General features: G+C 46.4%; 1 protein-coding gene across 1 annotated transcript; it reads right to left on the bottom strand.

Moving 5' to 3' along the window:
• Window positions 1-31489: 31489 nt before the first annotated feature.
• Window positions 31490-56120, bottom strand: LOC134346553 (tumor necrosis factor ligand superfamily member 15-like). Its single transcript, XM_063047972.1, has 4 exons — window positions 55930-56120; window positions 43606-43648; window positions 37088-37165; window positions 31490-32842 (listed from the first exon to the last, which is right to left on the bottom strand). Exons 1-4 carry the CDS (start codon window positions 56044-56046, stop codon window positions 32409-32411), a joined length of 672 nt encoding a protein of 223 aa, XP_062904042.1. The 5' UTR covers window positions 56047-56120; the 3' UTR covers window positions 31490-32408.
• Between the last annotated feature and the right edge of the window lie 15969 nt (window positions 56121-72089).

Below are 72089 nucleotides of genomic sequence, written 5' to 3'. Positions count from 1 at the left end.
CCATTGGAAATGTAAAATACTGCCAGTCCAGTTCATTGGTGAGACTGATGGCAGGGGAGCTGCGTAACCTCGGTCGTTGCACAGAGCAGGTCTTCGTTCTACAACGTTGTGTGTTAAAGCCACCCAGGGGAGGAGGTGCCAGAGGTGGTGTGGGAGAGAGCGAGGCACGCCAGGTGCACTAGGATCTATGCTGGGTTGTGGGCTGACCCCGGCAGGCCCTCCCTCCTGTTGGTGCTGCTCTCTGGTGTGCACTTCCTGGAAGACAGGCTGGATTGCAGCTGGCCCAGCACGAGATGAGGAACTGCTGCCTGCATGTTCTTGCAGAAACATGGCTCCAGGACAACATCCCATGCACCATCAGCCTTCAGGCCCTGCCACTCAGGGATTTCTGCTGATATTATGTTTCAGCTGCATGTGCTACCGTAACTATATGACGACATGTACTGTGATTTGCATCTTGGCTGCAAGGAATGCTGTTTCGTTTCACTGTGTATATGTGTATGATTGATTGAATGAAGGGTAAACTTGAACTTGAAGGTCAATCAGAAGTCCAGAAGTCGAGGCCCAAAGCCCTGGATCTGTAAGACTGCAAGTCCACTAGGAAAGTTGAAGGTCTAATGTCTGCATCCACGAGTCAACTGGAGACTGGAGGCCTGGAGGTGGAGTTAAAGGATGTCTGTGAGTCGAGAGGTAAAGAGCTTGTTTTGCCATTGTGTGTTGATGCTTGCGTTGCTCTGCAGACACAGTAGGCATGCTATGTTGACAAAACTTGAAGGCTGCTCCCAGCAACATCCTTCTGTTGTGCTGGTTGCTAACACAAATGATGCACTTCACTGCAGGTTTCAATGCACACGCAATAAGTCATTGAATCAGAATCTGAATTCAAATCTGATTAGTGTTATGCCAGTTGGTTCCAGAAACAAATGGCTGAAGGGAAGCTACTGCTCCTGAACTTGGGCAGGAAAGTAACTTGTTCTTGAAGCCGGTGCTGTGGGACTTCCGGTCTTCTCCTTGTAACCTTTGATGCCGTGCCCAATCAAGAACCTATCAATGTCCGCCTTAAATATACCAAATGACCGGGGCTCCAGAGCTGCCTGTAGTAAAAACTTCCACAAATTCACCACCCTCTGGCTGAAGAAATTTCTCTGCATCTCTGTTTTCAATGTACACACCTCCATCCTGCGGCTGGGTCTTCTTGGCCTAGTCTACCCACACCATGTCCTTTTCACGTCTAGGTCTTTCAATATTCGAAAGGTTTCAATGAGATACCACCACGCCTCATCCTTCTAAATTCCAACGAGTACAGGCCCAAAGCCATCAAACGATCCTCATATGACAACCCTTTAATTTCTGGAATCATCCTTGTGAACCTCCACCGAACCCTCTCCAACGCCAGCACACCTTTTCGTAGATAAGGAGCCCAAAACTGTTCACAGTATTCAAGGTGAGGCCTCACCAATGTCTTATAAAGCCTCAGCATCACATCCCTGCTCTTGTATTCTCGACCTCTTGAAAGGAATGCTGACATTGCATTTGCCTTCCTCACCACCAACTCTACTGGCAAGTTAACCTTTAAGGCATTCTGCATGGGGAAATCCCAAGTCCCTTTGCATCTCAGATTTTTGGATTTTCTCCCCATTTAGAAACTAGCTGCACATATGTTTCGACTATCAAAGTACATCACCATGTATTTTCAAACATGATATTTCATTTGCCGCTTTCTTGCCTAATCTCCTAATCTAAGTCCTTCCGCCCTTACCTGTTCCCTCAACACTAACTGCCCCTCCACCAACCTTTGTATTATCTGCAAACTTGGTAAGAAAGCAATCTATTCCATCATCTAAATCATTGATATACAGAATAAAAAAGTGGCCCCAACACCGACCCCTGCGGAAGATCACCGGTCACTGGCAGCCAACCAGAAAGCGATCCTTTAATTCCCAGTTGCCTTCTCCTACCAATCAGCCAATGCTCTAACCATCAGTAAATTTCCCGTAATACCATGGGTTCTTAACCTGGTAAGCAGCCTCATATGTGGCACTTTGTCAAGGCCTTCTGAAAATCCAAATGTACAACATCCACTACATCCCCTTTATCTGTCCTACTTGTAATCTCCTCAAAGAAATCCAACAGATTTGTCAGGCAAGATTTTCCCTGAAGGAATCCATGCTGACTTTATCCTATCTTGTCCTGTATCACCAAGTACTCCATAACCTCATCCTTAACAATTAACTCCAACATCTTCCCAGACATTGAGGTCAGGCTAACTGGTCTGTAATGTCCTTTCTGCTGCCTTCCTCCTTTCTTAAAGAGTGGGGTGCCATTTGTAATTTCCCAGTCCTCTGGAACCATACAGAATCCCATGATTCGTGAAAGATCATTACTAATGCCTCCACAATCTTACCGTGACTTCTTTCAGAACCCTAGGGTGCAGTTCATCTAGTCCAGGTGATTTATTTACCCTTAGGTTTTTCAGCTTTTTTCATCAGCTTCTCCCTTGTAATAGTAACTGCACTCACTTCTCTTCCCTCACGTCCTTCATCATCTGGCACACTGCTAGTGTCTTTCGCAATGAAGACTGATACAAAATACTGAGTTCATCTGCCATCTTCTTAACCCCGTTATCTCTCTGGCCTCATTTTCGAGTGGTCTTATATCCACCCTCATCTCTCTTTTTTTATATATATACTTGAAAAAGCTTTTCCTATCCACCTCGATATTTTTTCTAGCTTGCTTTCCTATTTCATCTCTTCCCGCCTAACAATTCTTTTAGTTGCTTTCCGTAGGTTTTTAGAAGCTTCCCAATCCTGTATCTTCCCACTAATTTTTACTTTGCTGCATGCCCTCTCTTTTGCTTTTACATTAGGTTAGACTTTCCTTGTCAGCCACGGTTGTACTATTTTGCAATTTGATTACTTCTTCGTTTTTGGATTATACTTGTCTTGCACCTTCCTCATTCTCCCCAGAAACTCAAGCCACTGGTGCTCTTCTGTCACCCCTGCCAGCATCTACTTTAATGAGCTCAGAAGGGCAAGAAATGGAAGAGGATAGCAGCAGTAATAGGGGAGCGTATAGTTAGGGGGACAGATAGCCGATTCTGTGGACGCAAAAAGGAAACGTGGATGGTAGTTTGTCTCCCAGGTGCCAGGGTCCGGGATGTTTCTGGGCTCATCCACAATGTCCTGAAAAAGGAGGGAGAGCAGTTAGAAGTCATTTACATATTGATACCAATGACATAGGTGGAAAAGTGCAGGAGGTCTTGAAAACAGAATACAGAGAGATAGGAAGGAAGCTGAGAAGCAGGACCTCAGGGCTAGTAATCTTGGGGATTGCTTCCTGTGCCACGTGACAGTGAGGATAGGAATAGAACGAGGTGCCGGATAAATGCGCGGCTGAAGAATTGGAGCGGGGGGCAGAGATTCAAATTTATGGATCACTGGGACCTCTTCTGGGGAAGGTGTGACCTGTACAGAAGGGACAGATGGGCTTGAATCCGAAGGGGAACAATATCCTCCCGGGTGAATTTGCTAGAGCTTTTGGGAGGTGTTTAAATTAATATGGCAGGGGGATGAGGACTCGTCTGACAGAGCTGAGGATGAGCCAGCAGGGATGTAGATGGTGTAATATGTAATATGAATGTAAGGAAGGACAAGCCAATGATTGGGTACAACAGCAGACAGAGCAAAGAGTTAAGTTGTACCACAGAGGCAAAATTCATAAGGGTGAAGAATGCAGCACTGAAGGAGCTGTATTTAGATGCATTTAGCATTCGGAATGATATGGACAAATTCATGGTGCACTTTGAGATCGGTCAGTATGATGTTGCAAACATCGCTGAGTTGTGGCTGAAAGAAGGTCACAGTTGGGATTTTACTTTGTATCGAAAGGACAGCCAGGAAGGCATAGACAGTGGTGTGACTCCATTGTTAAGAGGTGGAATTACTTCTTTAGGAAGGGGTGACATAGGGTCAGAGAATGTTGAATCATTGTGGTTGGAGTTCAGAAACTGCAAGAGTAAAAAAACCCATTATGGGAATTAATATATAGTCTTCCAAACAATAGCCAAGATGTGGGGTTGAGATTGCAAAGGGAGCTGGAAAAGGCATGTAATAAGGGTAATGTCATAATTGCAATGGGGGACTTCAATGTGCAGGGAAATTGGGAAAAGCAGGTTGGTGTCGGATCGCAAGGAAGGGAACTTGTTGAATGCCTGCAAGATGGCTTTTGAGAGCAGCTTGTGCTTGAGCCTACTTGGGAAAAGCTATCTTAGATTTTATTAGGGATTTTATTAATGTAAAGGAATCCTGAAGGGGCAGTGGTCATAATGTGATTGAATTCATACTGCAATTTGGGAGGGTGAAGCATAAGTCACATGTATCAGTATCACAATGCAATAAAGAGAATTACAGAGGCATGAGAGAGGAGCTTGCCCAGGTGGATTGGAAAAGGATACTGATGGAGATGATGGCAGAGCAGAGGTGGCTGATGTTTCTGGGAATAGTTCACAAGGCACAGGATAGATATGTCTCACAGAAGAAGCTGTTCTCAAATGGCAGGGGTAGGCAACCGTGGCTGACAAGGGAAGTTAAGGACTGCATAAAAGCCAAGGAAAGGACAAATAAGATAGCAAAAGTGAGTGGGAAGTTGGATGATTGGGAAACTTTTAAAATCCAACTGTCATGGTCCGGTCCGTGAAGTCCGTATTCCGGTTCACGGTCCAGTCCATCGACCCTTGCTCCAGGTTTTCCTGTCTACCCTGTTTCTGTTTCTGTTAAGCACTAATTAAGGCAGCTGATGTCTGTTGGATTTAAAAACGCAAACAACAGGAATTCTGCAGATGCTGGAAATTCAAGCAACACACATCAAAGTTGCTGGTGAACGAAGCAGGCCAGGCAGCATCTCTAGGAAGAGGTACAGTCGACGTTTCAGGCAGAGACCCTTCGTCAGGACTAACTGAAGGAAGAGTTAGTAAGAGATTTGAAAGTGGGAGGGGGAGGTGGAGATCCAAAATGATAGGAGAAGACAGGAGGGGGAGGGATGGAGCCAAGAGCTGGACAGGTGATTGGCAAAGGGGATATGGGAGGATCATGGGACAGGAGGACTCCTCTACTGTAAAAATGAAGCCACACTCAGGTTGGAGGAACAACACCTTACATTCCGTCTGGGTAACCTCCAACCTAATGGCATGAATATTGACCTCTAACTTCCGCTAATGCCCCACCTCCCCCTCGTACCCCATCTGTTATTTATTTATATACACACATTCTTTCTCTCTCTCTCCTTTTTCTCCCTCTGTACCTCTGACTATACCCCTTGCCCATCCTCTGGGTTTCCCCCCACCCTTGTCTTTCTCCCCGGACCTCCTGTCCCATGATCCTCTCAAATCCCTTTTGCCAATCACCTGTCCAGCTCTTGGCTCCATCCCTCCCCCTCCTGTCTTCTCCTATCATTTTGGATCTCCCCCTCCCTCTCCCAAATCTCTTACTAACTCTTCCTTCAGTTAGTCCTGACGAAGGGTCTCGGCCCGAAACATCGACTGTACCTCTTCCTAGAGATGCTGCCTGGCCTGCTGCGTTCACCAGCAACTTTGATGTGTGTTACTTGATGTCTGTTGGGACTGGCTGCATAAATACCTTCAGAGACTCAGGCGTGGCTGCTGGATTGTTCTTGTCCTTACTCCTTGTATCCTTTCCTCTGCCTTCTGTTTCCTTGCCTGAAGCCCTGCCTTGTCTTGCTGGTAACTCTCGCCTCGTCTCGCCTGCAGTCTTGTCCTGTAGCCACCCTGTACCTAGCTCCCTTCCTCTCCCTTGCCTCCGCCCAGGTAAGCCAGGCCATCTTGCCGTTACCTGCGGTTGGTTCTGTCCCTTCCTGTCCCATGCCTCCATTGGGTGGTGATCCGCGCCCTGCCCAGGAGGAGCCTGCCTAGCCTCAAGCCTGAAGACTCTAGCCTCGTCCTGCCTGCCTGCCAAGCCTCGTCCTTGCCTAGTTCTGGGGTCCGAGCCAGAGGTAAGACCCAGGTACTGGGTCCTTGTCCAGTTTCTGGCTCAGAGTCATCCTGCCTCCTGCCAAGCCTCGCCTCTAGCCTCTAGCCTCAAGCCTGAAGACTCCATCCTCCTGCCTCCTGCCAAGCCTTGCCTCTAGCCTCAAGCCTGAAGACTCCAGCCTCTTGCCTCCTGCCAAGCCTCCAGCCTCGAGCCAAGCCTTGCCTCCAGCCTCCTGCCAAGCCTCGCCTCCAGCCTCCAGCCTCCTGCCAAGCCTCGCCTCCAGCCTCCTACCTCCTGCCAAGCCTCACCTCTAGCCTCAAGCCTGAAGACTCCAGCCTCGTCTTGCCTGCCTGCCAAGCTTCGTCCTTGCCTAGTTCTGGGGTCCGAGCCAGAGGAAAGACCCAGGTACTGGGTCCTTGTCCAGTCTCTGGCTCGGAGTCCAAGCCCGGGCTCCTAGCTCTCTTGTCCAGACCTGTTCCAGGTTCCTGGTTTTCGTGTCCATGTCCTTGCCATCAGCCTATATCCTAGTCCTGACCCTAGTACTTCAGTGTCTGTGTCTTGCACTTGGGTCCATTCCCAGCTACCACCTTATGACACCAACAAAAGGTAACTAAAAAGCAAAAAGGAAGAAATATGAAATATGAGGGTAAGCCAGCTGATAATATAAAGTAGGATTCTAAATGTTTTTACTGTTACTTAAAGTATAAAAGGGAGGTGAGAGATAATATTGGACCACTGGAAAATGATGCTGGTGGAGTAGTAATGGGGGGGGGGGGAGGTGCAGAACAGAGAAATGGCATATGGACTTAATAAGTACTTTGCTTCAGTCTTTACTGTGGAAGACACTAACTGTGCGCCAGAGGTCCATGAGTGTCAGGGAGCAGGAGTGAGTGCCATTGCTATAACAAAGGAAAAATTTCTAGGCAAACTCAAAGATCTTAAGGTGGATAAGTCACCTGGACCAAATGGACTACATCCTTGAGTCCTGAAAGAGGTTGCTGAAGAGATAATGTATGCATTGGTCATGACCTTTCAAGAATTCTGGCATGGTCCCAGAGGACTGGAAGATTGCAAATGTCACTAAACTCCTTACGAATGGAGGAAGACAAAAAAGAGGAAATTATAGCAACACACACAAAAAATGTCAGGACGAAGGGTCTCGGCCCGAAACGTAAACTGTATCTCGTCCTACAGATGCTGCCTGGCCTGCTGCGTTCATCAGCATTTTTTGTGTGTGTTGCTTGAATTTCCAGCATCTGCAGATTTCCTCGCTTTTGAGAGGAAATTATAGGCCAGTTAGCCTACCCTCAGTGGTTGGGAAAATATTGGAGTCTTTTATTAAGGATAAGGTTTCAGGGTACTTGGACACTAATGATAAATTAAGTCAAAGTCAGCATGTTTCTGTAAAGGGAAATCTTGCCTGACCAATCTGTTAGAGTTCTTTGAGGAAGTAACAAACAGGGTGGACAAAGGAGAGGCAGTGGATGTCATTTGCTTGAATTTTTGGAAGGCATTTGATAAGGTGCCTCACATGAGGCTGCTTAACAAGATAAAATCCTATGGTGTTCAACAAAAGATACTGCCATTCTTGAGGAATTGCTGACAGGCAGGAGGCAGAGTGGGAATAAATGGGGCCTTTTCTAATCGGCTGCCAGTGACTAGTGGTGTTCCTCAGGGGTCAGTACTGGGACCACTGCCTTTGTTCTTTGTCAATGATTTATATCGTGGAGTTGATGGCTTTGTGGCAAAGTTTGCAGATGATACGAAGATAGGCAGAGGGGTAGGTAGTGCTGAGAAAGCAATGCGATTGCAACAGGATTTAGACAAGTTAGATGAATGGGCAAAAAAGTGGCAGATGGAATACGGTGTTGGAAAATGTATGGTCATGCATTTTAGTAAAAGGAACAACAGTGCAGACGATTATCTAAATGGGGAAAAATGCAAACATCAGTAGTGCAAAGGGACTTAGGAGTCTTCGTGCAAGTCCCAGAAAGTTACTTCACAGGTAAAGAAGGCAAATGCAATGTTGCCATTTATTTCAATGCAAATAGAATATAAAATCAAGGAGATAATGTTAAGCCTATATAGGACACTAGTATTGTCAACAGTTTTGGGCCCCTTATCTCAGAAAGAATGTGTTGTCATTGGAGAGAGTCCAGAGGAGATTCACGAGGATGATTCCGGGTATGAAGGGGTTAACATATGAGGAGTTATTCTTTATTTTTTATTCTTTATTCTTTGGAGCATAGAAGGTTGAGGGGGGACTTGATAGAGGTGTTCAAAATTATGAGGGGGATTGATAGAGTTGACGTGGATAGGCTTTTTCTATTGAGAATGGGGGAGATTCAAACAAGAGGACATGAGTTGAGAGTTAAAGGGCAAAAGTTCAGGGGTAACATGAGGGGGAACTTCTTTACTCAGAGAGTGGTAGCTGTGTGGAACGAGCTTCCAGCAGAAGTGGTTGAGGCAGGTTCGATGTTGTCGTTTAAAGTTAAATTGGATAGATATATGGACAGGAAAGGAATGGAGGGTTATGGGCTGAGTGCAGGTCGGTGGGACTAGGTGAGAGTAAGAGTTCGGCATGGACTAGAAGGGCTGAGATGGCCTGTTTCCATGCTGTAATTGTTATATGGTTATATGGTTATATGAATGTTGGCAGCTTTAGGCCTGTACTCACTGGAATTTAGAAGAATGCATGGGGATCTCATTGAAACCTACTGAATGTTGAAAGGACTAGATAAGGTGGATGTGGAGAGGATGTTTCCTCTGGTGGGGGTATCATAAACGAGAGGGCACAGCCTCTAGTTTATGATAAATTGAGGGGTGACCTTTTAGAAACCTAGAAAACCCACAGCACAATACAGGCCCCTCGGCCCACAAAGTTGTGTCGAACATGTCCCTACCTTAGAAATTACTAGGCTTACCCATAGCCCTCTATTTTTCTAAACTCCATGCACCTATCCAAAAGTCTCTGAAAAGACCCTATGGTATCCGCCTCCACCACCGTTGCCGGCAGCCCATTCCACGCACTCACCCCTCTCTGAGTAATAAACTTACCCCTGACATCTCCTCTGTACCTACTCCCCAGCACCTTAAACCTATGCCCTCTTGTGGCAGCCATTTCAGCCCTGACTATCCACACGGTTAGAGCAGAAGTAAGAAGGAATTTTTTAAGGCAAAGAATGGTGAATCTGGGGAATGCTCTGATACGCCCTGTGGTGGAGGCCAAGTTCCATGGGGTATATTCAAAGTGGAAGTTTGTAGATTCCTAATTAGTTGGGACATCAAGGAATAATCATTGCTGTTCAACTGACATCCCTGTCAGCAGCTCCTTCCAATTTACTGTGGTCAACTCCTCTCTTACACCACTGTAATTTCCTTTACTCCACTGAAATACTGCTATGTCAGACTTTACTTTCTCCCTATCAAATTTCAAGTTGATCACTGTTTCCTGAGGGTTCCTTTTCCTTAAGCTCCCTAATCACCTCTGGTTCATTAGGTAACACCCAATCCAGTATAGCTGTTCCCCTAGCAGGCTCAATGGCAAACTGCTCTAAAAAGGCATTTTGTAGGCATTCAACAAATTCACTCTTTTGGGATCCATTACCAACCTGATCTTCCCAAAAATTTAACATGCTACATGCATGTTAAAATCTCCCATGACTATCATTACATTGCCATTTTGACACACCTTTTTATGTGAATTTGTTCGCAGAACTTGTTGCATTTATGGTTTCCTACATTCATTGATATCAGAATCAGTAAACCACTAATGTAGCTCACAACTGCACCACTCCATGGTCAAAGACCTCCAGTCAAAACAACAACCCTATAGCACTACCCTCTGCCTCCTATCTCCAAACCAGGTTTTGAAGAGCGTTGACAATCCAGCCTGGACATCCGGCCATTAGAGAATATCAGTGCAGTATCATTGAGGCCACTGGGAGAACATGGACACTTCACACACAGATCGAACCTGGGTCCCTGGAGCTGTGAGACAGCTGCTCTACCCATTGTGCCACTCCCACCCCAACACTTGCAAAGGACAGACCGCGGGTTCAGGAATAGCTTCCATCCATTTACTTCTTCAACCAAGCTGCACAAACCTCATCTCAAGGAATAAGCTGTGCTTTTTTTGTTATAATTGTGTTCTTTCTTATATAATTTCATACAATTTATGTCGAATTTATGTTTTCTTGTGAATGACATGTATTTCCCCATGGGAAACATCCTTTCCACATCTACTTGGTCTAGTCCTTTCAACAGTCGAAAGGTTTCAATGAGATTCCCCCTCATTCTTCTGAATTCCAGTGAGTTTAGACCCACACCCATGAAACATTCCTCATATGCTAACCTTTCATTCCTGGAATCATCATTGTGAACCTCCTCTGGATCCCCTCCAATGCCAGCATCTTTTCTAAGATGAGGGGCCTAAAACTATTCACAATACTCAAAGTGAGGCCTCACCAGTGCCTTATAAAGCCTCAGCATCACATCCTTGCTCTTGTATTCTAGACCTTTTGAAATGAATGCTAACATGGCATTTGCCTTCCTCACCACCAACTCAGCCTGCAAGTTAACCTTCAGGGTGTTCTGCACAAAGATTCCCAGGTCCCTCTGCAACTCAGATTCCTGGATCCTTTTATTCCCACTTGCTACCTCCTACCAATCATCCAATACTCTAACCATCTTAGTAAATTTCCTGTAATACCATGGGCTCTTAACTTGATAAGCAGCCTCATGTGTGGCACCTTGTCAAAGGCCTTCTGGAAGTCCAAATATACAACATCCACAACATCCTCTTTATCTATCCTCTTTGTAATCTCCTCAAACAATTCCAACAGGTTTGTCAGGCAGGATTTTCCCTGAAGGAAACCATGCTGACCTTGTACTACCTTGACTTGTGTCACCAAGTACTCCATCACCTCATCCTTAACAATTGACTCTAACATCTTCCCATACACTGAGGTCAGGCTAACTGGTCTATAGTTTCCTTTCTGCTGCCTTCCTCCTTTCTTAAAGAGTGCAGTGATATTTACAATTTTCCAGTCCTCTGGCACCATGCAAGAGTCCAATCATTTTTGAGAGATCATTTCCAATGCCACCACAATCTCTAATGCTGCCTCTTTCAGAACCCTAGGGTGCAGTTCCTCTGGTCCGGGTGACTTATGAACCTTTAGGTCTTTCAGCTTTTTGAGCACCTTCTCTCTTGTAATAGTAACTTCACTAACTTCTCTTCCTTCACACACTACAACATCAGGCACACTGCCAGTGTCTTCCACAGTGAAGACTGAACAAAATACTTACTTAGTTCATCAGCCACCTCCTTGTCCCCTGTTATTATTTGTCCTAGTGGTTCTATATCCATTATATAACAGAAGAGATTCAGAGACGTCTTAAAAGCCAACATGAAGAAATGTAACATCGACATCAACAATTGGGAAACCAATGCCAAGGACAGGAAACTCTGGCAAGCCATCATCCGAGAAGGAACAGCAACTTTCGAAGCCAACAGATGTGCAGAATTAGAAGAAAAGGGAAGAAAATAGAAAGAGAGGCAGCAACAACCAAAGCCCGATCTGCCATCTGGAACTACCTGTCCTGAATGCGGAAGAACTTTCAAAGCCAAGATTGGACTCATAAGCCACTTGAGAGCCCATAAGTCGATCAACAGAACGAAAACCATCATCCTCGACCTCGAGGGATAGCCACCACAACGATATCCACTCTCATTTCTCTTTTATTTTTAACATACTTGGAAAAACTTTTTCTATCCATTTGATAGCTTGCTTTCATATTTCATCTTTTCCCTTCTCATGATATTTTTAGTTGCTCTCTGTAGGTTTTTAAAAACTTCCCAATCTGCTATCATCCCACTAATTTTCGCTTTGTTGTATGCCCTTTCGTTTGCATTTGACTGTTTTGCTTTGACTGTTGTACTATTTTGCCATTTGAGTATTTCTTCATTTTTGGAAGACATATGTTCTGCGGCTTCCTCATTTTCCCCAGAAACACACCATTCCTGCTCTGCTGACATCCCCGCCAGCTGCTCTTTCCAATTTACTTTGCCAACTCCTCTCTGTTACCACTGTAATTTCCCTTACTCCACTGAAATACTGCTACATTAGACTTTACTTTCCCCCTATCAAGTTTCAAGTTGAACTCGATCATATTGTGATCACTGGTTCCTGAGGGTTCTTTTACCTTAACCTCCCTGATTGCATCTGGTTCATTACAATACACCTAATCCAGTATAGCTGATTCTCTAGTAGGCTCAATGACAAACTGCTCTAAAAAGCCATCTCTTAGGCATTGAACAAACTCACTCTCTTGAGATCAATTACCAACCTAATTTTCCCCATCAACCTGTGTGTTAAAATCTCCCATGACTACCATAACATTGTCCTTTTGACACGCCTTTTCTATTTCCTGTTGTAGCCTGTGGTCCACCTCCCAGCCACTGTTGGGAGGCCTGTATATAATTGCCATCAATGTCCTTTTACCCTTGCAGTTCCTTACATCAACCCACAAGGATTCAACATCTTCCGATCCTGGGAGGGAGGAGAAGGTGGCGGTGTGACGCAGCGCACACGGCCGTTATGAATGAATATTGATTATGTGTAACTAGGGACCGTGCACAATCCAGATTTGATGGAGACAGCCGTGAGAAGCGCAGAGGAACATCTGGAGTAACATCTGAAATCCGCTTCGCTGCCGCTGCTACTGTGCGATCGAGAATCTCCAGAGATGAAAGCCCCAAATCCTCGGCTTTGCCTATCGTCTGTTGCCGGCAGAGATGGTGCTCGGTGCTTGGTGTCAGAGAGGTGGTCGGAGGCTTGGAGTTTTTGGACGGACTCGGAGTCGGACTGTGGTCGGATGCTTCCGGGATGCTGCATCGGCAAGTTGAGGGCGCTGGAGGTTTACCGTCGGTGTGAGATGATGGGACTTTCGAGACACTTTGAGACTTTTACTGTGCCATGGTCTGTTCTTATCAAATTACGGTATGGCTTTGCACTGTTGTAACTATATGTTATAATTATGTGGTTCTTGTTAGTTTTTAAGTTGGTTTGTCATGTGTTTTCGTGATATCATTCTGGAAAAACATTGTATCATTTCTTAATACATGCATTATTCAATGACAATAAAAGGGGACTGCGTGTCCTCATAATCATAATAATCATAATGTCACATCTTTCTACTGATTTGATGCCATTATTTACCAGTAGAGCCACACCACCCCCTCTGCCTACCTTCCTATCACTCTGATATAATGTGTAACCTTGGTAGCAGTGGATGAACATGAATGTCGATTTAAGAGTCAGGTGGCAGAGGGGAAGAAGCTGTTCCAGAATCGCCGAGTGTGTGCGTACCTCCTTCCTGATGGCAACAATGAGAAGAAAGCATGTTCTGGGTGATGGGGGTCCATAATAATGGACATTGCCATTCTGAGGCACCGGTAGCCACGGAGGCTACTACCCAAGATGGAGCTGACTAATTTTACCTTCCTGTAGCTTGTTTCGGTCCTGTGCGGTGCTCATTTAGAATGAACAGCCGTGCAGTAGCAAAGGTATGTGCATTTCATTTGCTGTATGGCCATGCACCTGCACAGCTTACAGGGAACAGTGGGTGTGGTGTGTCCAGGGAGGGGGTGACACATCTGGTGACTGGGCTTGTCGTGTCCATTCGGGGGCAGCTCACTCACCTTTGGTCCCCACCGGACACTCAGCTCTCACCTGTGGCTCCAAGTAGCCAGGTGAGGGTAGCTGGCAGGACTCACACCTCAGCGCCTGTCCGAGCAAAGTGAGGTCAGCTCTAGCGGGCTGGGCGGACGTGATGAACAGTGAGCTCCGCCGGCCGGGGGTGGGGGGGCGGCTCAGCAACGCTTCAGCGGAGAGCGAGGGGCACGACGAGGCACAGAAGAAGTCACGGTCATCCACCGCAACCAAGGAAGAGCCTAGTTTGTGACGACTACTCGTACCACCGGACCCGGAGCTCTGAGGTTGAGAGAACGGGACTGCCTCAGTGCAACAGCTTTTCTACTTCAAAAGCTCTCCCACGCAGGTTTCCTGTCATCGTTGGATACCAAACAGTCCTGAAGTCTGAACAAAGAAATGCCATTTTGACATAGGACCCACTGCCAGGGGTGGTGGTAGAGGTAGATACATTAGGGATATTTAAGAGACTCTTAGACAGGTACGTAGATGAAAGAAAAATAGAGGGCTATGTGGGAGGAAAGGGTTAAATTGATCTTTGAGTGGATTAAAAAGCTGGAGCTTTAATCTGCTGTAACATTGTGGGCCGAAGTGTCTGTTTTGTACTGCGCTCTATGAAGCATGCCCTGATGACTGCAGGACAGGATGCCAAGAGGTTAATTTCCCTGGAACACACACAAAATCAGCAGGCGAGACAGCATCTATGGGAAAAAAGTACAGTCGGCGTTTTGGGCCGAGACCCTTCTCCAGTCCTGCTGAAGGGTATTTCTTTTCTATAGATGCTGCCTGGCCTGCTGAGCTCTTCCAGCATTTTGTGTGTGTTGCTTGGATTTCCAGCATCTGCAGATTCTCTCTTGTTTGTGGTGAGGTTAACCTCCCTCCAGCCTTGGCGTGCATGCAGTGAGTGGGAGAGGGGGAGAGCAGTGAGGTCGCAGGAGAGCTCAATCTGATAGTGGACTTGCCCAGCATTTCTTAGCTTCCTACCACCTCCTTATCACCACGGTTTGACATTTCACTGCCCTGATGCTGGGTTGGGGGGGGGGGCGGCGGGCAGGGAGAGGAGACTGCGAAAGCAGAGGGCATTTCCCCTGCTGAAGCCAGTCGGAAAGTTGCCGCATGGTTTTGGGGGGGGCACGGTTCAGAATGCTGACAGCCTCAGCACTTTCCAAGGAGTCCTGGGTCACCTGCGAGGGGGCGGAGCCGGGCATGTGGTTTCCCGGCTTGCGTCTGCAAAGCGTCAGCGCAGGTTCAGGAGAGGAGCAACAGCCTATAAGTCCTGTAGCTCCAAGGCGATGGTGGAGGCAGCCAGCCGGGGTCAGGCAGCATCTGCCCCCGCCCCTGGTCACCAGGTTCGGAGACCTGTGCCAGCCTGGAAGATGAGGCCCAAAGCTCAAACCTGCGGTCAGTGCGTGCAGATTCCGTAGGCCTGCTTCGGTGCGCTGAAGATGCTTAAATGATTTATTTGCCACGTGGACACCGAAACATACAGTGAAATGTGTTGTTGCTTGCGTCACCGACCGACGCAGTCTGAAAGTGGGCTGGGCCAGTCTGCAAGCGTCGCCACCAGTTCTGGCACCTACGCAACGTGCCCACAACTGACTAACTCTAAGATGTACATCTTTGGACTGTGGGAGGAACCTTGTGATCACGTACAATCTGATTACAGACCGTGGTGGGTATTGAGCTCTGATCGCCAGTACAGAAAAGTGTTTTGCTGGCCATTACATTATTGTGCTGCCCCCTGACTCTGTGTCAGTAAAGAACGTTTAGAAAATGTTACTTTGGTACAGTTTCTTTAGGGAACTATCAACTAAACTGCCTGTAACTACCAAAGTACCCAAATACAGCCCTCAGTAGTTTCGTTTCCTAATACCCTCTCTCACACTGCTCCAGAAAATCGTCAAGAAAGTCCTTAAATGAAAGGAAAACCCAAAGGATGTGAGCACTTCAACCACTACCATAAACTTTTGAAAATGTCATCTGTCAGAGAGAGTTCATGTATGGCGTCAGCACCCTTTCCTCCAAACAAGTGGATGTGTGAGAGAAGGTTAAATTTCATTCAACATACACATGACTACGGCCAAATGAAATACAGTTCCCCTGGGGCCAAGGTGCAAAACACTGTACCAACAGTCACACGCAACACATAAGGTATAAGATCATGAGATATAGGAGCATAATTAGGCCAATTGGCTCATTGAATCTGCTTCACCATTTCATCATGGTTGATCCAATTTCCCTCTCAGCCTTAAATAGCACCTATAGTTATGACAGCAAAAAAAAAACAGAGTCAATAAAAATAATATTAGTACAAGCTCCTGAGTAGCATGGCCTGAAAGTTGAGGGTGCGTGGGATGTGGTCCTGGAGCCACGTTTCTGCAAGAATAAGCATGCAACAGTTCCTCATCTCGTGCTGGGTCAGCCGCAGAGGAAATCAATCCAGCTTGTGTCCCACTGAGCATATACTGGAGGGCAGCACCAACAGGAAGGGCCAGCCCGGATTCCAGCACACCCACCTCTTCCCACTCCCACACCGCCTCCAGCGTCTCCTCTCCCGGGAAGCTTCACTGGTGACCCCACGACATGGGGGCCTGGTCCGCGCAATAACTGAGGCAACACAGCTCCCCCGGCCGCTGGCTTCACCGGTGAACCAGACTTCCCGTATTCTACGTGACCACTGTCCAACAGTGTCTTGTGATCACAGTCATACAGCATGGAATCAGGCCTTTGGCCCAGCCCAGACTCCCATTAAGCTAGTGCCCGTGTTTGACCCATACCCTTCGAAACCTCTCCTACCCATGCCAGAATCAGGTCCTTTATCACTGACTACCCTGGCCGTAAGACATGATCTTGGCCTGAAATGTTGACTGTTTATTCCCCTCCACAGACGCTACCTGAGTTCCTCTAGTGTCCTGTGTTTGATAACATGAAATTTGCTCTTTTGTGTGTCCAAGTACCTTTTAAATGTTATTAGTCAACATCCTTCAGCCCCTTCCACATCCTCACCACCCTCTGGATAGTAAAGTTGTGTGTCCGTGAGGTTGCTATTGAATCTTTACACTCTCACCTTAAAGCTATTCCCTCATGTTCTTGACTCCCTAACCCTGTGCGCATTCACACTCTCCGCACCCTTCATGCTTTTATACTTCTCTTTCAGACCACTCTTCAGTCTCCTAAGTGCAGTCGATAAAGTTCCAGCCTGCTCAACCTCTCTCCGTAATGGTGACCCTCGAGTCCACGCAACACCTGCGCAAATCCATAAATTTATTTATCAAGATAATAGCGCAGAAAAGCCCTTTCCAGCCCTTTGCTCCTTCAAACCAACAAATCTCATACCATTTGTTGGTGATGGTAAACCTGATTCTGATTTTGATTCTCAAAACATGAATCAGCTATAAATTACACACAATTTTTATAAGAGAGGACAGAATTCCAACCCTCAGCCATCTGGCTCATGAACTTCACTCTCCCCAACATTAAACTCACATCAAGTCTCACTACAACTTATGTTCTCAATACTTCTTTATTTATTATTATTATGACTTTTTTCCTTTCTTTTTTTATTGAGATACAGCACAGAATCGACCCTTCAAGCCACGTCACCCGTCAGTCCCCCAAACTAACCCCAGCTTAATTATGGGACAATTTACAATGACCAATTCACCTGCCAGCAGGTACGTCTTTGGAACGTGGGAGGAAACCAGGATACCGGGGGGAAATCCACGTGGTCACAGGGAGAATGTACAAACTCCTTATGGGCAGCAGTGGGAATTGAACCCGGATTGCCTGTGCTGTGTAGCGTGCTAACCACTACGGTTACATGCCACCTGAATCTCCTCAGTGCTCTTACAAAAGATGGAATGTATTTTCACTGAAGGGGGTCGAAGAACCCTGGACATTGACCGGACCAGGGTAAGAAATGAGAAGGAGAGATGTGTAACATCAGGGAAAGGGAGAGGAACAGGAATAGGCCATTTGCTTCCTTGACACTGTTCTGGCCTAGTTGATTCATACCGGGTCGCAATGACACTTCCATTGACTTTGCTCCTACAACTCTCCTGAGTAAAAAGGTTCCAAGGGTTGAGAATCCTGGAGGAAAGGAAGTTCTTCCTGGAGCCCAACTTAAGTAGGTACTGTGTCAGTATGATCTGGTTGGGCCGAACGGCCTGTATCCATGCTGTATTGCTCAATGATTTTATCTGGAGGGAGGGAGGGGGAGATTGGGTAACACATAATCTGCTGGAAGATCATTTGACTTGAGTTAATTAAGATGGTCCTTTTCTGATGCTTGGTTATATGAATTTGGTTGGCGGTTTGATGTCTTTTTTTTTATGGAAGCTTGTATCGCGCACAGCTCCGGGTTTGTACTCCAAATGGTTCCCCCCCTTTTTTTTAGTTATCAGGGGTTTTCTCTGTTTTAGTTAGTAGGGGTTCTTTTTTTCTTTCTTTCCTTTTTTCCATAAAAAAGCGTTAATACTTTGTTTCTTGATTATTATTGATAGACTGTTCAGCCTGGTTGATAGTTTAACTTTTACTCTACATATAGATATGTTATCTTGATTGTTTTGATGTATTTTTCTCTGCTGTTGATATTCAATAATCATTAATAAAAACATTTAAAATGACAATAGGGTCTTTTAAAAGACTCTTGGATGCATACACGGAGCTTAGAAAAATAGAGGGTTATGGGTAACCCTAGGTAATTTCTAAAGTAAGTACATGTTTGGCACAGCATTGTGGGCCGAAGGGCCTGTATTGTGTTGTAGGTTTTCTATGCTTCTATTCATAGATCATTGAGCAGAGAGCACTACAGCAGAGTACAGGCCTTTCGGCCCGCAATGTTGTGCCATCCTTTTAGCCTACCCCAAGATCAATCCACTCACCACTGTCTGCATAAGAAAACCTACTGAATGTATCCCCTCGATACATTCCTCCAATCAGATTATCAGATTAAAATTATGCCTTCTTGTATTAGCCATTGCTGCACTGGGAGAAAGGCACTGGCTGTCTATTGCCTGTTCCTCTCATCAACTTGTACACCTCTATCAAGTCGCCTCCTTCATTCCAAAGGGAAAAGCTCTAGCTCACTAAACCTTTCAAACACATGCTCTTTAATCCAGGCACCCTCTATCAGATCATCTCTGCAGCCTCCACAACCTTCAATACTCCAAGTGTGCTCTAACTTAAAGCTGCAACATTGCCTAGGGGCTCTTGAAGCCAATCCCCTCACTACCGAAAGCCAACACACCACATGCCTTCTTGTCCTCCCTATCATCTTGCGCAGCAACGTTGAGCAATCTAAAGATGTGCGGAAGAGTGGCTGACATTTGGAAAATTCTGCCAGAGGAGATGGCAGAAGCAGATACAGTCACTAATTCTAACAAGTACCCAGACAGGAGGGAGGTGTTGTCTACTCACGCTCAGTGGTTACACAGTGTTTATCTCATACTTAAATTTACAGAAGATCCGTTGTTCAATTTCTGATTCTAACCAAGACTTTCAAAGTTTGTGGGGACCATTTCTGAACTATTTTCAAAATCTTTGATTGGTGTTAAATACAGATGTTGGCTAATAACATAAATCACTACGTGATAAGCATTTTTCTCCGTCTTTCTTTCTTTACCAAACAGCTTCGATCTTTGTAGGGGGTTTAGATTTTCTCTATAATAAAATTATCACGTATTCAATATTACAATTTAACTCAATTTACGCGGTTGATTATGAATATGGGAAACTGCAATTGTAAGTGTGACTTAAATATAATGTATTCGGTACTATTGTATCTTTTTTTTGATTCATAATATATATATATATCTTCATGTACTCTGTATTCTTCTATGTGGAAATTAATAAAAATATTGAAACAGACAGTGAAAATGGCAAGCTACAGAGCGATATGGTCCTACTGAAGGTGTGTGATTAGCAAGGATGAGCTGGGCTGAGGGGTCTGTCACTGTGCTATATGACTATATCTCTAAGTTATAGTGCATTGGCCTTCATAAATCAGCCAACTGAGTACAGGGGGTGGGATGCTATGTTGAAGTTGTACAAGATGTTGGTGTAGAATTTATTGTGGATTTCAGTAAAGGGAAGTCAAAGAAACTGACACGAGTCCTCAATGAGGGGTCAGAGTGGAAAGTGTGAGCCGTTCGGAGGAATGAGAATGAAGTGTTGACTGTTTTGGCCCGATGCCCTTCATCGGGGAGAAGCCACCGGAATCCGAAAAGGCTGAGAAAGTGGGGAGTGCAGGCTGGCAGGTGATAGGCAGGACCAGGTGAGGGGGAAGGTTGGTGAGCGGGAGGAGTGGGGGATGAAGTAAAGCACGGCGAGGGTGAGAGGTGGAAAATGTAAAGAGTTGATCAAGAAGGTGGGGAGGTGAGGAGAGTGGAGCATGGGACAAAGAGAAGGATGAGGCTGATGGAGGGACCTGAGGCTTCCGTACCTCCTGCCCAATGGTAGAAGTGAGAAGAGGGGCACAGGCTGTGTGGTGGCAGGTCTTTGAAAAAGGATACTGTTTTCCTGAGGAAGCACTCCGTGCAAGTGTACATAACGATTGGGCTGAGGGACATCTTTCCGTGCTGTCTGACTCCCGGCCTGTGATTGGAAGGTTGCAGCTATGACCAGAAGCTGAAGTTACTTTTCTTTGCTACCGGAGACTGAGAGGGGGCTTCACTGAGGTGGATCACACGAGAGGTCCGGCTAGGAAGGACCCATACCCCACAGTGATGGGGCTTTAAATCAGGCCAGAGGTTTAGTGTGCAGAATTTGGGAGGTTCCCATGACGCTATCGCAGCTTAGGGCGTTCGGAACTTCAGAGCTCAATTCTGACGCCGTTCTTTAAGGAGTCTCCGTACGTCCTCCCCACGGGTTTCCCCTGGGTGCTCCGGTTTCCTCCCACAGTCCAAAGCTGTACTGGGCAGCTTAATTAGTAACTGTCAATTGTCTTGTGATTACGCTAGAGTTAATCGGGCTGTGGGGTTGCTGGATGGCGCAGCTCAAAGGGCCAGAAGGGGTTAATCCGCACTCTATCAACACATAAGTAAAGTGGGGGGGGGGTGGCTTGGGAACTCGCTGCCTTGAGAGGGTGGGAGGGCGGGGTGCATCCTTGAGGAGAAGTGGGGTGGGGGGTTGGGGAGTGTCCGTCTGCTTTGGACCAGCACCAGTTCGACGTGCTGAGAGGCAGATGTTGCCGCATTCTCTGAACCCTAACCCTCACCAGAAATGGAAAAGGGGTGAAATACCATTGGGGGGGGGGGGATGACTGGCAAAGAACAGAGGGAGGAAAAGGTGGTGCGTGTGAGACGCGCGGCCGGAAAGATTGGGGGAAATTTGATGGACTGTGGGAAGTGCAGTCTTCCGCTGATGCAGACAGATAGCAAGGGATATCACTGGGGCAGGGACAGAGGAATGGCCCTGCTGGCATGTTGAACCGACCCCAGTGATATACACCTTGTGTTCCGGAGAGAGATGGAGTCCTGCAGTGACTGGCTCAGCGGCGCCATCTGCAGGCTGTATCAGAGACTGCACTGTCTGTCAGAGCACCGGTGCTCCACGAAACCTAACAGAGGAAGCTTATGCTGCTCCTCTCTCACTCCCCTCCGCCTGTCTCTCATTTTATCTCCCCCTGTCTCAGCTCTCTATGTCTTTCTATTACTTTATCTCTGCCGTCTTTCTTTCTCCCGTTCTCTCACAACCCGGAGAAAAGCACTTACAGGCCGACAGACAAACGTCCTCTTTAAATACAGCCAATGCCTTGGCCTGCACAGCTCAGACGGCAACGAATTCCACAAATTTGCCACCATCTGGCTAAAGAAATTCCTCTTCATTTCTGTCCTAAAGAGATGTCCCTCTATTCTGAGGTTGTGCCCACAGGTCCTAGACTCTCCCACTACAGGGAACATCCTCTCCATGTCCACTCTGTCTAGGCCTTTCAGTATTCTATAGATTTCAATGAGCTCACCCCTCCCCCGCCCCATTTTCCTAAACTCCAGTGAGTACAGGCCCAGAGCCATCAAACGCTTCTCATATGGTAACTCCTGTACAGAGTGAAACGGGCCCTCTGGCCCATGCTCTTTCCATTTGCCTACATTTCGCACATGTCCCTCTAAAACTTTCCTATCCATTAAACTGTCCACCCTTTCCCTGTAGCTCATTCCAGATATGGACCATCCCTCTGGGTGAAACGTTTGCCCCTCAGGTTTGTATTAAACCTCCCACCTCTTACCCTAAACCCATGTTCTCTAGTTCTTGATCCCGCAATCCCGGGATAAAGACACTCCATCTAAGACATTCAGGATGGTATCCAACTATAAGATCACTCTTCAACCCCCTACATTCCGTGGAATAAAGAACTCGCTGCCCAGGCCTCTCCGTATAACTCAGCTCCTCGTCTTGGCAACAGCTTCACAAATCTCCTTTGTACTCTGTCCAGATAAATGCCATCCTATCGCAGGATGAGCAAAACTTAGCGCGTTATTATAAACTATAAGCGTGGCCTCACTAATATCTTGTACACCAATAATACAATGTCCCGACTCCAATGCACAATGTCCTGACCGATCAAATCCGGCGTGCCAAAAGTCTTCTTCAACACCCTGTCTATCCGAGACACTACAGGTGGGTGTGCCGTGGAAACAACCCCAGGGAGTGGTGACACTTCGCAAACCTCTCATTGCTGCCGGAGTTTTCCAGGGAGACGCTGTTGTCAAGTGTTGGAAGGTGCGCATTCGGTGCCCGTGGCTGCCCCCTTATGCCCCGGGCAGGAATTACAAGGTTGTAGTTCAAAACCGAGAAAATCTGCAGATGCTGGAAATCCTGACAACGCACACAAAATACTGGAGGAACGCAGCAGGCCAGGCAGCGTCTATGGGGGAAAAAAAAAAACACAGTCGACGTTTCGGGTCGAAACCCTTCGGCAGGACTGGATTTCTAGCATCGGCAGACTTCTCTTGTCTGGAAATCCTGAAGAAGGATATTGGCCGGAAAAGTCAGCTGCGCTGTTTTCCATAGACGCCGCCTGACCTGCTGAACTCCTCCAGCATTTTGTGTGTGTTACAGGGATTTAGTATTCCAGCCTGGAATTCGCCACTCTTGCACGCTACAGTATTTGGTTCCCAAACGATCCGCCGTCCCATTCCCACAAATAGAGTCACAGAGCACCACAGGTGAATTGCTGAATTGTTATTCTATCAAGTACCATCGACCTACAGTGAACCATGGCCCTCCATCCACGTACCGATCCAAATTTCCCTGAAATGTTGCGATCAAACCGGCGTCCATCACTTCCGCTGGCAGCTCGTTCCACCCCATTCTCCTTAAATGTTTAACTTCTCACTCAAAATCTATGACCTCTGTTTCTAGTCGCACCTAATCGCAAAGAAAAAAACCTGCTTGCATTTTTGCCCCTCAAAATTTTGTAATACCTCTGTAATACTTCCCCTCATTCTTCCAGCGAATAAAGTCCTAATCTGTTCAACCTTTCCCTGTAGTGCACGTCCTCAAGTCCCAGAAACATCCTCGTAAACTTTCTCTGCACTCTTTCAATTTTTTTGAACACCTACGGTCTACGCTGCACCTACGCTGAACACCTGCGCTCTGTCCGCCAGAGTAAGCAGGATCTCCCAGTGGCCACACATTTCAATTCCACGTCCCATTCCCATTCTGATATGTCTATCCACGGCCTCCTCTACTGTCAAGATGAAGCCACACTCAGGTTGGAGGAACAACACATTATATTCCGTCTGGGTAGCCTCCAACCTGATGGCATGAACATTGACTTCTCTATCTTCCTCTAATGCCCCACCTCCCCCTCGTACCCCACCCGTTATTTATTTATATACACACATTCTTTTTTTTCTCTTTCCTTTTTCTCCCTCTGTCCCTCTGACTATACCCCTTGCCCATCCTCTGGGTTTCTCCCCCCCCCCCGTCTTTTCTTTCTCCCTGGGCCTCCTGTCCAATGATCCTCTCACATCCCTTTTGCCAATCACCTGTCCAGCTCTTGGCTCCATCCCTCCCGCTCCTGTCTTCTCCTATCATTTTGGATCTCCCCTCCCCCTCCAAATCTCTTACTCACTCTTCCTTCAGTTAGTCCTGACGAAGGGTCTCGGCCCGAAACGTCGACTGTACCTCTTCCTGGAGATGCTGCCTGGCCTGCTGTGTTCACCAGCAACTTTGATGTGTGTTGCTTCAATTTTATTGATATCTTTGCTGTAGGTAGGTGACCGGAACAGCATTCAATACCCCAAATTAGGCCTCACAACGTCTTATAGAACTTCAATATAACATTAAGTATTTAAAACTTTGATTAATGAAGGCCAGTGTGCCAATAGCAGCAACACACTGAGTTGCTCCGGCATTTTGTGTGTGCAAAGTGACAATAGCTCTCTGTAACACCGATCTACCAGTGAATTATGGACCTGTATCTTCCCTGGAGAAAGATAAAATATGCCAGTATAAAGTAAGTTTATTATCCAAGTTTGTATGCAATATACAACCCCGAGATTCATTTTCTTACAGGCATACTCAAGGTAATACAGTGACAACCATAATAGAATCAACGAAAGTCTGCACCAAACTGAATGTGCAAAAGGCAACGAACTGTGCAAGTACAAAAAAAGATGATTAATGAATAAGTAATCAATAATTATCAAGAACAAGAGATGAAGAGTCCTTGAAAGTGAGACCGTAGGTTGTCGGAACATTTCAATGATGGGGCAAGTGAAGATGAGTAAAGTTATTTTCTTTGGTTCAGGAGCCTGATAATTGAGGGGTAATAACTGTTCCTGAACCTGGGTGGGGGTGGGGGTGGGGGGGGGGGAGTCCTGAGGCTCCTGTACTTTCTTCCCAGTGAGAAGAGAGCATGGCCAGGGTGGTGGGGGTCCCTGATGATGGGTGCTGCTTTCCTGTGACAATGCTCCATGTAAATGTGCCCAGTGGTGGGGAGGGCTTTACGTGTGAGGGACTGGGCCATATCCACAGTTATTCCTGTAGGATTTTCCATTCTGGGGCATTTTGTGTCTCCATACCAGGCTGTGATGCAGCCAGTCAAGATGCTCTCCATCACACGCCTACAGAAGTCTGCAAAAATTTTAGATATCATGCTGAACCTTTGCAAACTTTCTGACCCTTAAAATTTCTGATCCTCTGATGAGGACTGGCTCATGGACCTCTGGCTTCCTCCTCCTGAGTTCAATTTTCTGCTCCTTGGTGTTGCTGACAGAAGGTGCAGATTGACAGTTGTTTTATAGAGAGGGGTAAAGTCATGGTGGCCACAGAGAAAGCAAACTTCTTTCTCCTGGGGCTGTGGAATCAAGGACGAGAGGGCATGGGTTTGGGTTGAGGCTCGTCACATGTACACCACAACTTTGAAAGATACAGTGGAAGCGGAATATCATTCACATTAACGATCATCAAAGTCTGAGCTTTGCGCAGGGGCCAGCCGGCAAGCGTTGCTACACTTTTGTTACCAACAGAGCATGCTCGCAATTTACTAACTCTACCTCACTGGGAAGAAACCGGAGCCACGTGGTCACGGCGAGAGTTTACCAGCCCCTTACAGACAGCGGTGAGCATTGAGCCCCAATCGCTGGCACTGAAATGCGTGATGCTAACCAGTATGCTACTGATCAGGCACCGGAAGATTGACTGGTGCAGTGGATGTGGGCACAAATTCTATGGCAATGTAGGGCAACATCTAGTACGACCTCACTCCATCCCTGGAATTGGCACAACTCCCTTTTGCTAATAAAGAGGAAGTTTTGCGAGGCAGTTTTGGAGAGGGGTTTCTCTGTCCCATGGTTATAATCTCAGAGGCTTTAAACACAAAGGTCTTCCACTTCCAACCACAGTAAATTTTTGGATGTGGAAGGGGAGACTCCAGTGGTTTAGGAAAATCCCCTCTCCATCTATTTTGTGGGTGAGCTCCTGAAACAGGCCATTCAGCTCATCTACCCCATACCCTCCATTCAAACAGGTCATTCAGCCCAGCTGCCCCATACCCTCTACTCAAACAGGCCATTCAGCCCAGCTGCCGCATACCCTCCATTCAAACAGGCCATTCAGCCCAGCTGCCCCATACCCTCCACTCAAACAGGCCGTTCAGTCTAGCTGCTCCATTGCCATTACAACACCCCTCTATTTGACTACATTTGGTCCATGACCCTCCCAGACGTTTCTATCCATGCCTTGCGCAAGTGACTTTTCATTCTTTCACACCGACTCGTTCCATGTACGAACCATCCTCTGAGTGACAACATTGCCCCTCGCATTTTTATTAAATCTCTCCCCTTTCACCCTAAACCCATGGCCACTAGTCCTTGATCCCACAACCCTGGCAGAAAGACGCTCACTCTATCTATGGCTATCATGATTTTACATCATCCTTCAATTTTCACGTTTAAAAGTCATTGTTATTAAGGAAGATGAAAAGAGATTAAGTTTATTTGTCATGGGCACTTCAAAACATATCTTGAATTGTGACATTCGCATCAAATCAAATGACGGAGGATTGTTCTGGGGGCAAGAGTCACCACAGTTTCAGAGCAACCTATCATGCCCGCAGCTCACTAACCCTAACCCTACCCTTGTCTTTGGACTGTGGGAGGAAATCGGAGCTCCTGGAGGAAACCCACACTGTCACAGGGCAAACGTACAGACTTCTTCCAGACAGTTGTGGGAATTGAACTCCGCTCTGTGATAAGCCATTGCGCTATGCCACCATTCTGCCAACTCTACCTGTGGATCCGGGTGAGGAGAGTGAACAGAATCAAGACATCCCCAGTGAGCCCTCAGCAGCTCCGGAAAGGATGTGCTGGCATAGAGGAGGTTCATGAGAATGATCCCGGGAATGAAACTGCTATGGAATGAGGAACGTTTGATAGCTCGGGACCTGTACATGCTGGGCTCCAGAAGAATAAGCGGTTATCTCATTGAAGCAAATTGAAAAGCAGTGGGTGATTGGCAGGAGGCAACGAGTGGGAGTAAAGGGACCCTTCTCTGGCTGCCTGCCTGTGACTAGTGGTTTTTCACAGTTGGGACTGCTTTTTTTTTATATCATATGTTAACGACTTAGTGGCAAAGTTTGCAGATGATACGGAGATAGGTGGAGAGGCAGTCAGTTTGGAGGAAGAAGAAAGGCAACAGAAAGACTTAGATGAGGAGAATGGGCAAAGAAGTGGCAGATGGAAGTGTACGCTCGTACACTTTGGTAGAAAAAAATAAAAGACCACAAGACGATAAGGCATAGCAGCAGAATTAGTCCCTTTGGCTCATCGAGTCTGTTTCATCATTTCTTCATGGCTGATCCGTTTTTCTTCTCAGCCTCAATATCCTATCTTCTCCCCATATCCCTTCATGCCCTGACCTTTTATATAGGCATCTGTTAGTCTCGTGAGACCATGGAATTGCGCCTTCGGAGGTTTCCAGGGCGCAGGCCTGGGCAAGGTTGTATGGAAGACCAGCACTTGCCATGGGCAAGTCTCCCCTCTCCACACCACTGATGTTGTCCAAGGGAAGGGTATTAAGACCCGTACAACTTGGCACCGGTGTTGTCACAGAGCAATGTGTGGTTAAGTGCCTTGCTCAAGGACACACACGCTGCCTCAGCTAAGGCTCGAACTAGCAACCTTTGGATCACTAAACCACTTGGCCATGCGCCAACCAATCAAGATATCAACCTCTGCCTTAAGGTGATGAATGCTTTGAAAGGTTGGTCATGACTAGACTGAGCTTCTGCCTCAGCAAGGACGTGGCCCCTATCACCACAATAGATCAACAGCAGATGCAGTCTCAATGGCTCTCCACACGGCTTTAGACCACTTGGACAACACAAACACCTATGTCAGGATGCTCTTCATCAACCATAGCTCAGCATTTAACACCATCATTCCCACAATCCTGATTGAGAAGTTGCAGAACCTGGGCATCTGTACTTCGCTCTGCAATTGGATCCTCAACTTCCTAACTGGAAGACCCCAATCTGTGCGGATTAGTGATAAATTATTTTCACTGTTTGTTTGACCATGAGCTGCCTCTGGCTCAGTGTAGCAGGCAGCAGCATGGTAAGCAACAAATCCAGCTCCATCGTTATCCAGCAACTCGATAGTGGTGTAGACCTGCAGTTCTTGACGTTTTTAACATCTGTCAGTGTCTTGCCATAAAAGAGGCATCACTGACGAGAAAGACTCTTATCTACCCTATCCATGCTCCTTGTTAATTTTCCTCTATCTCTTACTTCACATGAATCATGCTAAGTATGCAATGCTGGATTTTGATCTCTTTTAGTCACATGTAAGAAGATACAAATGATACGATTTATTAATATGCAGTTTCTGTTTGGAATGCTGCCAAACTCTTAACAAACCACCAACTGTTCCCCCATTTGAAATTCAAGGAAATGTAACTAGTGGTTTTGTGTTTAACAAGTTTTGTTTGAGGTCACTATCAGTTACTGATTGTGAAATATCTGTATGGCCTGGGTCTATGTCCAAGTAGCATGCCACTGATTTTTAAAATAATTTCCTTCCCTCCTGCCCACTTCTCAATTGCATATGTAATAATTTAATAGTCTACTGCATTCTGACAATGAAAATCATCTTCACAATCATAAGCACAAGAGATTCTGCAGTTACTGGAAATCCAGAGCAACACAAAAAATGCTGGAGGAACTCTGGTCGGGCAGCATCAATGGAAATGAATAAACTGTTGGCACTTTGGGCAAAGACCCTTCAACTTCACTTTCAGGTTAAGATTTATTAATTTTGAAAGGGTTAGAAAAGATAGAAGTAGGAAAGTTGTTTCCATTGGTAGGTGAGACTAGAACGAGGGGACATTGCCTCAAGATTCAGGGGAGAAGATTTAGGACGGAGATGAGCAGAAACTGTTTTTCACAGAGAGTGGTGAATCTGTGGAATTCTCTGCCTAGGGAAGCAGTTGAGGTTTCCTCACTAAATATATTTAAGTTACAGTGAGATAGATGTTTATATAGGGGAATTAAGGGTTATGGTGAAAAGGCAGGTAGATAGAGCTGAGTTTATGGACAGATCAGCCATGATCTTGTTGAATGGCAGGGTAGGCTCGATGGGCTGGATGGCCTTCTCCTGCTCCTATTTCTTATGTTCTAATATCTCCTCCTCACTGACGATCAACACTGGCGCACCTCAGGGGTGTGTGCTTAGCTCACTGCTCTACTCACTATATACACATGACTGTGTGGCTAGGCATAGCTCAAATACCATCTATAAACTTGCTGACAATACATCTATTGTTGGTAGAATCTCAGGTGGTGACGAGAGGGCGTACAGGAGTGAGATATGCCAGCTAGTGGAGTGGTGCCACAGCAACAACCTGGCACTCAACGTCGGTAAGATGAAAGAGCTGATTGTGGACTTCAGGAAGGGTAAGACGAAGAAACACATACCAATCCTCGTAGAGGGATCAGAAATGGAGAGAGTGAGCAGCTTTAAGTTCCTGGGTGTCAAGATCTCTGAGGATCTAAGCTGGTCCCAACATATTGATGTGGTTATAAAGAAGGCAAGACAGCAGCTAAACTTTATTAGGAGGTTGAAGAGATTTGGCATGTCAACAAATACACTCAAAAACTTCTATAGTTGTACTGTGGAGAGCATTCTGACAGGCTGCATCACTGTCTGGTATGGAGGAGCTACTGCACAGGACCGAAAGAAGCTGCAGAAGGTTGTAAATCTAGTCAGCTCCATCTTGGGTACTAGCCCACAAAGTACCCAGGACACCTTTAGGGAGCGGTGTCTGAGAAAGGCAGTGTCCATTATTAAGGACCTCCAGCACCCAGGGCATGCACTTTTCTCACTGTTACCACCAGGTAGGTGATACAGAAGCCTGAAGGCACACACTCAGTGATTCAGGAACAGTTTCTTCCCCTCTGCCATCCGATTCCTAAATGGACATTGAATCTTCGGATACTACCTCAACTTTAAGAAAAAAATATACAGCATTTCTGTTTTTGCACATTGTTTAAAATCTACTCAATATGTATAATTGATTTACTTGTTTATTTACTTATTATATTCATTAATTTTTCTCTTTGCTAGATTAGGTGTTGCATTGAACTGCTGCTGCTAAGTTAACAAATTTCACGTCACACGCCAGTGATAATAAACCTGATTCTGATTCTGACAAAAATGATTCCAGGATTGAAAGGCTTGTCATATGAAGAGTATTTGATAGCTCTGGGCCTCTACTCACTGGAATTTAGAAGAATGAGGGGTGAACTCATTGAAACTTATCAAGCAGTACAAGGCCTTGATAGAAAGGATGTGGAGAGGATGTTTCCTATGGTCTAAGACACAGAGTCAAGACACAGATACAGAGGGGTGTTACTTTAGAAAGGAGATGAGGAACAATTTCTTTAGCCAGAGAGTAGTAAATCTGTGGAATTTGTTGCTACAGGCGGCTGTGAGGCCAAGTTATTGGGTGTATGAGGGTGACAGAGGCTGATAGATTCTTGATTGGTCTGGGCATGAAGGGCTACGGGGAGAAGGCCAGAGACTGGGGCTGAGAGGGAAGACGGATCAGTCACGATGAAACGGTGGAACAGACTAAGTGGGTGCAATGGCCTAATTCTGCTCCTATATCTTATGGTCTTATGAAGCCTATCGAATATTGAAAGGTCGACAGAGAATGGATGTGGAGAGGATGTTTCCTATAGTGGGGGAGTCTAGGGCCAAAGGTCACAGTGTCTGAATAGAAGGACTTTCCTTTTGAGCAGAGAGGAAGAATTGTTTTGGTCAGAGAGTGGTGGACCTGTGGAATTCACTGTCACAGGCCGCTGAGAGGCCAAGTCATTAGCTATATTTAAAGTGGAGGCTGATGGGTTCTTGATTAGTCAGGGTGTCAAAGGTTACAGGGAGAAGGCAGGAGAATGGGGTTTGAGAGGGATAATAAATCAGCCATGATAGAATGGTAGAGCAGTCTCGTTGGGCCTAATGGCCAAATTTTGCTCCCATGCCTTATGGACATGAATAAAATCAGCTATCGCCTGTAATCTGCATAATGATTTCTGTGAATAACATGACCTATAGTGTGACAACAGACCAAGTTATCAGAAGATTGACGCAGATAAGAGGACAATGGGGGAACATTCAAAATGCTAATAAGAGAGAGACGAGAGGGATTAACGAAAAGGAGACACAGTTCCGAGTATTGTCAGAGACCGGTTGCTTTCAACCTGAACTGTTTGAAGTTTGATGGACAGGCGATACCCCAGCAGGGGGATAAAAGGAAGAGGCTAAAGCAAGACACCACGACACCACGAGGTAACGAGACCCTGGAAGCGGTGTGCCCCCACAAGTTGGTGGGAGTTTTTTTGGAGGTCTGGTTGCGGGACCAGCCATAGATGCACAGGGTGGAAAGATATGGTCAGGCGGGAACCTGGTGTGTGTGTCCGCCCTTGCCTGGGTGCCGGGTTCACCGCAGAAGAATGATCGTATCTGGAATGGAGGGGTCACAGTCGGTGACCTCAGAAGACATTACAAAGTGCTCGCCCGAAAGCTAACTGCAAGGAATAACGAAGGTCTGTTTGGAATCCAATTTGCATATTCATTCACTCTCTCTCCCTCCCCAACGGCGCAGCAGCGATTACTGCGAACTGAACTAAATTGAACTGAACTCTGTGTCACTTGAGACTGATCATTTTACCCCTAGACTGCGATAGAGCTTGATTGATTCGTATCATCCTAGTTCTGTGTACATGTGTGTTTTATCATTGCTAACCCGTTGCATTTATATCCTTATGACTAGAGTACTGTGTTGCTTAGTTCTTTAATAAAACTTTCTTAGTTCCAGTAATCCAGACTCCAACTAAGTGGTCCATTTCTGCTGGTTTGGCAACCCAGTTACGGGCTACGTAACAATAGGAACAGCACACAAGACAAACTTTTCATTGTACATGTGACAGTAATAAACCAACACCAATATCACCCCCTCCTGTTCATCTCTCAGTCCCTCCCACCTCTTTACATCGGCCATTCCCCTCTATGCTCCCAGTCGGACGCGGGATTTTGATCCGAAATGTCAAACCCACAGCTACAGCTCGACTGGGTAAGTTCTTCCAGCTGTTTTCTCGTTGGTTGGAAATTAATGCATCTCTTTAACCTTGTGCCGGGCCTTGTGCAACTCTGGATCCGGCCAGCCTCAGGTGCAGGTAACAGCACTAGGCCGTAGACATCGGTATGCTCCGCCCAGTGTCCCTGCAGGGGCTTAGTGACCCCCGCGTTACACACCCACCCTCACCCCGTGGTCTGGACTTCATCCCTCGCCCTGATTTAACAGTCAGCAAACTTGATTTTTGAAGTGGGGGAAAGGGGGGTAAAGGGGGGAATGTGTTGGTGGGTGGGAGAATTTTGGGGGTGGGTTCTGTTGAGAACGTGATGGGGATGGGGGAATAAAATAGGTTTATGCGCATAGGATTTGTGAGAGGGCTGTGGGTGTGTTTAAGGTTTAACAATGGATGTGTTGAGAGAGGAAGACCAGAGAATGGGAGGAAATACATTGGACGGGCCGAGCGTCCTAATTCCACTCCTATAGGGCTTGTACTGACTTGCTGGGCTGAAGGGCCTGTTCCCATGCTGAGCACACAATCTCTTCCCTGCCGAGCTGCCTCCCTCCCCTCCCCCATACCCCCCACAGGACCAATGACGCAAGGAGGCTTCGGGGGAAACACCGGGAAACCACGCTCTCACACCATGAAGGCCCCGAAGAAAGTCCTCTGCTCCTGGCGCTGCACAGAGGCTGGCTGGCTGACGGTCACGAAGAGCCTGTCCGTGGGGTGGAGGTAGAAGAGGCCGCCCTGGCTGATGGTGGCGTGCCAGTCCCCGCGGCCGCCGCAGGCAGACTTGGTGGCGGTGAGCAGCGCGATGGGCTCCGGGTAGGTGTCACTCCACCTGTAGATGTTGTGGACCAGCACGACGCCTGCCCCCTGCGTACCCCACTCCTCGCACGCCAGGTAGAAGGCCACCTGTGAGTAGACATAGTAGAGCCCCTGGCGGGGGATGTGCAGCTGGCCGTCGGCATAGACCATGTTCGTGTACGCCGTCCCCTTGCTGAAGTCCCAGCGCAGCGCCTGCAGGCCAGGAGTCGTCACCTCGCTCTGGTTCCCTCCGCCCGAACAACCTGTAATGAGAGCCGGAGGTGAGTTCCGACTCTGCGCTCGATGGGGTGGTCACTAGGAAACCGGGAGCTGCAACGGGGGCTTGCTTTCCCGGAAGCGCGGGAGGCTGAGGACCAACGATCGCGAGCCCAAGAGATACCGGAAAATCCGGAGCAACACACACAAAATGCTGGAGGAACTCAGCAGGTCAGGGATTCCCAGCACCTCGCGCCCTCTTCTCATTGCTAACATCAGGGACAGGAGCCTGAAGACCCACACTCAACATTTCAGCAACGACTTCTTCCCCTCTGCCATCAGAGTTCTGAATGGACACGGAACCCAAGAACACGTCCTCTGTATTTCTTTCTGAGTGGCTAGGGTGCCTAAAACTTTACACAGCACTGTGTTCGGCAATGTGGGCTGGAGAGCGAGTTTCTGAATCTGAAAGGATATTGGGAATGATTCCGGCGGAGTGTCGCGGGAGGGGTGTGGGACTGGTGGCAGAGAAGGATACAGACTCACCCAGCCCTGACATACCAGGCAAGGTCACTTGATTCCAAACAATTGGCTCATTGATCATGAGAGAATGTTTCTCTGGTGCTTCCTGATCTCTCTCATCTCCTCCTTTTCCCAACCCTCTCCCTGCCCCCTTCCCACTCTCTGTCCACAATAGAGACCCATATCAGAATCAAGTTTATCATCAGTCACATACTGTATATATGCATATGTATATAGCACCATAGCTATATACATGTGCATAAGACTACTACACAGTACATATACACTTACAACTTACAGTTGTTATTACTATGAATTGCAGTGTACTGCTGCCACAAAAGAACAAATTTTACTGCAGATGCCAATGATATTAAATCTGATTCTGATCGTGGAAGGAGGAGGGACACCATGGGGAGGTGATAGTCTGGTGATCAACTGTATCCGCCATATACATTCACATGCATTAGAAATATGCGGTGGAGTGTTAGTCAGGGTGCAACATGCAACAACAAAAAAAATTATAAAGTATTATATACAGTAAAGACAAAGTTAGAAGTTAAAGAACAGATATAGAGTAAAGTGTACACAAATACCAGCAATATAGAACGGAAACAGCTTTACAAAAAGTGATATTAAGTGCTACAGTGTGCAGTAACTGGGACAGAGCGCGCAGATAGAGGAGGTGGGTGGGGGGGGGGTCTAACTAGATTGGTTGATCAGATTAACTGCCTGGGGGAAGAAACTTTTAAAATGGCACAGAGTCTCCTGTTTCTAAAACCCTACAGCTCTTTCGAGAATGGGGCTTTTGGAAAAGGCAGTTTGCGGGGTCGGAAGAGGGCGCGATCGTGAGAGATGCGGACTCACTGGGCAGCAAGCATCTTTCCCCGCAGGGCCGAAATGTCTAATACTGGACGTCGTGCATTTAAGGTGAGAGGGGGATGGAAAGATTAATGGCTATGTGAGGGATAAGTTGAGTGTGTGTGTGTGTGTGTGTGTGTGTGTGTGTGTGTGTGTTTTTTCTTACACAGAGTGGTGTACGCCTGCGATGGGCTGCAGGAGCTGGTAGCAGATCAAGGGCACATAGCCAGAAAATCTACCCAACTTTGTCCAAACTGTCCTTCGAGTGCATACACTCTAATCCAGGCAGCATCCAAGTGGCCTCTTGTGCACCCTCTCTGAGGCAAGGCCTCCGCATCCTTCCTGCAATGCGCGACCAGAACTGAATGCGATTCTCCGGATGCGGCCTAACGTAAGCTGTAACCCTCCGCCTCCAGTTAAAGGCCCCTTAAACACCACTATCGTATCTGCCTCCACCACCGCTCCACACACCCACCCCTCTGCGTGTACACAAGAACTTACCCCACACATCTTCTGACGACGCATTGCGCAGTATGTTTCGATGTATGTGAAATAAATCTGAAACTGAATCCTTTAAACTTTCAGCCCTCCCCACCTTAAATGCATATCTTCCGGTGTTCCACATTTCTATTCCGGGGGAGGTGACCGGAGACTTATTTTAAATTTCGCTGTCCATGGGGTTTTCTGTGACGGACGCTGCACTGGGTAGAGTTTTGTGCAGAGAAGGAGCCCAGGCCTCAGGGAGCGGTTGCATTGCGGAATGTCCATCTCCGGCCCTGGCAAATGAGGACCCTGGTTGACAACTGGCACTGGGAAGTCCTTCTAATTCCAGCCAGCAGGGGGCAGACCGAGGCCACCCCATATTCCAGTGCCTGCCGGCTCTCATGTCTCCAGAGAGCACTCAGCACTTTTAACCTTGCCAGTCGTTAACTATCTCTGCTTCCTCTCGCACCTCTTGAGTTTTCAATCCTAAGGAAAGTTCTCCTCTCATCTTCCCTCTTTCCCCAACACAGTGGCCATTCCGGTCTTTGAACTCTCACCCTCTCCTGGGGCCCCACCCTCTTAATGGCAGACATCTACCAATCACCACTGCCCCAGGAAGGTAACACCTATCAAAGATGCCCACCATCCACGCCACTCCACCTTCTTGCAGCTACCAGATGTCTCACACCACCAGTTTCAAGAACAGCTACATCCCTTCAACTGATGAAGGATCTCAGCCAGAAATCTCGACTATTTCTTTCCCTCCATAGATTCTTTCTTGAAAACATTGTGTATAATTTCTTTTCTTTTTCCCTCGTGGATATTGTGTCTCTAATGCTGCTACAAGGACGTTTTACATTTCATCTGTGCATCAAGGTTTTTGTTCATTTGACAATAAACCCCTTTTATGACATGACTTTAATGTCAGTAAATCACCTTTGCCCTTGTGATCAAAGTCAGTTGGAAGCAGAGTCTTTGACCGTCCTTAAGGCAAAGGGAGATACCCAACACCCCAGCCCATCAACCAGCACAAAACTCCTCCCACCAACCCATCTCCGTGCAGACCAGCCCATCCATTACCCAATTCCTGCACCAGGCATATCATGGTTCAATTCTGTCAATATTAACCCTCTCTGGAAGTGGTGGAATTTAGTGTGCCTTAGAATGTAGTCTAGTGTAATTTGGAGCTTAGTCCAATACATCACAGCACCTCCCTCCCCGCCATAGGTCGTATCTACAAGAGGCCTCAAGAATACAACAACCCCATCTTCCGAGCCAACCCACCTTCTCGCAATGACTAGGTTCAGGAACAGCTACAGTACTTCCCTTCATCCATTTGATTCTTGAACCAGCTGGCACAACCCCCAAATTACTATCTCAGTATAAACAACAGTAATTATCTATCTATTTCCCATCACCGCACTGTAAACACTTCAAACCACTTTTTGCAATACCGTTCAACATTGTAAATACACCCCGGTATTTATGTATATTTCATTCCATATCAGCACTTCAATCTCTGTGTATATTTTTCTATACAATTCTTTATAATTGTTGAATATTGTCTTTTTTCTTGCAAGTCACACCTTGACCAACAGCAAGTTCCTCACACATGGCAAATAGAGTCAATCCTTCACCATAGAGTCATGGAAGAGTACAGCACAGAAACTGGCCCTCTGGCCCTTCAGCCCATCTAGACTGTATCAAGCCATTTAAAATTCTTAGTCCCGTTGATCTGCACCTGGACCATAGCCTTCCTTACCCCTCCTGTCCATGTACCCATCCAAACTTCTCTTCAGCTTTGACATTGATCATCTTACACTAAGGTGGTCTTTCTTTATTCTAATTGTGTTCTTTCTTGTAAAAGTTACATATAATTTTTGTTTAGTTGTTGCTTTTTCTTGTGAATATCGTGTCTCTGACTGCTGGGCCTGTGATGCTGCTGCAAGCAAGGAATTCATTGTGTGCCCATGCAGACAGATACTTGTATATATGACTTGTTCAAATGGTTCAATTTAATATCAGAGCACACAGCCTGAAATTCTTACTCTTCACAGACATCCACAGAACAAGGAACCTCAAAGACCGAATGGTGGAAATAGCAGGACCCCTCCCTCTCTCTGACATCGATTTTGACCATCTTTTTCCTCCAGCACGCACCCCAACTTCATTTGCACTTTCAGGCACTGACTGATCTACTGAGTGTTCTCGATACCCGATCTGTGTGTGTTACTCAGGATTTCCAGCAGCTGCAGAATCTTTCGTGTCCCAATACCCCTTGCCTTTTTTTTTTAATTTCATTACAAATTTGGTCTCCATAGTCCTGAGCAAGAGTGAGGTGGGATGGGGAGGGGACGAGACCCCCTTGGAACCCACCCCAGCAGATGGGAAATGTTCTGGTGGGCTGCAAGCAGAAGAAAGGCACAAACCTGTGAGATGAGCTGCCGGCTTCTCGATGAGATCTCCTCCTGGTGTGTCTATGATCCGTATTGGGCTTCTGGGGAACTCTGTAGGGAAAGTACAAAGTTCATTCAACGAGGGGCAAGTCGATACTGGGTACAATAAACCAGTGACCTGCTCAGCCACAGGGCAGCACAGAAGCATAGGGGCAGGCACAACACCTTACAGGGACAGTGATCGCCAAATGCGGTTCAAAACCTGTCATTGTCTGTAAGGAGACTGTATGTTCTATCATGACAACCTCGGCTTCCTCTGGGTGTTTCAGGTTCCTCCCACAGTCTAAGGTTGTAGGGATCAAGGTTAGTGCACTGTGGGCATACTATGTTGGCACAGGAAGTGTGGCATCACCCGTGGCTGCCCCCAGCACATCCCTGTACTGTGTTGGTTGCTGATGCAAACAACATTTACTGTATAGTTCAATCTTTACTTCCTGAGGAAGCTAAGGAAATTTGGCCTGTCCCCTAAAACCCTCACTATTTTTTTATAGATGAACTGTAGAAAGCATTCTTCTAGGGTGCATCACAACCTGGTATGGAAGTTATCCTGTCCAAGACTGGAAGAAGCTGCAGAAGATCGTGAACACGGCGCAGCACATCACACAAACCAATCTTCCGTCCGTGGACTCACTTTACACCGCACGCTGTCGGAGCAGTGCTGCCAGGATAATCAAGGACACGACCCATCCAGCCAACACACTTTTCGTCCCTCTTCCCTCCGGGAGAAGGCTCAGGAGCTTGAAGACTCGTACGGCCAGATTTGGGAACAGCTTCTTTCCAACTGTGATAAGACTGCTGAACGGATCCTGACCCGGATCTGGACCGTACCCTCCGAATATCGGGACCTGCATCTCGGTTTTTTTGCACTACCTTACTTTCCCTTTTCTATTTATGATTTATAATTTAAATTTTTAATATTTACTATTGATTTGTACTCTAGGGAGCACGAAGAGCAGGATCAAATATCGCTGTGATGATTTACGCTCTAGTATCAATTGTTCGGTGACAATAAAGTATAAAGTAAAAGTAAGTCAAGTAAAGTTTCAATGCACATGTGACAATTAAAGCTAATCAGTCTCAAAGAATTCGAGGTGACCTTATGGAAGCAGGCAGGAACATTACTAAATGGCGTGCAGTAGAACCCAGCAGGTCAGGCAGCATCTGTGGTGTCAGAGACACAGTCAATGTTTCAGGGTGAGACCCTTCACTTGGACTAAAATGGACAGCTCAAATGAAGGGTCTCGACCAAAACACTGGCTGTCCACTTCCCTCCAGCGGTTTGCGTGTTTCGTCGGATTCCAGCGTCGGCAGTCTCTCGCAGCTCGAAGATTATTATTGTCACAGGAGAAAGATTTAGTCTGTGTGCGATCCAGGCAGATCGTTCCATTTGTAAGTACATCAAGGGAGCAAAGGCCAACACCAAATGCAGAATTCTCACAGAGAGTGTGCTGAGCAGGCAGACAACACACACACACACAGAAAATGCTGGAGCAACTCAGCAGGCCAGGAAAAAAGACAGTCGACATGTCGGGCCAAAACGCTCGGGCAGGACTGGAGAAAAAAAAAGATGAAGAGCAGATTTGAAAAGTGGGGGAAGGGGAGAGAGAAGCACAGGGTGATAGGTGAAACTTGAAGGGGGAGGGATGAAGTAAAGAGCTATGAAGTTGATTGGTGAAAGAGACAGAAGGCCACGGAAGAAAAAAAAGGGAGGAGGAAGACCAGAGGCAACTGGGGGGCAAACATATAAGGTGAGGGAGGGGAAAGGGGATGGGGAATGGTGAAGGGGGGGCATTACGGGAACTCTGAGTAATCAATGTTCATGCCATCAGGTTGGAGGTTACCCCTACAGAATATAGGGTGTTGTTCCCCCAGCTTAAGTGTGGCCTTATCCCAACAGCGGGGATGCCAGTGGAGTGAAGGGCAGAGTGAAGGCTGGTCCGCATTTCCCCTCAGGGGAGGGGCGAGTGCTGGGGGGGGGGGGCGCGGTCCACAGAGGCCTGGGGTGAAGAAAGGCTATCAAAGCCTGCAGTGTGATCTTGATCAGCAGGGTAAGTGGGGTGGAAAATGGCGGCAGCAATTTAACACAGTCAAGTGCGAGGTGTCGCACTTTGGGCGCGCAGACCAGGCCTGGGCTCACACAGTGAACAGGAGGCGCTGAAGAGCGTAGGGGACCAACCCAATCTGTGAAAGGTGAGGTACTTAAGGGAAATCTGGGGGCGGGGGGGGGGGTTCTTCACTCAGAGGGTAAAACGAGCACATCACACTCAACAAACTTACAGCTGACGGTAAACTGTGCGTGACTGGATCCACACCCTACACCCACTCCGACTGTCTCTCACGCTCGGTCACACACACACACACACCCTCATGCACACGGATATACACTCACTCACACCCTACACCCACTCTGACTGTCTCTCACGCTCGGTCACACACACACACACCCTCATGCACACGGATATACACTCACTCACACACACACACACACAAAGGAACACACACCCTCATGCACACGGATATACACTCACTCACACCCTACACCCACGCCGACTGTCTCTCACGCTCGGTCACACACACACACACACACACACACACACACACACACACACAGGAACACACACACCCTCATGCACACGGATATACACTCACTCACACACACACACGAGCAGAGACACTGCACACGCGCAGTTTCACACTACTATATGGCACACGCAAACACTTCTCACACTCTCAGACACACACACACACGCTCTTACACCCTGACACACTTAACATTAATACTGCGATAGACAGAAGCACATTCTCTCTCCCTCTCCCCCACTATGGCCACCTCTTCTTTTGCAAGCTTGTTCCATTCACCCATCACATTCCATGTGGAAAAACTCGTGCCTTGGATCCCCTTGTCATCTTCCCCAATTTAAAACCGTGCCCTCTATTTTTGGACTTCTCTACCCTGGGACAAAGACAGTTGCCATCCATTTTACCCCTGGACCTCATCATTTTTAAGACCTCTTTAAGGTCACCCCTCAGCCTCCTTCCCTCCAGGAAAAAAAAACCTATCCTATCCATTCCCTCCTTGTAACTCAGTCTCTCCATTTCCCACAAAATCCTTGTGAATCCTTGCTGCATCCTCTCTAGATTTGTGACATCACTGTAAGAAATAAATTACTGAAGCAAATGAATAAAGAAATCTTGTTGCTTGGTATTGCGTAGGACAATGGGGGAACCTTTTCCGAGAGCCAGAAGGGAGAAGGAGCAGGTTGGCATGCTTCATCAGTCAGGGCATTGACTACGGTTAGAACAGAAAAGCAAGCAAGTGGTGCTGAGGCTCTATAAGGCATTGGACAAACCACACCTGGAGTACTGACAGCAGTTTTGGGCCCCTTATCTCAGAAAAGATGCGCTGACAATGGAGAGGGTCCAGAGGAGGCACACAAGAATGATTCAAGGAATGAAAGGGTTAACGTAGGAGGAGCATTTGATGGCTGTAGGCCTGTACTCACTGGAGTTTAAGCGAATGTCAGTGGATCTCAATGAAACCTATCGAATATTGAAAGGTCTAGATAGAGTGGATGTGGAGAAGACGTTTCCTATCGTGGAGGAGTCTAGGATCAGAGGGTGCATCCTCAGAATGGAAGACAGATATCGATGAGGCTACCTCAGTAAATATACCCAAGACAAAGTTGGATAGATTTTTGCATAGTTGGGGAATGAAGGGTTATGGGGAAAAGGTGGACATGAGTCCATGGCCAGATCAGCCGTGATCGTATTGAATGGCGGAGGAGGCTCGACAGGCCAAATGGCCGACTCCTGACAAAGGGTCTCGGCCCGAAATGTTGACTGTACTACTTCCTATAGATGCTGCCTGGCCTGCTGCGTTCCACCAGTATTTTGTGTGCGTAGCCTACTCCTGCTCCTATTTCTTTTGTTCTTGTGTAATTTAGAACAGAAATGAGGAAAATTTTCTTTAGCCAGAGGTTGGTGAATCTGTGGAATTAATTGTTACAGATGGCTGTGCAGGCTAAATCACTGGGTATATTTAAGGCAGAGGTTGTTAGATTTCTGATTATTCATGCCAAATGTCAAATTGCAGGAAAATGGAGTTGAGAGGGATAATAAATCAGCCACGATGGAATAGCAGTGCAGACGCAATGGGCCCAAATAGTCCAGTTCTGCTCCCATGTCTTACAGCCTTATGACCTTCCCGCCCAACAAACACCCATGTGACCAATTCACCTACAAACGTGGAATGTGGGAGGAAACCAGAGCACGTGGAGGAAACCTCCATGGTCATGGGGAGAAGGTAGAAACTCCTTACAGACAGTGGTGTGAATTGAACCCAGGTCGCTGGCACTAAAATCGTGTTACACTACACCCTATGCAACCACGTGGTGCAGTTATACAAGGCTGTGTTTGTGGTCAGGCCTAGGAAAGATGGCATTAAGCTGCCAGGCATGCAGAGATTTACCAAGGCGTTGCCAGAGTGGAAACTGTGTTGTGGAAAGACATGGAACAGATTGGGACTTTATTCATGGGACCATAGGAAAACAAAGGGCGATCTTTTAGAAGTTTAAAAAACTTTGAGGGCTTTAGATAAGTGAATGCACAGTCTTTGCCCCAGAGTTGGGAAAAAAAGAGAGCAGTATGAAAGTGCAATTACAAAGAAAGCACGACTGTACCTCTACTTGCTTAGACGTTTGCGAAGATTTGTCATAATATCTAAAACTTTGACAAACTACAATTGACGTATGCTGCCTGGAATGGAAACCACCAATGCCCTTGAACAGAAAAGCCTACAAAAAGTAGTGGATATGGACCAGCCCAACATGGGTAAACTCCTCCTCACCACTGAGCACATCTATACCTACCACCCAGGCCAAGTTCTTTTCTCGCTGCTGCCATCGGGAAGCCTCAGGACTCACGTCACTAGGTTCAGGGGCAGTGATTAACCCACCTTGAACCGGAGGGGATAACTTCTCTCAACTCCACTCGCCCCATCACTGATCTTTTCCCACAACCTATGGACTCACTTTCAAGGTTCAAGGACTCTTCATCTCATGTTCTCAATATCTACTTCTTATTTACTTAGTATTATTATTATTCATTTTATTCTTCTTTTTGTATTTGCGCAGTTTGTTGTCTTTTGCATGTTGGTTGTTTGCCCTGTTGATTGAGGTCTTTCATCGGTTTTATAGTAAACACAAAGTAACCTGCAGATGCTGGGGTCAAAGCAACACTCACAACACGCTGGAGGAACTCAGCAGGTCTGGCAGCATCCGCGGAAACGATGAGTTGACGTTTCGGGCCGGAACCCTTCGTCAGGACTGAAGAGGGAAGTGGCAGAGGCCCTATAAAGAAGGTGGGGGGAGGGTGGGAAGGAGAAGGCTAGTAGGTTCCAGGTGAAAAACCAGTAAGGGGAAAGATAAAGGGGTGGGGGAGGGGAAGCAGGGAGGAGATAGGCAGGAAAGGTGAAGGAGGAATAGGGGAAAACACAATGGGTAGTAGAAGGAGGCAGAACCATGAGGGAGGTGATAGGCAGCTGGGGAGGGGGCAGAGCGAAATAGGGATAGGGGAAGGGAGGGGGAGGGAATTACCGGAAGTTGGAGAATTCAATGTTCATACCAAGGGGCTGGAGACTACCTAGATGGTATATGAGGTGTTGCTCCTCCAGCCTGAGTTTAGCCTCATCATGGCAGTAGAGGAGGCCATGTATGGACAGATCTGAATGGGACTGGGAAGCAGAGTTGAAGTGGGTGCCCCTTCCCTCTACAATTCTGACAAAGGGTTCCGGCCCGAAACGTCGACTCATCGTTTCCACGGATGCTGCCCGACCTGCTGAGTTCCTCCAGCGTGTTTGTGAGTGTCAGTTTTATTGTGTTTCATGCATTTACCGTGAATGCCTGCAAGAAAATGAATCTCAGGGTTGTATGTGGTACCTTACATGCACTTTGATGATAAACTTACTTTGAGCTTTGAGACAGGTTTACAGTGATCGGAGGAAAGTATAGGGAGGGTGTCAAAGGTAGTGTTTTTTTTTAAAAACACAGAGTTGTAAACTCATGGAACGCCCCTCCAGTGGGGTGGTAGAGACAGATACATTAGGGGCTTCTTAGATAGGCACGTGGATGGTAGAAAATGGAGTGCTATATGGGAGAACAGGGTTAGACTGATTTTGGATCAGTCTAACAATATTGTAGGCCAAAGAGCCTGTACTGTGCTGTAATCTTCTAAGTTCTACAGGCAAGGAGTTCAAAACACTGACAACAATGTGCTTTGTTCCACCCCAACATCTTATCAGGATGGACGGTGAGAGTAACAGGGAACGTAGGCAACTCCCTTCGTCACTGCCAGGGACTGTTCTCACCACAGGAAGCCCTGTGTTATCAGCGGCGTGGGTGACAAGTGTGTTCGGCGCCACAAATCCCTGCCCTGGCTTCTGTCTGCCGTTTGTGACCCTGTGGTAACCCCGCCTGCGGCAAACATGAGCTTACCGTGACTGCAGTTTGCGGGCCTCAGTGCTGGGAAGTGGAAGCACTGTGAGAGAGGGAGAAAAACAGTTAAAAATCTTCATCGGCAATGAAACTGAACTGCAGCCACCATTCCGCCCGTATCCCAGCCCCGAGCAAAGATGTTTCACTTTTAAACCGGCAACTTTGCAATTAATGACCCGGTAAACGGTGTCATCTAACTCTGGAGAGGCATTGTTTTTTTTCTTTCACGATAAGATATAAAAAATATAGCTTTACATTGAAAAATCGAAAAAGACAGCGAAATGCGTCTTTTGCGTCAACATCCACAAATTGAGGATGTACTGGGGGCTGCCTGCAGGTGTCACTGTGCTTCCAATAGCATTCCCACAACTTACTAACTCCAACCAAACATTGGACTCTGGGAGTAAAATGAAGCACCCAGAGAAAACACATAGAATTAGGAGCAGGAGTCGGCTATCTGGCCCATTGAACCTGCTCCTCCATTCAATAAGATCATGGCTGATCTGGCCATGGACTCACCTCCACCTACCTGCCTTTGCCCCCATGACCCTAATTCCCCTACTATGCAAAAATCTATCCAAACTTCTCTTAAATATATTTACTGAGGTAGCCTCCGCTGCTTCATTGGGCAGAGAATTCCACAGATTCACCACTCTTTGGACGAAACAGTTCCCCATCTCCACCTAAATCTACTCCCCTGAATCTTGAGGCTATGTCCCCTAGTTCTAGTCTCACCTACAAGTGGAAACAACTTTCCTGCCTCTGTCTTGTCCATCTGTTTCATAATTTTATATGTCTTTATAAGATCTCCTCTCATTCTTCTGAATTCCAGTGAGTACAGTCCCAGGTGACTCAATCTCTCCTCAAAGTCTAACCCCCTCATCTCTGGAATCCACCTGGTGACTCCTTCGAGACAGCAGCACGAACTAAGCCTTAATCCTACAGCTAGCAATGTAATGTGTTCCTATGTTACCATGCTACTGTATGTTTTAATATATTAAACGAAGGTTGATGCCAAAATGTTCCTTCTCCTTCACACTTTCTCAGTGTGTTTATGTAGCACTGAGGTCATAGGGACTGATTCGAAGTGAGATAAGCTGGAGGAAGGAGGGAGAGGGGAGATCAGTGGGATGTCCATGGATGAAAATGGTCAGTTGATGTTCTGGGTCGAGACCCTCTATCAAGGGGAGATAGCCAGTATTGAAAGATGAAGGGGAAGAGATGGATCAAGAGCTGGCAGGCAATGGGAGAGGACATCAGCAGATGGAGGAGGGGGAAGTAGAGGCTGGGAGGTGATAGGCTGAGGTGACAAAAGGTCGCAGATGATGGAATCTGATCTTAAAAAGTAAGACTATTTGAGGGATTAACCCTGAATTATCCAGTTTATGGAAACCTGCCCTGCCCCCTGTCATTTTCACTCTTCTTCTGATCTACCCATCTCATCCAACACCCACCAAGTACCCAGCTCTCCCCCAATCTCCCTGTTGCTTTCCCCTCCTTCACCCACTCCATCTGCCCATCACCCAATGCTTCACTTGTACATTAGGTTGGACTCTTGACTTTATCGTCAACCCCGTTATGATCCTGCACCTTAATGTTTACCAACACTGCACTTTCTCTGTTGCTGTTACACCTTATGCTGCATTCTTATCATTTTGTTCCATTGCATTCTGTAATGAATTGATCCATTTTATTTTTATTTAGAGATACAGGCCCTTCCAGACCTACAAGCCCATACCACTCAGTTACACCTATGCCACCAATTAACCTACTAACTCTCACGTCTTTGGAATGTGGGAGGAAACCAGGGCATCTGGAGGAGAACATACTAATTCCTTACAGACTGCGGCAGAATTGAATCCGGGTTGCTGGCACTCTAATCAAAACGTTCAAATTTCAAAGTAAAATTCATTATCAGAGTACGTACACGTCACCACATACAACGCCGAGAGCTTTTTTTCCCTGCGGGCATTCTTAGCAAATCTATAGAATAGTAACTGTAAACAGAATCAATGAACAAACTGCACAAAAGCAAATATAAATAAACAACGAGCATGAAAGAACAAGATAAAGAGTCCTTAAAGTGAGACTATTGGTCGCGGGATACACTAAGTGTTACATGTCGCCCAATAGTGTTTTGTATGAACAGTCTGCAAGACAAGCTTTACTCTAAATCTCAGTAACTGTGACAATAATAAACCAATTCCAATTTCAGACTCCCATTCCCCCCTCTCCCACTCTTCCCATCTGCCTTCCACACCTTCTGCATTTGACTCCACACTTCACCTTCCTCTCCTGTTGGATTCCATCTCTGCCGCCAATCGTAATACACCCTAACCTACCTGATCTCGTCTTCCAAGTCAAACCCTCGATTCCCAGCAACGTCCCTGTGCAGACAGGAGATTCTGCAGATGCTGCAAATCCAGAGTAACACATACAAACTGCTGGAGGAGATCAGCAGGCTCAGGCAGCATCATTGGAGGGGAATAAATAGTCGATGTTCGGGGCCAAGACCCGTCATCATGACTAGGAAGACAGAGAAAGAGGATGGGGAAGAGGGAAGGAGTACAAACAGGTAGGTGATAGGTGAGACCAGGTGTGGGCAAAGGTTGGTGCATGGGGAAGTAGGGGGTGAAGTGAGAACTGGGGAGCCTTGCTGAGTTCTGCATATTACCTCTCTTCACTCTATAACCATATGCCTTGTATAATTGATATCCTGCCTGTTTCTGTCCATGCCTCTGCTGTGAGTTTTTCGTTGTACCTTTACCCTACATTTCTGCACATGACAATAAATTTGACTTGAGGTATAACAGGTACATAGGCCATTCAGCCCACTGAGTGGGCACAGACCCCAGACTAACCTATTTTATTTCAAACACAAGAGGTTCTGTAGATGCAAACAACACAGACAACACATGCTGAAAGAGAGGAATAAACAGTTGATAAACAGAAGAAATTCTGCAGATGCTGGAAATTCAGAGCAACAGATGCAAAATGCTGGAGGATCTCAGCAGGACATGAAACATCAATGGAGGGGAATAAACAGTCCACGTCTGGGGCTGAGACCTTTCTTCAGGACTGGAAAGGAAGGGGGAAGACCCCAGAAGAAAAAGGTGGGGAGAGGGGAAGGAGTCCAGCTGGAACCAGGTGGGTGGGACAGGTAAAGGGCTGATCGGAGAGGGGAGTGGACCGTGGGAGAAAGGGAAGGGGGAGGGGACCAGAGGGAGGTGCTCACCAGGTGAGCAGAAGAAGAAGCAGAAGAGGATAAAGGTCAAGAACTAGTAAAGGAGTGAAGGGGGAGGAAGGAGGGGTTGGCAACAACACAGATCAGACAGCATCTATGAAGGGGAACATAGAGTTCGTGACATGACCCTTGATCAGGAGTCCCCAGGCCCTTCCTGCCCTGCAAGATTATCCCACTCGTCTACTCCTCTGCACGGTAGGTGCTACTTAGCAGTACTGGTGCATGTTGGGTAGTGCGTCGCTTTACAGTAAAAAAACTGCGATGACAGACTGCCGCTGGTATCTTTAAGGAGTTTGTACTCTCTTCCTGTGATTGCAGGGGTTCCTCCAGATGCTCTGATTTCCTCCAGCACTCCAAGGACATACGGGTTAGTGAGTTGTGGGGTTTGATTTGAAGCAAACAAAGCATTTCATTTCATTTTACACATGATATATAAATGCATGCTTCAGGGTACGTGTGACAATTAAAACTAATCCTTAATTTATCGAGCAACCTGCAGATTTTTGGGGCAGAGGGGAAAATCAAGGAGAGCGTGCAAACTCCATACCGACAGCAGTGGGGATCAGGATGGAAGCTGCGTCTCTGAGCCAGGCAGCAAGTCTACCCACTACGCCATCTTGGCACGCTGTCCAAGAGAGCCCTACAAAAAGGCAGTAATTCTCACCTTCCACATCTGCTCTATTCTTGCTCAACATCTCTGAGGACACTTCTACTCGGTGCAATTCGACCAGTATTCCCTACAGTTTGGTTAAAATCCGGGCCAGAGAAACCGCACTTTCTCTGAGCAGTGGAGTGGAACCACTGGCTTCGGTTAATGAAACAGAACCTAGCTTCCCTGACCAGTTCAGATCTGATGTCAGAGGGGTCTGGAGCTGTGCAGGGCGATCTCTGATTTTACAGAAGGCCATGGGTCCCAGCAATGCACCGCTTTTCATTGAACATAGAACATAGAAGAGTACTGCACAGGAATAGGCCATTTTGGCCCACAATGCTGTGCCAAAACAGCTAAAAACAAAACAAAAACACCCAACACTAATCCCTCCTACCTGCTCCATGTCCTTATCCTTCCATTTTCCTTACCTAGCCAAACATCTCCTAAAAACCTCCAATATACTTGCCTCTACCACCACACCAGGCAGTGAATTCCAGGCATTGATAACTCTCTCTCACATCCCCTTTGAACCTGCCCTTTGGTATTAGAGAGTTCAATCCTGGGAAACAGACACTCTCTATCCACTCTATCTATGCCTCTCATAATCTTGTAAACCTCTATCAGATCTCCCCTCAGCCTGAAGCACTCTGGAGGAAACAACACAAGTTTATCCAACCACTCATGATCAAACCATTATGGGAATTATACATAGGCCTCCAAATAGTTATCAAGATGTGGGACTGAGATTGCAAAGGGAGCTGGAAAAGGCATGTAATAAAGCCAGACACAATTATAATGGGGACTTCAATATGCAAGGGGATGGGGAAAATCAGGTTGGTGTCAGATCGCAAGAGAGGAAATTTGTTGAATGCCTACGAGATGGCTTTTTAGAGCAGCTTGTGCTTGAGCCTATAAGGAGAAAGGTCATCTTAGATTGGGTGTTGTGTAATAACCCAGATCTTGTTAAGGAGCTTATAAAGTTGCTACATAACACTTGACTTTTGAACTCAGTGCCCCAACTAATAAAAACAAGCATTTCATAAGCCTTCTTAACCACCCTGTCGACCTGTGTAGCCACTTTCAAGAAGCTATGAACTTGGAGCCAAAGATCTCCCTGTTAACATTACATTGTTAAGGATCTCTGCTGTTAACAGGGTAATGTCTCCTTGCATTTGCCCTACCAAGGTGCTACACCTCACTTTTACCTGGGTTACCCCATCTGCCATTTCTCAGCCCATATCGCACTGTATAGTTTGCCATTCTTCTACACAATCCACAACTCCACCAGTCTTGGCATCATCTGCAAACTTACTAACCCACTCATCTACATTTTCATTCAGGTCATTTAGACACATCGCAAACAGATGTCCCAGCGCAGATCCCTGCAGAACACCATTAATTACAGACCTGCAGCTCAAATAAGACCCTTCGACCAATACCCACTGTCTTTGGTGCACAAGCCATATGTGAAACCAAGCAGCCAATTCACCATGGATACCATGCACCTTAATCTTCTGGATTAGCCTCCCTAAATCCATCAAATGCCTTACTAAAATCCATGTAGACAACATACACTGCCCTACCCTCATCAATCTCTCTCATCACATTGTCAAAAAAACTCAATCAAGTTGGTGAGGCACGACCCGCCACGCACAAAGCCATGCGGGCTCTCCCTAATTTGGCTAGGAATTCCCAAATGCACATATATCCCATCCTTAAGAATTTTCTCCAGCAATTTCCCTACAACTGATGGGAGATTCACTGCTCAATAACTCCCAGGGTTTTCCCTTGCTCCCTTCTTAAATAGAGGTACAACATCAGCCACTTGCTACTCCTCTGGGACCTCGCCTCCAGCCAGAGAGGACACAAAGATACTACTCAAGGTCTCAGGACATAGGAGCTGATTGTGGACTACAGAAGGAATGGAGACAGGCTAACCCCTAATGACATCAACAGATCTGCAGTTGAGAGGGTGAACAGCTTTAAGTTCCTCAGCATAAACATCACTGAGGATCTCACGTGGTTTGTACTTGCTGGGTGTGTGGTGAAAATGATACATCAATGCCTCTTTCACCTCAGACCATTGAAGTAGTTTGGTATGGGCCCCCAAATCCCAACAACTTTCTACAGGGGCACAATTGAGAGCATCCTGACTGGCTGCATCTCTGCCTGGTATGGGAACTACACTTCCCTCAATCGCAGGACTCTGCAGAGAGTGGTGTGGACAACCCAGCGCATCTGTAGATGTGAACTTCCCACTATTCAGGACATTTACCAAGGCAGGTGTGTAAAAAGGGTCTGAAGGATCACTGGGGACGTGGGTTAGCCCAACCACAAACTGTTCCAGCTGCTACCATCTGGGAAACAGTACCACAGCATAAAAGCCAGGAGCAATAGGCTCCAGGACAGATGCGAGAGAGTTCCCCTGTGGCTGTCCCCCTTAACAATAAGTACTCCTGTTTGAGTACTGTTGGGAGGGGGGATGACCTACCTGGGGGATGCAACAGTGGTCGCGCCTCTGGCACAGAGTCTGGTCCTGTGGCTCAGAAGGGTAGGGGAAGGAAGAGGATGGCAGCAGTGATAGGGGACTCTATGGTTAGGTGGTCAGACAGGCAATTCTGTGGATGCAGGAAAGAAACATGGATGGTAGTTTGCCTCCCAGGTGCCAGGGTCTGGGATGTTTCTGATCGCATCCATGATATCTTGAAGTGGGAAAGTGAGCAACCAGAGGTCATGGTACATTATTGTACCAATGACATAGGTAGGAAAAGGGAGGAGGTCCTGAAAACAGACTACTGGGAGTTAGGGCAGAAGTTGAGAAGCAGGACCTCAAAGATAGTAATCTCGGGAATACTGCCTGTGCCAAGCGACAGTGAGTATAGGAATAGAGTGAGGTGGAGGACAAATGCGTGGCTGAGGGATTCGAGCAGGGGAGCAGGGGAGCAGGGATTCAGATTTCTGGATCACTGGGGCCTCTTTTGGGGCAGGCATGACCTGTACAATAAGGATGGGTTGCACTTGAATCCAAGGGGGACCAATATCCTGGTGGGGAGGTTTGCAAAAGCTACTGGGGAGAGTTTAAACTAGGATTGCTGGGGAGTGGGAACCAAACTGATGAGACGGAGGAAGAGGTGGTTGGCTCACAAATAGAGAAAGCTTAGAGACAGTGCGAGAGGGAGGAAAGGCAGGTGATAGATAAGGGATGCGCTCAGACTGATGGTTTGAGATGTGTCTATTTTACTACCCAATAGTAACAGGGACATTGAGGAGCAGATAGGGAGACTGATTCGGCAACAGTGCAATAATAACAGGGTGTCATAGTTGGGGATTGCAATTTCCCCAATATTGATAGGCATCTCCTTAGAGCAAGGGGTTTAGATGGGATGGAGTTTGCTAGGTGTGTTCAGGAAGGTTTTCTGACAATATGCAGACAATCCTACAAAAGGAGAGGCTGTACTTCATCTGCTATTGGGAAATGAACCTGGTCAGGTATCAGGTCTCTCAGTGGGAAAATATTTTGGAGATTCTATCTCCTTCACCATAGCATTGGAGAGGGATAGGAGCAGACAAGTCAGGAAAACATTTAATTGGAGTAAGGGGAAATATGAAGCCATCAGGCCAGATCTTGGAAGCATAAATTGGGAGATGTTTTCAAAGAAATGTATGGCAGAAATGTGGCAAATGTTCAGGGGATATTTGCGGGGTGTTCTACATAGGTATGTTCCAATGAGACAGGGAAAGGATGGTAGGACAGGAACCAGGATGTACAAAGGCTGTAGAAAATCTAGTCAAGAAGAAAAGAAAAGCTTACAAGAAGGTTCAAAACACTCGGTAATGATACAGATCTAGAAAATAATAAGGCTAGCAGGAAGGAGCTTAAGAATAAAATCAGGAGAGCCAGAAGGGGCCATGAGAAGGCCGTGGCGAGCAAGATTAAGGAAAAACCCAAGGCGTTCTACAAGTATGTGAAGAGCAAGAGGATAAGTTGTGAGAGAATAGGATCAATCAAGTGTGACAGTGGAAAAGTGTGTATGGAACCGAAGGAGATAGCGGAGGTGCTTAATAAATACTTTGCTTCAGTATTCACTATGGAAAAGGACCTTGGCAATGGTAAGGATGACTTACAGCAGACTGAAATGCTTGAGCATACAGACATTAAGAAAGAGGATGTGCTGGAGCTTTTGGAAAACATCAAGTTGAATAAGTCGCCGGGACCGGATGAGATGTATCCCAGGCTACTGTGGGAGGCGAGGGGGGAGATTGCTGAGCTTCTGACAATGATCTTTGCATCACCAATAGGGACGGGAGAAGTTCTGGAGGATTAGAGGGTTGCAGATGTTGTTTCCTTATTCAAGAAAGGGAGTAGAGATAGCCCAGGAAATTATAGACCAGCAAGCCTTACCTCAATGGTTGGTAAGTTGATGGAGAAGATCCTCAGAGGGAGGATTTATGAACATTTGGAGAGGCATAATATGATTAGGAATAGTCAGCATGGTTTTGTGAAAGGCAGGTCCTGCCTTACGAGCCTGATTGAATTTTTTTGAGGATGTGACTGAACACATTGATGAAGGTAGAGCAGTAGATGAAGTGTATATGGATTTCAGCAAGGCATTTGATAAGGTTCCCCATGCGAGCCATTCAAACAATAAGGAGGCATGGGATCTAAGGGGATCTTGCTTTGTGGATCCAGAATTGACTTGACAACGGAAGGCAAAGAACGGGTCATATTCTGCATGGAGGTTGGTGACCAGTGGATCAGTTCTGGGACACCTTCTTTTCATGATTTTTAAAAAATAACCTGGATGAGGAAGTGGAGGGATGGGTTAGTAAATTTGCTAATGACATAAAGGTTGGGGGTGTTGTGGATAGTGTGGAGGGCTGTCAAAGTTTACATATTCTGTTGTACATGCTATTTATTACAAATTACTATAAATTGCACATTGCACATTTAGACGGAAATGAAACGTAAAGATTTTCACTCCATATATAAAGGATGTGAGAAATAAATTCAATTCAATTCAATCTCATCTTTTGCCTCCTTCAATATCCTGGGGTAAATCTGATCAACCCATGGTTTTACCCACCTTAATACTCATTAGGTGGCCCAACACTTCCTTCACCTTGACTGATAAACTCCCCAATATATTTCTACACTCAGTACTGATCTCCTGGTCCTCCATATCTTTTTCCTTGGCAAATACTGAAACCAAGTACATATTAAGTACCTCACTCACATTCTCTGCATCCAAGCTAATGCTCCCACTTCATTCATGAGTGGTTTCACCCTCTCCCTAGTTATCCTCTTACTCTTGATGTAGATATGGAACGCCCTGGGATTCCCCTTAATCCTACCTGCCAAGGACTTTTTATGGCCCCTGCTGCCTTTCCTGATTCTCTTCTTTAGACTTGGCTTCCTTATAAAACTATAAGGCATAGGAGCAGAATTCGGTCATCTGGCCCATCAAGTCTGCTCTTCCATTCAATCATGGCTGATCCATTTTTATCTCCTCAACCCCATTTCCCCAGCCTTTTCCCTGTAACTTTTGATGCCATGTCCAAACAGGAACCTATCAATCTCTGCCTTAAATACACCCAACGACCTGGCCTCCACAGCTGTATGTGGCAACAAATTCCACAAATTCACCACCCTCTGGCGAAAGAAATTTCTCCGCATCTCTGTTTTGAAAGGCGCCCCTCTATCCTGAGGCTGTGCCCTCTTGTCCTAGACTCTCCCACCATGGGAAACATCCTTTCCATATCTACTCTGTCTAGGCCTTCCAACATTCGAAAGGTTTCAATCAGATCCCCCCTCATCAAACATTCGAAAGGTTTCAATCAGATCCCCCCTCATCCTTCTGAATTCCAGCGAGTACAGACACAGAGCCATCAAACGTTCCTTGTATGATAACCCTTTCATTCCTGGAATCATCCTTGTGAACCTCCTCTGGACCCTCTCCAATACTAACACATCTCTTCTAAGATGAGGGGCCCAAAACTGTTCACAATTCTCAAGGTGAGGCCTCACCAGTGCCTTATAAAGCCTCAGCATCACATCCCTGCTCTTGTACTCTAGACCTCGTAAAATGAATGCTAAAACTGCATTTACCTTTTTCACCACCGACTCAACCTGCAAGTTAACCTTTAGGGTTCTGCACAAGGACTCCCAAGTCCCTTTGCACCTGAGGTTTTTGGAATTTCTCTCTGTTTAGAAAATAGTCCGCACATTTATTTGCATGACCATGCATTTTCCAACACTGTATTGCATTTGCCACTCTCTTGCCCGTTCTTCTAATCTGTCTAAGTCCTTCTGCATCCTACCTGTTTCCTCAACACAACCTGCCCGTCTACCAGTCTTCTTATCATCTGAAAACTTGGCAACAAAGCCATCTATTTCACCATCTAAATCATTTATATGCAGCATAAAGAGAAGTGGTCCCAACACCCACCCCTGCGCAACTCCACTAGTCACTGGCAGCCAGCCAGACAAGGATCTTTTTATTCCCACCCGCTGCCTTGCAATCAGCCAATGCTCTAACCATTTTAGTAACTGATACTCCTGATGGGCTTCTTTTGATCATTGTATACTTTTCCTTTTTCTCCTTGACTAAATTTATCACCTATCTGGACATCCAAGGTTCTCTTTTCCCTGTCCTTCCCTCTAACAGGAACATACCTTTCCTGGAGTCTGTTCAATTGATCTTTAAATACCCTGCACGTATCTGATCTAAGGAACTGGTGGCAGACCTGAGGAGAGCTAAGGTACCGGTGACCCCTGTTTCCATCCAGGGGGTCAGGGTGGACATGGTGGAGGATCACAAAAACCTGGGGATACGAATTGACAATAAACTGGACTGGTCTAAGAACACTGAGGCTGTCTACAAGAAGGGTCAGAGCTGTCTCTATTTCCTGAGGAGACTGAGGTCCTTTAACATCTGCCGGGCGATGCTGAGGATGTTCCATGAGTCTGTGAAAGCCAGTGCTATCATGTTTGCTGTTGTGTGCTGGGGCAGCAGGCTGAGGGTAGCAGACACCAACAGAATCAACAAACTCATTCGTAAGGCCAGTGATGTTGTAGGGATGGAACTGGACTCTCTCACGGTGGTGTCTGAAAAGAGGATGCTGTCTAAGTTGCATGCCATCTTGGTCAATGTCTCCCATCCACTACATAATGTACTGGGTGGGCACAGGAGTACATTCAGCCAGAGACTCATTCCACCGAGATGCAGCACAGAGCGTCAAAGGAAGTCATTCCTGCCTATGGCCATCAAACTTTACAACTCCTCCCTTGGAGGGTCAGACACCCTGAGCCGATAGGCTGGTCCTGGATTTATTTCATAATTTACTGGCATAATTTATATACTACTATTTAACTATTTATGATTCTATTACTATTTATTATTTATGGTGCAACTGTAATGAAAACCAGTTTCCCCTGGGATCAATAAAGTATGACTATGATTATGTGGACTTGCACACTTAACTCTTCTTAGTTCCTGCCTAATACATTACCCATGTAATTTGCCCTTATCTGATTCCAAACTCTCCCACAAGGACCATACCTACCCTAATGTCTTGAACCTTAAGGAGTTGTGACCACATTTCCCTAATCTAATTACATGTCCGTTCCTCGATGTCCCATTAGCTATTAGGAGGTCTGCAGTGCAATCTCATCAGTGTGATTACACTCAGTCCTGAGCTGTACCCAAATATACTCAGTGTCTGACCCCCTCCCCCATTATGTCTCCACTGAGTACAGCTGTGATATTGTCCCAGATTAGCAATGCAACTCACCCCCGTCTTCTACCTCCTCCTCCAGTTTTTCCAAAACTTCAGAAACCTGCTACATTCCTGCCCCTCTCTCAACTAAGTTTCAGTAATGGCTACAACATCGTAGTTCCCTGTATTGATCCACGCTGCAAGTACATCGCCCTCACCCATAATACTCCTGGCATTAAAATATGCACACTTCAAACTATCCGACCCGTCATACCTGTTGTTCCGATTTTGCCTTTCAGCACCTTCCCCGATGTTTACCTGCTGGTCCGATCCTTTCCTTACTGACCTGAGGCTCCGGTTTCCCAGCCCCCTGCAAAACTAGTTTAAACCCTCCCGAGTAAACTCCTGACTGATAACTCAAACTTCAGCAAACTTCGCGGCCGCGTGGTGTGGAGGGGTGTAATAAGAGTTTCTTAGGAACAGGAACGTACAGATAATGGGGGTGGGGGGGGGGGAGAGAATTGGAGCCTGTATAGCGGAAGGGATTCGCTTAATTAGGCGTTTAATTAGTTCGACAGGCATGTGCGACGGAATATCTTGCATGGCAGAGGGAGCCGGGGGGCGGAGGGACTGTCTCTGCAGGAATGCTCCGCAGCTCAGTTCCGTCTCGGCATCGTACCACTCGCCCCAGGCGACAGCGCCGCGCCCTTACCTGGAGTCCGAGCCTGCGGAAATACAAGCCCAGCGCAAGGTTGGAACAGACCAGCAGGACGGTGAGCAGCGCCGAGTACCACAGGAGGCTTCGATCTACGATCCGTGTTCCGGCCATCAGCTCTGGGGCGTTCTCCTCCACCAGCGCCTGCCCGCGCAATTATACCTCCCCATGCGCTCGGTGCTTTCCCCGAGAAATTTTATTGTTTTTAAACGTGTTTTTTTTAAGAAGGAAATAAAGCAGGCGCAGCTGCAAATATCGAAGAGTCCTCTGGGAAACTGGGAATGTGGATTGGGGACGAGAGGGGAAATTTGAGCGGCTTTTAACTGTAAACAGTGTAGTTTTCCCCCACATCCCGACTTCTGCTGTGACAGCGCGAGTCTCGGGGGGTCGTGAGGTCTCCCTGGTTTCTTTCATAAGAACAAGTTTATTACAAGTACTGCAGCCTATGACAAATATTGAAAGGCTTAAGTTGAATGATGTGTAGAGGACGTTTCCCATAGTGGGGGAGCCCAGAACTGAGAGGCACAGTCTCAGGAGAAAGCGGATGAGAAGGAATTTCTTTAGCCAGAGGGTGGTGAATCTGTAGAATTCATTCCCACAGGCAGCTGCGGACGTCAGGTCATTAAAGCAGAGGTTGATTAGTGAGGACGTCAAACGTTACGGGGAGAAGATAAGAGAATGGGATGGATAGTAAATCAGACATGATAGACAGACTTGATGGGCCGAATGGCTAATCTTGCTCTTATGGTCTCCAAGAAATCACCCAAAATAACGGCAGATAGATTAAAACATTCCCTCCCTGATTCCGGATGTATCCAGGATGAGTTATCAGTCAGGAGTGGAATTTATTATTTGAGAGTCAGCGCCTGGCTGCTTAAAATTGCTTAAGTATTTAAATCACGACAACAGTGTTTAGCCAGAGAGTGGTGAATTTGTTGCCTCAGGTGGCTGTGGAGGCCAAGTCTTCCTGTATATTTACGGCAGAGGTTGATAGATTCTTGATTGGTCAGGGCATGAAGGGTTATAGAACATAGAATAGTACAGAACAGTACAGGCCCTTCAGCCCACAATGTTGTGCTGACCCTCAAACCCTGCCTCACATATAAGCCCCCACCTTAGATTCCTCCATATACCTGTCTAGTAGTCTCTTAAACTTCACTAGTGTATCTGCCTCCACCACTGACTCAGGCAGTGCATTCCACGCACCAACCACTCTCTGAGTAAAAACCTTTCTCTAATATCCCCCTTGAACTTCCCACTCCTTACCTTAAAGCCATGTCGTCTTGTATTGAGCAGTGGTGCCCTGGGGAAGAGGCGCTGACTGTCCACTCTATCTATTCCTCTTATTATCTTTTACACCTCTATCATGTCTCCTCACATCCTCCTTCTCTCCAAAGAGTAAAGCCCTAGCTCCCTTAATCTCTGATCATAATGTATACTTTCTAAACCAGGCAGCATCCTGGCAAATCTCCTCTGTACCCTTTCCAATGCTTCCACATCCTTCCTATAGTGAGGTGACCAGAACTGGGGAGAAGGCAGGAGGTTGGGGATGAGAAGAAAATTGGATCAGCTATGTTGAAAAGGTGGAGCAGACTCGATGGGCAGAATGGCCTAATTCTGCTCTATATCTTGTCTTGTGGCTTAAATTATGAGGCATAGAAAAGGTGGAAGGCAACAGCCCTTTTCCCCAGGTAGGGGCATCCAAAACGAGGGGACAGGTTTCAGGTGAGAGGGGAAAACATTTATTGGTATTGGTTCATTATTGTTAAAAGCCTGGCTTGCATACTGCCTATTCTGATCAGATCAGATCGCTACACAGTGCACTGAGCTAGAACAAGGTAAAACAGTAACAATAAAGTGTAAAAGCTACTGAAAGAGTGCAGTGCCGGTCAACGATAAAGTGCAGGTGAGTATTTGGAATGACCTACCAGAGGAACTGGTTGAGGTAGCTGCAAAAGTATCATTTGGGTGGAGGGGCAGGGCTCGCAGGGGTATGGGCACTAGCCTCTCCAGCATCAAGGACGTTTTCAAAAGTTTGTGCCTCAGAAAGGCAGAACCAGAGGCCACAGTTTAAGAATAAGGGATAGACAATTTAGAACGGAGTTAAGGAAAAACTTTTTCACACAGAGAGTTGTGGTTCTGTGGAATGATCTGCCTCAGAAGACAGTGGAGGCCAATTCTCTGGATTCTTTCAAAAAAAAGTTAGATAGAGCTCTTAAAGATAGCGGAGTGAAGAGATATGGGGAGAAGGCAGGAACAGGGTACTGATTGTGGATGATCAGCCATGATCACAGTGAATGGTGGTGCTGGCTCAAAGGGCTGAATGGCCTACTCCTGCACCTATTGTCTATTGTGTCCCCATCGCCCAGGACATGCCCTCTTCTCATTACTACCATCAGGGAGGAGGTACAGGAACCTGAAGACACCCACTCAATGATTTAGGAACAGCTTCTTCCCCTCTGCCATCAGATTTCTGAATGGACAATGAACCCAAACACTTCCTCAGTGTTGTTTTGCTCTCTTTTTGCATGACTTATTTAATATTTAAAATATATGCTTCTTATTGTAATTTATAGTTTTTATTGTTATGTAGTGTAATGTACTGTTGCCACAAAACAACAACATTTCAGGTTAAATGCCACTGATATTTAATGTGATTTTGAACGCAGGAAATTGAGACAAGTTGGCTAGCATAGCCTGGTTGGGCCAAAGGGCCTGTATCTGTGATGTCTTGCTCTCTGGTTCTATGCAAATAACCCCCTGTGGTGCAAACACTCCCAGAGCCCCTGCCATGTGTCTGTGGACACCGCATGCCTTTTTCCCAGCAACACCTCGGCATGAATATAGGCCCAGAAGCAAGCCTGGTTGTCAGCATGGCTGGAGCCTTTGGCTGGCTGCCTACCTAACCCATGAATAGCTCGTCCAGCCAGGGCCAGAGTAGGGCTACCAGGACATTGGCGTCCTCCACATGTTTGTACCCTCTCCACCCCCATAACCTTTCACTGGCAGAAAGCAGTGAAAGAGTGAGAAAGATAATGAGGTAACTGAGGCCACTGCTTCACCGTACTGTACCACCTTGGTAAACTTCCACATCGAGGAAAGATCCAAGCATCCCTTTAGAATAGAGATGTGGAGGAGTTTCTTCAGCCAGTCTGTGGAATTCACTGCCACAGGCAGCTGCGTAGGCCAAGTCAATGAGTACATTTATGCAGAGGTGGATAGATTCTTGATTAGTAAGAATGTTAAAGGTTACGGGGCGAAAGCAGGGGAATGGAGTTGAGAGGGACAATAAACCAGTTATGGTGGAGCAAACGCAATGGGCCTAATTCTGTCTTATGGAGCTGGGTCACGTGGACAGAGCCTCTGCCTCGCCTCTCCAGCGACCCAAGTTCGGGTACTGTCCGTGTGGGGTTTGTATGTGAGCACATTAACTGCCTGGGGTAAATCACCTGTAATATGTCGGTGAGTGATAAAACCTGGGATGCAGTTGATGGGAATGTGTGGTGGGTAGTTTACAGGGGGAAAGGGAGATCAGTACATTTGCTCAGAGACTCAAGGGGCCAAAATATCTTAAAGAAAGAGAAGATATAAAATTTAAAAGCAGCAATGGTATGCAAATTCAGATCAAGAATAAAACTATAAATATAATGAAACAATAAAAATAAAACTTTTTTTCAGCCAATGATACAGTCCAAAGTCAACCAAATGTGACGGGGTTGAATAAACATCTTGACCAGTATAGGCCAGTTGGGCCAAAGGCTCTCTTTCCAAGCTGTAAATATCTATGGAAATATATAGTGCAGTCAAAACAGATGGGCTGGTTAAAGTATACAGCCAAGGACAGACTTGATGGACTGCGTGGCTTCCTCCTAATTTTCAATAATAATTACTGGCTCAAAGATCAAACAGAAACACAGACAAGAGAAAATCTGCAGATGCTGGAGATCCAAGGCAACACACATAAAATGCTGGAGGAACTCTGCAGGCTAGGCAGCATCTATGGGGAAAAAAGTACAGTTGACGTTTCGGGCTGAGATTCTTTAGTATCTTCTCTTCAACGGCAGTTCTGTGAAACCCTCTAAAACTGCTCACCACCCGCACCCCCGGCCGTGTGATATCTGTTGCCCTCTGACTCCTCCACCATGTGCTTACCCTGACCCGCTACTACAGCCATGTATCCTTCCTGGGAACATGTCTTTGCCACCAGCTCGTACCACTTTTTCCTGCCCAGCCAAAGGGGTTTGACTGTACTTTTTCTTTCCCCCCCATAGCTGCTGCCCGGCTTGCTGAGTTCCTCCAGCATTTCGTGTGTGTTGCTCAAACAGAAACATGTTTGTTTTTTTTTTAAACTGAAATTTCAAGCGAGTCTGGAAATGTGTAGAAGGAGGGAACATCTGGGTAGAAACCTATCCCAGATGAGGAAGGACTAGGAAGAGGTTTATGGGAAGGAGCCTGTGAGTCACATGCCACCATTCCGCTGGGGGAATGTTGATATCTTTCCCCCAAACATGAGATAAAATTACAACTTCACCTTAAACAAAACTGCAGTGAATAATGTTCAACACGAAGTAGGCCCGGTATTTTCTCCCTGTGGTGACATTTACATTGAACAGAGAACAGTACAGCACAGGAACACACCCTTCGGCTCATGGTGCTGTGGTGATCTGATTCAGTTAGTGACACCTCATTCCTTCAGTTTACACAGTCCGTATCCCTCCATTCTCTACACATTCATGTGCCCATCTAAGAGTCTGTTAAATGTCTCTAATGCACCTGCCTCTACCACTGCCCCAGGCAGTGCATTGCAGGCATCAATCACTCGCTGTGTAAAAATCCTCCATCTTCCCCCCTCTCACCTTAAATGCATGCCCTTGAGTATTAGAGATTTTGGCCCTATAGAGAAAGGTAACATACCATGCCTCTGATAAACTTATAATCTTCCATCAGCCTCCACTGCTTCAGTGCAAACGACTGTCCAACTGCTCCTTATAGCACATGCCTTCTCATCAAGCCACATCCTGGTGAACTCTGTTTCTGCAGCTGTTCCAAATTCTTCCAGTAATGGGGTGACCAAAAATGGATGCAGTACAACTGATGCAGCCCATCAAACTGCAACATGACTTCCTGACCTTTGAACTCAATGCCTTGACCAACAAAGGAATGCCATGCCATATACCCTCCTTACCACCTTATCTACTCATGCAGCCACTGTCAGGGAACTATGGACTTGGAGCCTGAGACCCCTCTGTACACCAACCCTGTTAAGGGGTCCTGCCACTTCACGCTTACATTTCATCTCCCAAGTTGCAATACCTCACATTTGCCGCAAAACTCTTTGAAAAAGAATTGCCCGGATTCACAAACCTTTGGGAGAAGTCGTCAGATTCAGATTTATGTATTTATTGTGTGTACATTGAAACATACAGTGAGATACTTCTCAACCCAGTCTAAGTAGTCAAGCTCTTTGCCTGAGAATTCATTGTCAGAGTAGGTCCCTCTCTCTCTCAGTGCCCTGTGTGGTTATGTGGATGCCCGCAAGAAAATGAATCTCAGGTGTGCATATGGTGACAAGCATGTACTTAGATAATATATTTTTACTTTTATTGTGACTTGTGTTCCTGATGTTGGAATATTAAAGGAGGGGACAGGCTATTCCAAGCTTTGAAATCCTTTGCTCCCAGACAGACTAACAAGTCAGTTATTTTCCATCATTCTCATTGACAGCATCTGACAAAGAGATTTTGATGGGATCAAAGGTGGTGGAAGTGAATTGAGAAAGAAGTTTGACATGATATGTTGCCTCAAAACTCTGGCTGTGCTGAACTAAGAGGGTTTAGGAAGATAACGGGGGGGCTGCTGGATTGGTCAAAGACCTCAAGGAACAAGACCGTGACGTATGGGAGCAGAATTAGGCTATTTGGCTCTTCGAGTTGGCTCTGCCATCCAATCATGACTGATTTTCTTTCAGCCCCACTCTCCCACCTTCCAATCCTCCTTAACCCCTCACCAATCGAGAGCTGTGGTGTACCGGTTAGCACGACGCTTTACAGTACAGGTGACCTGGGTTCAATTCCCTTCACTGTCCGTAAGGAGTTTGTACGTTCTCCCTGTGACCGCGTGGATTTCCTCCGGGTGCTCCAGTTTCCTCCCAGAGTCCAAAGACACACTGGTTGGTGGGTTAATTGGTCATTGTAAATTTTCCCGTGATTAGGCTAGGGTTAAATTGGGCAATTACTGGGCATCACAGTTCAAAGGACTGGAAGGGCCTATCCCGTGATGTATCTCAATAAATAAATAAACTTTGCCTGAAATACACCCAGTGACTTGGCCTCCATAGCCGTCTGTAGCAACGAACTGCACAGATTCACCACCCTCCGGCTGAAGAAACTGCACTTCATGTCAGTTCTAAAGGGACGTTCCTTTATTGCAAGTCTGTGCTCTCAGATCCTTGACACATCCTCTCCATGTCCACTCTCTGCAGGCTTTCCAGCATTTGGTAGGTTTTCATGAGAACCACCAACCCCCCCCCCCTCACCATTCTGAACTCTATCCAGTACAGACCCAGAGACATCAAATCCACCTCATATGTTAACCCTTTCATTCCTTGTCAACCTCCCCTGGTCCCCCTCCAGGGCCAGCACCTCTTACCTTAGGCATGGAGTCCAAACTAACCTGTGAACCGTGTTCTTGCTGAATGGCAGAAAGGTTGATTGACCTCCTCCCACTCCTGCAGCTTGAGGTGGAAGATGAGTGATTGGTAAGGGGTGAGATTTGGTGTTACTGAGGAAGGGCAGATCGAGGGAGAGCTCTAGCTAGGGACAAAGAGGAGAGGGGGGGGAGAGGGGGAGAGAAAGAAAGAGATGTAGATGAACCTCAGTCTGTGGGTGAAGTCACAACGCCAACCACAATCACTGTTGGGATTTGTTCATCAGAAATTCCCACACCATCTTTCACTCCCGTCTCCTTTCATCAGCCAGAAGGTCAGGTCCCCAGGGAGTGTCACGCCCCAGAAGGTCGTTGAGATCTCACCCCTCAGAATATACGGAGAACCCTTGAAATACTGTCACATTTATTTTTAGAAGTTGAGCTTGTAAAAACTTTTGCAAAGTATCTGTTTCCTTACCTCAGGGTCCTGCCTGATCACGGTGAAATTGATACCATCTAATATGGTGAAATCTGTTCTGGTGACAGGATGGGGTGAGTCAGGTTCTGGAGAATAACCCGGCCTGGGACAAACCGGATGGTTTTAGATGACATGCTGAATTCAGAAATTTCTAAGAAAGTAGAAGCACAAGAGCTTTAATAAAGACAGAAAATTCTGGAAGCATTCAGCTGGTCAGGCAGCATGTGGAGAGAATCACTGGCCTGAAACTCGAACCCCGTTTCTCTTCTCAGTGGGGTTGCTGAACCTGCTGAGTGCTTCCAGCATTTTCTATTTTTATTTCAGATTTCCAGCATCTGCAGTTTCCTGGTTTTTTTCAGATCTTATCATCCAGTATTGCCTAACGTAGAAATTCCCTCGGAGTAGAGAATGGGAAATGAGAAGAGGTGACTCATGCCATAGTATGGGCCCTTGTGGCCCATCACCTTTATGCCAGAATTCTGTCCACTCATTTCCTTTTCAGTTATTGCCTCCCACATTTCCATCAACTCCCCCCCCCCCCAACCCCTGTGTCCTGCCAACATTTATGCTGAGGGTAAATGGTAGCATCCAATTAACTTGCCATCTTGCACGTCTTGGGGATTTGGGATGACAAGCCTGGATTGTTTTCTCTAAGTGCCAAAGGCTAATCAGAGACTTACTGAAGTTTGTAAAATTATAGGAGGCATAGATAGGGTAGGCAGTCAGAAACTTTACCCAGGGTAAAAATGACAAGCATTTCAGGTGAGAGGGAGAAGTTCACAGGAGATCTGAGGGGCACGTTTTTTTTTTAACGTGGAGAGTGGTAGGTGCAGGGAATGTGCTGTCATGGCTGGTGATTCAAGATTCAACTACATTTATTATCAAAGAATGTAAAAATTATGCAACCTTCAGATAAGCTTGCTCACAGGTGGCCACAGAGCAAGAAACTTGAAAGAACCCAATTAAAAAAAAAATAATAAAAATAAGAGACCAACATCTGATATGCAACAAAGAAAAACAAAATTATGCAAACAATTGAAGTGAACAACAGCATTCCGAACCAAAATTAAGTCTTCAGACCTGAACCCCCGAGCAGCCCAGAGTAGGCCCAAAGCCTCACTTGTCAGTTCACCATATCAGCAGGCACGGAGCACAGCAGCCAGGGCAGTCTTCATAGCCTCAGCGCCATGGAGATGATCATCACGGAGAAGGAACAAAATCGGCCCAAGAGATTCAAGATTGTTTAATGCCATTTGCTGTACACAGGCATAAGGAGAACATAATTATTGTTACTTCCAAGGCCGATGTGGCACAAAAAGGAACCGCAAAAGATAAAGGACACAACAATAATAATAGACCAGGCCACATATAAATAAATGTAAACACGTAAGATACTTTATATAGAGATTGATTTATGTCCAGAAGGTGATGATAGGCTGTACATTAAGTGACTGTTGGGAAATAATGAAGTAGTGGTGGCGTTTGTGGGTGGAGGAGTTGCTCAGTCTTAGTGCTGGGGGAAGGTAACTGTTTTTGAGTCTGGTGGTCCTGGTGTGGATGCCATGTAGCCTCCTCCCTGATGTCCGTGAACAGGTGTTTACACATACTGTAAATATACAGTAAATGGAAGGATTAATTTATTCAGCTTCATTTATTTCCAAATGTACATCGAAACACATAGTAAAATGCACCTTTTGTGTTAACAACCCAACACACCCCAAGGATGTGCTGGAGGCAGCCAGCAAGCATCACCACACACTCGGGCACCAACATAGCAGGCCTACAATGTTCTGCAGAGTGACATAAACAACAGCAACAAAACAAAGCAACAACAGCAACTTGTTGGTAGGTGAACTGGTTGTTGTAAATCGTCCTGTGATTAGGCTAGGATCCCTTGGCGGCGTGGCACGTAGGGCTGTAAGGTCAGATTCTGCATGCATCTCAAAAAATAAATTCATTTCAAACATGTGTGGGTAGTGAGTTGTAGACACGCTATGTTGGCACCACAAACGTGGCGACATTTGTGGGATGCCCCCAGCACATCCTTGCTGTGTAGGTGGTTGACGCAAACTGTGTGTTTCGACGTACATGTGACAAATACAGCTCATCTTTCTTTCACGAGCTGTTAACAAGGCAAGCAGCATATTGACCTTTATCGCAAAGAATAGGGAGGTCCTGTTTCAGCTGTGCAGGGCATGGCTGGAATATTGGTCCAATTTAATGCCAGAGAATGTATACCGTATACAATCTGAAATCTTACTCTTCACAGGCAATCATGAAACAGAGAGAAAACAAAACCCAAAGAATGAATGACAAAAAAACAGTAGAACCCAAAACTCCCTCCCTCTTTCCTCACTCAAACTGCAGCAGAGCATCAACCCTTCCCCAACTTGTTCCAGCAAAAAGCATCAACCACCACCCACCAAGCAATAGCAAGAGCACAGAGATCATGATCAATAGACCATCGAAAACTACTGCCCATCCCAATATTTCGGTATCTCTAAAGGCCCTCTCCCTCACTAATGAGGGAGGGAGAGCTATCACTCCTACTTATTTCAATTCTCCTGACTTGAGAATCAGCAATCTCTCTGTCTCTCCTCTCTCTCGTTCTGAGGCCTCTGGCCGCCCGCTTTCTCGATGTTTCGATCTTCCGCGACGTTTCAGTGAGGAATCAGGTCGGCCATGGGGCCACACCTTGCAAGCTCTCCTGGAGATACCGAAACGCAGGCCACTTGGTGAGTTCCAGAGAGCGAGAACCCATCGCCTGTGAAGAGTGCAGTTTGACCACAGGTTTAGATCATGGACTCTGACGGGACACCAGCCAGCTAGAAAAGGGAAAAAAAGACATGAGAACAGACGACTTAAGCTGTTTTGTGGCTGAACTCGAAGAAGTCACCCAGGTCTGCAAAAACCTATGGTGACATCTTTAACTATTGTGTACAGTTTTGGTTGCCTTACTTGGAAAAAAAAGCATGCAGAGTACTGGAGACAGTCCAAAGGAGATTTATAGACCAGTACAGCATGGTACAGGCCCTTCAGCCCACAATGTTGTGCTATCTCTGACCTACTCCAAGGTTAATCCAACCCTTCCCTCTTCCAGAGCCCTCCATTTTTCTTTCATCCATCTGTCTATCGAAGAGTCCCTTAAATGTCCCCAGTGTTTTCACTGGTCTCATTCCTGGGTCATCCGATTGAAAAAGGCTAGACAGTCTGATACCCATATTCCTATGTTTGGAAGAATGAGGGGTGACTTATTTAGATAGAGGAGATGCTAAGTGAGAGAGTCACAGACAGGGACATGGTTACATAGGAAAGGGTCGTTGAGGTATGGCGAAATTTTGTCTCTCACAAGGCAATGAATCTCCAGATTTCTTCGCTACTGCAGAACGTGAAGACCTATTTATCTGATATACTTAAGGTGGTGTTATGGAGAACTGGTGCAGGACAGAGGCCAGCCAGTATAGATCAGACATAATCGTGTTCAGTGGCTGGGTAGGTTTGAAGGGCATGGTGACCTATTACTATTTTCTTGTGTTCCTAGACCCATAGGAAACAGGCCTTTCTTCCCATTAAACATGTGCTAGCCCCTTCCATCAGCTGCAGGGTTGCTGCAGGAGGGAACGCAGATAATAGATCAACCATGCTCCCTCTGAATGGTGAACAGGCAGAATGGCCTCCTCCTGCCCTTGGAGTCTGAAGTGGACAGTGAAACATTCAAAGGGACGTGGGGTGTTACCGAGGAAATAGGAGTATGGAAGGGCAGAAGGAAGGAGGGTTCCTAGCAGGGTCAGTGGCTGAGAGAGGGGAGGGGGAGCAGAGGTAACTTGCTCTGTTGGTTAAGTCACATAACCAACCTGGAACAATTATGATTGACTTTTGCTCATCAGAAATCCCCACATCCCCTTTCTTCTTTCATCAGCCCATGCAGCAGGCCCCCAGGGAGCAGAGCACCTCTGAACGTGGTCGAGGTGTCACTCCTCTCCACCTCGAAATATACGGGGAACTCCCCAGCACTCCCTCGAAATACTGTCACTTTTATTTTTAAAAAATCAACTTTTTAAAACTTTTGCCACACATCCTTTCACCTAGCAGGGGGACCCACCTGAAAACCATCGGATGAGGGGAAACCTCTTCCAGTGACCGCACAGGCTTCTTCAACTTCCAATCAATAGCCGGCAGAACATTCGGGACGGTTCACAGAACCGTACAGGACGCTGAGACAGAGGCCAATTCGGGCAATGAAATCTCAAGCAAAGGGCCATTTCGAACAGTACAGGCCCTTTGGGACATGATGTTGTGCCAACCTTTTAACCTTCTCCAAGACCAGTCTAACCCTTCCCTTCCACACAGCCCTCCATTTTTATATCATCCATGCGTCTAACTGAAATTCTCTTTAATATCCCTAATGTTTCTGCTTCCACCGTGCCATCTGCCTTTTGCATTAGATTTCACTGATATCCTCAGTGCTTGCTATCTTGTATGTGCGAAGACTAGGCCTTAAGCCTCAGCGTTGCCTGTTTATAGCTGCCAGGGAGGAGTGTTGGGCCCAGTGCCACCCCAGCCCCCAGCATTCACCTGGAAGAAGACAAACTGTCTTGGTTGTCTGCAGATTTTAGCAGCATTGGATGGCTTGAGTTTGGTCTCTTTCATTGAGAGGCTGTACCTTTCTACCTTTCTATCTTATACATCAGGGGTCCCCAACCTTTTTTGTACTGCGGACTGGTTTCATATTGACAATATTCTTGTGGACCGGCCAACCGGGGGCGGGGGAGCGCGGGTAGGGTTGCCAATGTACAAGAGTAGCAGTAAAATATGTTGTGTTTACCCCGAGGGAGACTACAATGACCATGAAGCCTTGCGCGGGCACCAGTGCGCATGCGTGTACATGCTCATTTTTTAAAAAACTGTTTTGGGCGATTCTGTTCGGGGGGGGGTTGGTTGTGTTAATCACAACTGGAACATAGGTGATAAGTGGCTAATACACTCAATTTTGTTTCTAAAAGGGTTTATCTAACGAATTTAATATTAAACACACAGTGCATATTTTCCTCGCATGAATATAGCGATAAGTCAATTATCAGGGGAGGACAGGGGAGCTTGAAGTAAGTGTTGATTGAACAAACTTCCAGTAGAAGTGGTAGAGACAGGTTGGATATTATCATTTAAAGTTAAAGTGGACAGCTATATGGACAGGAAAGGAATGGAGATTTATGGGCTGAGTGCAGGTCAGTGGGACGAGGTGAGAGTAGCGTTTGGCACGGACTAGAAGGGCAGAGATGGCCTGTTTCCATGCCATAATTGTTATATGGTTATATAAGTCACTTATAATAAAATCATAACATTTTAAGTAACGTTTGGATATTAAACACACAGCGCATATTTTCCCCGTATGAACATATAAAATCATTGCAACACACCAATATCGCTGAATCAGTGGGAGCCCTGGGCTTGTTTTCCTGCAACAAGACGGTGCCATCGAGGGGTGATGGGAGACAGCGATACTCGAAGGGGGTTCCTTATGTCCAGCCTATTCCACAATTTAGTTTTCGTTGCATTCATTGCAGAGATATGTTGGAAATGGAAGCAACGTTTTCAGAGCTTTCCTGACTATCTCAGGATATTTAGCCTTGACTTTGATCCAGAATGCCGGCAGAGATGTTATGTCAAACATACTTTTCAACCCACCATCATTTGCAAGCTCGAGGAGTTGATCTCCTTCCCGCGCTGACATGGATGACGCGCGGGTAATGACCTCGCGTGCGTTCAAGCTCAACAGTGGGAGTGACAGGGAATGAGGAAAGGTGCAGCTGACTCATATCGCCAAATCTTATCGTTTCCTCGCGGCCTGGTACCGGTCCGCGGCCCAGTGGTTTGGGACCGCTGTTATACATGGTATGTGTGCCTTGTGCTGTGTGTGACTGTGTTTTTCAGTTTGACCCTGGAGTAATACTACCTGGTTTGGCTATATTCATTAATATTCATGTACGGTGGAATGACAATTCAGCTTGAATTGATCTACCACCTGGGGCCGTGTGTTCCAATCACCCAGCACTCTGTAATAAAACTACTCCGATCCTTTCCTCCAACCAGTTTATAGTTATGCCACTCATATTAGTCATTTATGCCCTGGGGGACAAAAGTCTCTGGCTGTCCACTCGATCTGTGCCTTTTATCATCTTGTACACCTCCATAAAGTCACTTCTGGTCCTCCTCCTCTCCAAGGAGAAAAGTGCTAGTTCACACAACCCATCCTCATAAATCACACACTTTAATCCAGGCAGCATCCTGGTAAATCTCCTCTGTTCCCTCTCCAAAGCTTCCACATCCTTACGGTAATTTAGGGAAAATCTTTGCAGACAGTACCCATGGTGCAAACTGCCTTTTCAAAAATTCCCTTCTACAAAGGCTATTAAAACAAAATCTTCACACCATTTAAAAATGCTTTAACCCCAGGCAATTAATCTGATCAACCATTCTCGTTAGCACCCCTACAATAGACAATAGGTGCAGGAGTAGGCCATTCGGCCCTTCAAGCCAGCACTGCCATTCACTGTGATCATGGCTGATCATCCACAATCAGTACCCTGTTCTTGCCTTCTCCCCATATCCTTGACTCTGCTATTTTAAGAGCTCTAACTCTTTCTTGAAAGCATCCGGAGAATTGGCCTCCACTGCCTTCTGAGGCAGAGCATTCCACAGATCCACAACTCTCTGTGAAAAAGTTTTGTCTCAATTCCGTTCTAGTTGGCCTACCCCTTATTCTTAAACTTACCTATTAGCCTTATTGCTGCACGGTACTCTAAACACTTTGACCATTTTGTATAATGCTGCTTACATTGTAAATACACACTGGTATCTATGTACTTGTGTTACATTTTATTCCTTATCTATCCTTGAACTTCTAACTTTATTTTTTATATGATTCTTTATTCTTTGCAAATGTTGAATGTTGTTGTATTTGCTGCAGATCGCCCCCTGGCCAACACAACACAGCAAATTCCTAATACATATAAATTTACAGGGTGAATTAAGTTGATCCTTGATGTTCAGCACTTGCCTTCGAACTGGCTTCGTGGCCGTGGCCTGCATCCATCAGGGTCTCGGATCAGCTACACTTGCCTCGGCCCTGAACTGGCTCCGTGTCTGAGGACTCACTTTTAGAGACTCTGTGGTTCATGTTCTGTGTGTTATTTGTTTATTTTTTGTTGTTTGCACAGTTTGATTTTTTTCCTCCACATTGGATATTTGATGGCCTTGGCTGTGTGGGTTTTTTTTAAAAAAATGGATTCTATTGTCTTTCTTTGTTTGGTAGCTGCCTGTAAGGTTGTAGACAGTATAGACACTTTGATAATAAATGTACTTTGAACTTAGAATAATTTTTACGTACAGCTACCGCAGAACAAATTTCACAATATATGTCAGTAATAATAGGTCTGAGAATTAGAGGTGCAATGTTGGACTTGTTGAGGGGCCTAATATGCGGTGAGGAAGTTTACACATTAAACTTTCCCTGGGGTTTTACAGTTCAAGTTTCTTCAGAACCTAATCACTGTTGTAACACCATATGATCTCGTAAACAGCAACGTGGAAGTGACCCTGCTGGGCTGCTTACTGCCTTGCATGGAAAAGTAAATGACTCATGAGAATGGTCTGGGAATGGAAGGGTTAACGTGTGAGGAGCATTAGACAGCTCCGGGCCCGCACCCGCTGGAGCTTAGCAGAATGTCAGGAGATCTCATTGAAACCTATCAAAGATCAAAGGGCTTACAGAGAGGGGATGTGGGGAGGATGTTTCCTATAGTGGGGGAGTCTAGGAGCAGAGGGCACAGCCTCAGAACAGAGATGAAGATGAATTTCTTTAACTGGAAGGTAGTGAATCTGTGGAATTCAATGTCACAGATGGTCATGGAAACCAAGAAATTGGGTAGATTTAAAGTGGAGGTTAACAGGTTCTTGATTGGGAAAGGTGTCAAAGGTTATGGGAGAATGTGTTGAGAAGGATAATAAATCAGCCGTGATAGAAGGGGCAGGGCAGACCTGATGGTCTGAATGGCCTCATTCTGCCTCTATGTCTTATGGTCGGATGGTAAGTGCTTTCTCTACAGTCACACCCAGAAGGGCACAAGGAAATAGAATCAGGAGAGGTTATTTGGGCTGTGAAGCCCACCTACTATTCAATAAGCTCAAGGTTGATCTGCCCAAGGTCTCATCTCATCAATTCCCTATGTTACCCAGTTCCCTGATCTTTCAAGCATTCATCTTCCTCCACTTTCATTAGCTCCAGTGATCCAGTCTGCCGAAAAAAAGAATTCAAGGGATTCACCAGCCTCTGAAGAACCTTCCACACACCTACACTGATACATAAATCACGAGTGGCGCAGACAGAGTGAACGTGCATAGTCTTTTTCCCAGCCACGGCGAAATCAAGAACTACAGGGCTCAGATTGAAGGGAGAGGAGATAAATTTGATGGGAAACTGATGGACTAATTTTTCACCCGGGGAGTGGTCTGCATATGGAACAAGCTGCCCAAGGAAGCGGTGAGGCAGGCACATTGACAACATTTAAAGGTACTTGGACGCGTACATGGGTAGAAAAGGTTTAGATGCAAGTGGGCTGAACTTGCGCAAAGGGACTAGTTTAGATGGAAATCTTAATCGGCATAGACCAGTTGGGCCACAGGGCCTGTTTCTGTTCTGTGTGACTCTATAAATTTATGGTTCAGCTTTAAATGGGTTGTCCTTCATCTCCTAGGAATGCCCTCTCATTTGAAGTACCGCCAACAGTGGGAACAGGGAGCAGTTCAGCACCGAACTAGGTCCTTTTGCCAAATGTCCTGCCAACACAATTTCCCATCTAAACTCGTCCCATTTTGCACCCTTTTAGCACATTTCTCTTTCCTAGCCACGCACCTGTCAACATATATTTCAGATACTGTTTTTGCACCTGCCTCAGCCACTTCCTCTAGCAGCACAAGTCCAGGCACTGAGCCTGCTCTGTGCAAAATTGCAGCTCGGGTCTGTTTTTAAATCTTC

Source organism: Mobula hypostoma, chromosome 5 (genome assembly GCF_963921235.1).
Source record: "Mobula hypostoma chromosome 5, sMobHyp1.1, whole genome shotgun sequence".
Taxonomy (NCBI): Eukaryota; Metazoa; Chordata; class Chondrichthyes; order Myliobatiformes; family Myliobatidae; genus Mobula; species Mobula hypostoma.
Note: the sequence above shows the minus strand (reverse complement) of the source record. Positions and strands in the feature narration are given on the sequence as shown.

Bases quoted from the DNA above. Each gene is read 5' to 3' on its own strand.
- LOC134346553 (XM_063047972.1), bottom strand. From the start codon at position 56,046: ATGGCCGGAACACGGATCGTAGATCGAAGCCTCCTGTGGTACTCGGCG. The intron at 37,166-43,605 runs GTAAGCTCATGT...CTTTCCCTACAG, and splicing joins GCCCGCAAACTGCAGTCACG to AGTTCCCCAGAAGCCCAATA. The intron at 32,843-37,087 runs GTTTGTGCCTTT...CTCTCATTACAG, and splicing joins GCCGGCAGCTCATCTCACAG to GTTGTTCGGGCGGAGGGAAC.